Here is a 72,089-nt window from a genome sequence, read left to right on the forward strand (position 1 = left end):
TGATTAAAATTATGTGAGATATGATTGCCTAGGTTTATGTGAACTTGTCAATCAGATTAAAGGTCATAACTTAGTTATGTGCAATAGTCTAGTGATAACTACAATGTGAATAATAAATGAATCTCGTACGTGTTATATGATATACTTATGTGAGGGAATACAACTCCTAATTGTGTATGGACTTACCTATTGTGAAGATGGTAAGGGAAACAAATGATTTGAGACTGCAAAGAAACTTTAGTTTCAAGGGGTCGGGATTGGTTGGGAACCATGTGAGAAAAGGGCTATTATTGCATAATAGCGAAATTGTTGCTATGAAAGATTTCCTTAACATGTTTCATAATTGGTAAATAATGTGATGTTGAATTTTTATCTATGCATTTCTTGGATTGATCTTGAAATTATGTTAAGGGACTTAATACGATGATATGTATTTATTAAGTCAAGACTTGATCAGACTAGAAGTCCGAACTATGTTGTACTTATGATCATAATTATTTTAACTATTGGATTGAGTTTATGGGAACTCAATGCTTTAGTAGTTTCTAAATGGTGTTTCTATTTATCTGATGTTATTGGTTTAAGGAGGGTGATAAACAGATTCTTATGGGTGCATGTTTGTTTATGCTAAGATAATGGGAAAAGATTCTTACTTGTGTGTTGCTGGATTCGATCTTGGGGTGAAATCTACCGAGTCTATTTAAAAGAAGTAATTCTTTGGTTTAGTTTTGACCCCAAAAGTCAATAGTGATCTCAAGGAGCAGGGAAGAACTCCCTAGAGACTGACCCTGTAAGGACCACCATAGCGGAATAAACCTGCCATAGCTGGATGATCCCACCATAGAGGGAGTTGTTCCGCCATGGCGGGACAGGGAGAGACAAAATCTCGCCCCTATTTCCCCTGTTTTTTCCTTGTTCCACCGCTCAACTCTAGAATGGGTAATGGTTAATTCTCACTTACAGACTAGTGCACAGTGGTTTTTAAGTTAGATAGATGACCGGGGGTCTGGTGTATGGTTAAGAGTATGACTGGTCATGATCGTTTAGTGTTTTAGAACCTATTTGATATTGGGCATATAAGTTATTGATTTGATGGGGGTAATGTTGTCGGATTGAGGTAACTTATGTGTATATTCGAACTTTATACCTTATTTGACTCGGTAATTATTATCCTTTATTGAGTAATGACTTACGTTGTAGTGATAACATGTCGTTAATGAGAAATTATAATATGGTGTTGGGATCAAGTCTTTGGGCATTGGTAAAATTATGATTGTCCATTAATGGGAATAGGCACTCGTGCAGAATTTGGCAAAATAATCTATATTTGGTTGACTACCATTAGGTATTGCTCATAGGATTATTTCATGAGAATGATCATTGGCTGATAGTAGTCTTGGAAAAGATATAGCAGAATTTCGAAGAATCTGACATAGGTTGAATTGTTCATGATCGATGATCCTTTGTAGTAGGATCGATTGAGGGAGTGGGATTAGTAAAAGATTCCTATTTAGTCATATTCTGTTGGGTCATGATAATACTTTGTGGTTACTTCTCTTGGAGTGGGGGTGATGTGCTTTTTATAGCATTTGTTAAGGTGTAAGTGCCTGGGTAAAGTTCCCCATAGCATGAGAGTTGACAAGAATTTAGGCTAGGATAGATTCCAATGAAATTTATGAGTTGTGTGGTTTAGAGCTATTTGTTGTCTTGAGGTTTTGCGTTTGAGAAAATTAAGGCATCATGATATGTAAGGGACATAGTATCCCATAGAAACTTTCAAAATAGAATTCAGGTTAGTAGAACTCGGGATATAGCATTTGACGTAAAGGGGTTAGTCTGGAATGTGATTTTTCCTAAGTTGTAATAGTGTCTCATCATTGGTTTCGAAAAACTCTTAGATTGGCTTGTGCCCTCTCCTCCATGTTGTCGTTTGAGGACAAACGAGGGGTAAATTGATATTTATTATAATGACCCAAACCATCATTATCTAGGTGGGATCAAAAACTTCATAAATTAAGTTGACCATACCTGTATCATCTTGCCATAGTGGGAGTATTCCGGCCACAACAATGCCACCATGGTGGCATAAGTCCCGCCATAATGGGGCAGTCGGGGAAAAATTAAAAAGACACGAATTTTTATTTCCTCCTTCTTCCCTTAAGTGCAAAAATAGGCGAGGTTCACCCAAAAATCCTAAAAAATGCTACTCTATGGAGAAGGGAGGAAGAAATTTCTAGCGCAAGGAAGGTTGCAAACCACAGATTTTAGGCCTGTCTCGATAGTTTCTCACTCTGAAAGTCAGGGATCCTGCTATAATCTTTCTACAACTGTTTGGTGCCTAGGTAGGCTAGCTTTCTCAATTGAGTAGTTATAAATTCGTTCTCATCGCTTAATATAATATAATGTACATTGACGGGAGATTTTACTGCAAGACCTTTGGGCATAAAGTCAAGATGGTTAAATGATTGTCAATTGTTATTTAGACTGAAAATGTATGATGTGAGTCATGATTATTATGTGGCTAGTGATAAAGGTCCACTTTTTGAATGTTAACCTTGGTGAAAATGTTTAGAAGGCTAATGACTCTTGTGAGATTAAGTGTAGACAATTGCTGGGTTTTATGAGATCCTGAGACTTATGGATTATGTCTATTGATGTATATATAGGAATGAGTTTATACAAATAATTGTATGTGTTCATGCTGGCTACTTCCTATGAAATACTTGAGCGATGAGTATCATAAAAAAAGGACGACTTAGTGTTGATAAATCTCATTCCATGAATCCATTTGACTATTTGTGGTTGTAGGTTATGGTTTAGCTTATATCATAGAGAGGCTCTAAATAGTGATTTATAGTGATTGGGTAATGTTGGGAAGATTTCTATGCATTTAAGTACTGTGATTTGGGTGATTGATATGTTGTTGTGATTGGTCTACAATTTCAAGACCTGAAATCCATAATCTTCAATTTGCTTTATCAAAAATGATGACTTGAATAAAGAAGATTTAATGAAATATTGTTAAATAAGGGAAAGATGTAATGAAACTTAATGAAATGAATTCTGAGATCAATTACATACAATGAACCTGTTACTTGATGGTGCAAGTATCTGAAATATTCATTGTGGATTGTGATTTTGGTTGTGGGTGATGCGCTTTCGCACACACCTATATTATAGATATATATAGGAATCGGGTGTCACATTTTGACACAAACTAACAGTTTGGGTATGGATTCCATGAGAGGACCAAGTATGGTTCCATGAGAGAACCAATTGATTGTTGTAATTGAGATTAAGCATGCCCATTTTATGTAATAATTGTTATGAAAGTACTGAAGGTCCAAGTGTTTACCATGTTGACTGTATATTTGAGATTGATGTTGTGAAATTGTATATTGCTCCTGAAAAGGGTAAATTAATAATGTGTTCATATATATGCATGTTTGGATTATGGTGTTTCTAGATGCATCTGCATCGTAGGTATGAGGTTGTAGGTAAACAAGTAGAGAGCAGTTGATGTGTTATTAAGTGAGATTAGTGACTTAGAGTCAGATATTGATGGTTTTCTATTGATGCATGTGTAAAAGGGGGGATTAGGAGAGAATTTAGAGGTTCTACCACCGGGCAGGCCGCCCTAGTGGAAGGAATCCCGCTATGGCGAGGCCATCATAGCGGGTTAGGTCCCGTCATGGCGGGCTAGTACAGTTAGAATAGAATCCTTAGTCCACCTTAACGTTGCCCTCTTGCAAGTGAGATGTTAATTATTCTAGGGCCAGGTGTGGGTGTGAAAGCTTATGAAAATAACTTGTTAAACAGAGTTAGTGGTGGCCCGTAGTTCGGAAACTCCTCTATGTGTAAGAAGGGCTAGGCCTTGATCTATATTAGAGTAGGTAGCGAACTAACCAGAAGGGATAAGCATTAGTCTTGAACGACAGTAAGGAGGTAAATGAGAATGATAAGAATTTGTGCATAAAGGTTTGTCAGTGTGTTTGCTTCAGAACATATTTTCTTCTTGTTGATTTCTTTATATTATGCGATGGATATCGGGTTGACCGATGATGCCTATCAGTATGTAGTGTTTGTACTGATACTTACTCTTGCTATGCCAATTGGCATAGTCTAGTTGCAGAGTCAGTGATGTTTCTTAGGTGAAGACGAAGTTGAGTCTCCAATAGCTTCCACTCTTCCTTCCGTATGGTGGGAGTGGGAGTTGTGTCATTACTCTACTTATGTTTTGTATCATTAGAAACTCTTGTATCTGTTTAGACTAGTATCCATGGGGGTGTTAGAATGTTTCTTGTAATATACCTTAGATTTTTAAAATTTAATTATGGTGTATTCCTGACTCTCTATGCTATAGTCTTGGTATTTGGTAAACTTTCACATGTTATATTCTTTTAGGGGTTGAGGGTTCTCCTGCTTAGGTATTAGAGTGGGTGCCCGCACGATCCGGTGGATTGGGTCGTGACAATCTTAATATGCCTCTGCACGATCCGGTGGGTTGGGAAGTGACAACCTTAATATGTCTGACTGTTTGTTACATTGTAATGCTTGAAAATTTAAGAAGATATAAGAAAATAATTTGTAATTCACTTTGTTCAACACTTTTCGACTATTGATTCATATTTTTGACAATATATTACTCTAACTTATCAAAAAATTGAGAAAACGTACAAAAGGAGTAAAAAAACAAAACAATGTGAATATTAGCTAAGAGAATGTAAGAAGATAAAATAATATTTTTTAATTTATTTTTCTAGTTGAATAGGGTTAACGAAAATAAAATAATATAATTTTAAAAAAAAATTACTTTTTATCATAAATAATAAATTTTTTCTATAAAATAATTAAACATATATTTTATTTTTGATGAAAATTTGAGGCTCGCAAAAATTGGGGGCCAGCACAGAAAGCAAGGTCATAATATTACCTTTTGTAAAATCTTGAAAATTAATGACCATGTTTAAATTTTAAAAAAATTAACCCTTTTATCAATATGGTGGAAAGTACATTCCAACACACATAACTAGACTAAAGTGACAAATGAGAATAAGGGTTGTTATTAATATTTGCACTTTTAGTGCGAGAAAATGTTACCAGTATTTGAAAAAACATTTTGAGATAAAATTCATCTTACCATAAAGTGACTTCTACTAATACGTGAAAAAGTAAACTTGACCAGTTCTGCATGTGATTTAGGCCCTGAAAGAGATTGCTAAATAGTGTTTAAAGATCATATATTCAAAGTTGAGTTTTTAACGTAGATCTAAAATCCAAGACTTTTCAAATAAATTATCATAAAATACGATCGTCATACATTTAGGAGTGACAAAATTAACTAATCTAATAGATTAATTCATTCCATTTGCTCAATTATTATTGAACGTGTGAATAAAATTGCATATAGATAGTTAAAAAAAACTACTTATAAAATGTTGAATACTCGTAATGAGTTTTGGATTAATTTGTTTTTAGTGACTTTTGATTTTTAATTTTTCTTATTGTTTTCAAAATGTGTTTTTAAATATTTTTTTTAAAAAAATAAAAAACACCAAAAAAAGCAAAAGCCAAAAATTGAATATTACCAACGTATAACTTTTAGCTTTTATATTTTAAGTCACTTTAAAAAAGAAGTCAAATTCAAACACCCCTCAGTCCTCATGCCGGTGGCTAGTGAACTCAGAAACTACCCATCACTCTCTCGCCTCACTATGAGTCTGCGACTAGCGACACTACTGCCTGCGCTCACGATTTCTAGACTGAGTAGTGAGCATTGCAAGTTTGTGATTGTGCGACTTTCACGATTTCTATTCACGGCTTTACAATATCTTAGTTTTTCAGTCTCTCAGTCTTCTCCTCCAAGTTTCAACTGGTAAGTTTTAATTTTATAAATTTTAGTGCAACGATTTATGGATTCCATATAAATATAGTGAATTCTATTCATCTAACGGAGTGACTTGTAATTTTATCTACACTGTTTGAGCCCTGAGGTGTAGAACTGTAGATTGTGATGGTAATTTCTTTTTTAAGAAGGTTTTTATTCAGCCGTAACAAATATGTCGATGCGTTTTGACTGTCTGATAAATTAGCATAATTCTTGTCCTTGTTTTGAATTTTTGTATTACTTGATTTCTCTTGAGTGATATTGTGAAAATTAGCACAAGCAATTAGGCCTTGTATAAGTATGTCAACAAACTGGGAAGTGTTTTTATGCACATCCATTCAACAACCTCCAATCTATGAGTTTCAATAATTATTTTGTAATTTTGCAGTTTTCATAGCTCTGCAGTCCATTCTATACAGCCATATTTAACTACTTTATTCTCAATTTTGAAAATTTCAATTGGTTTCTACCTTTTTGGTATGTTTTTGATTCTCTTAGTCTTTCCTTTTGGATTTAATTCAAGATAACGATTAATAGCTACGTGTTTAGCTTAAGTATTTACATTTCTTGGTGTTTAAGGTTGTGCTATTTGACTGTTTTGTGTTTTTGTTGGCTGCCTATTTAATTATATTCTTTTAAATCACAATTCTTTGTTAAACATACATGGCTGAAAATATCATAATTGATAAGGTTATTGGTGAAAGTCGAGCTTCTAATTCAAATGCAACAAGTGAAGTTCAAAATGTTGAGTCTAAAGTAAGGAAAGAAAAGGTAAAAAGGTCTCGTATGTGGGATCATTTCACTCCTACAGTTGGTTCTGATGGAAAGAATAAGGGTGTATGTAACTATTGTAAAAAAAGAGTACTTAGCCGACACTAAAGATCATGGTACAGAGGCAATGGTTGATCATCTACTTAGATGTAAAAAAAATGCTTCATAATATTAAAATTAATCAATCAAAATTGACATTTCAATCAGTTACAGGGGGTAAGAAGGATATGTAATTGTTGTTCCATGGAAATTTGATCAAGAAGAGTGTAGGAAGGCTTTGTGTCGTATGATAATTCTTGATGAACTTCCTTTTAGATTTGTTGAAAAAGAAGATTTTAAACTATTTATGAAAGTGGTACAATCTTTTTTTTCGAATTTCTTTCTGACAGGATGACTCGTGATTTTTTTGATGAAAAGAAATATAATATGATGGTTGTTTTTATGAAAACAAAACGAAGAATGTGTTTAATTATTGATGCTTAGACTTTCGTGCAAAGAATAAATTATATGTATAAATCAATTAAAGAGGTCACTAGACTTTTAAATATATTTTTATATAAATTATATTATATAGTGACGAACAAATTTGTTATTTTAATAGCAACGGATGTTATAATCCGTCGTTAAGTCCTTTGCAAAATTATTTTTATATCATATATTTTAGGGCATACATTTATTTTCAACATTTTTATGTCTTGAGAACATTTGCACTCTCCAGAACCTCTCCATCTCCAATGAAACTCTCTTATCTTTCCATCTCCATCCGAAAAGTGAGCTCTCAAACTCTCATCTCTTTCCATCTCCATTTCAATTTCATTTAGCTCTCCATTCCCGATGAAGTAATGTTGGTGTGTTCTGAAAATAGGGGTTCAAAATTAATACGTTTTTTTTTTTGAAAATATTTTTAGGAATTCAGCTAGGTTTGTTTTGAACTATTTTTTTCTCTTCCTCTTCAGTAGCTCAGCCTTCAACTTTCGAGTAATCGTCAATCTTTCCTTACTAATCTTCCATTAACAAGTAAGTACTCTTTTAATTCGATCAATTAAGCTTTTTTTAGAAACCCAATTGCTTAGTTTTTGTATTCTGTTTTGTTTTGGGGACAGTAATTGTTGTGCATAGAACAAGAACAAAATCAAAGATTCAACGATTTCTGTGCAGTATTTGAAATGGGGTTTGTGAGGTTTTAATTCTCAACTCTTTCCATTTCATTTAGCTAGAATTAAGGTTGGGGTGTTCTGAAAATAGGGGTTTTAGCAGTTTGGGTGTTTTGCAAAACAACGTCTCTATCTAAGCCAAAAATATTAGATTAGATATTTGATAATCACCGGAGTTTTCTGTCCAAGGAGAGAATATTCAGTTTATACACTATAAAGTCTAGGCTAGAGGTGTTACAATGAGTTGCTATGTTACTATCATTTATGGATATGTGGGCTAGACCATCAGCAATGAACTGTCCAAAATTATGGCTAGTCACTGAAGACTTAAATGCAATTATGCGAACTCATGATAGATTATATGAAGCCTCAATAGCATATGCTGAAATAAGGGCTTTCTCATAGTGCATCCAAAAACTACAATTGAATGAACTCCCATGGAAATGAGATTATTACATAAGGTCTAAAAAGCAAGTAGGGAGTGACAGAGTGATAAGTAGAATAGATAGGACACTACATAATTTAATTTGGTTATTTCACTATGAATATCTAAGAATTGAATATGGGATACCACTCTTTTCTAAGCATTCCTTTATAGTGTTTGACTTGAGCCAGACCACCCATTCCATCAAGCCTTCTTTCAGATTTTTTAACACTTAAAATAGTTTCACTCAATAGTGGAAGGATGGAAGGGCGTGTCACTAAAATTGAAGAAACTTAAATCACTATTCAGTCAACTGGATAGTGAGTCTTACAAAGGGATTACTGATAAGTTGAATGCATCCATACAATAACTCATTCATATTAAGTGTTTAGTTGTTATTTGTTCTGTTGTTGTTGTTAATAACCAAGACAATCTAATGTTAAAATGTTGCAGGCACTTCCTGCTATAACCTTTTCATCAGGATCTGATTGATATTCGCTCGAAGTAAGCCTTGCTCTTCGTTTCTACCCTTGATTTAGCTCAATATTTAACTCCCGGGGTATTTACTTTACTGAATTAACTAGGAAGAAGATTGTTGTCATTATCTTGACACTATTCGAGTTAGAGTTTTTCTTTTAAGAGAGTAGTGGAAAATCTGTAGAATCCTTATTCTGTTGTTGCGGGTGTTTTTTGAGATTAGTTCTTGCTGGAAGAATGCATTCTAGGCTTTAACTTCTTCTTTGGTTTTATTTGCTGGAGAAATGCATTCTAGACTAAGTTGCTCGGACACCAATCGGGGATGCGAATCCGAGTATGGATACGGGTGCGGGGATTCGTCTAAAAATATTCAATATTATAAAAATATAGTTATAAAGATATTCTAAATTTGAGAGATATGTTGTGATAAACTTACATGTATATTGTAGAATTCAATCTTCCATTCTTCAAGATGAGATTGCTCTTTCATTTTTCCTATGAACACAACAAAATAACAACTAAACATTAAAAGCATATTACAATAGCATAAATATATAACTAAAAGAATTTTTTAAAATTGAAAAGAAGAACTAACCTTAGACCAAGGATAGTATCTTTTGAAACAAAGTGAAAATGGAAAACTAAAAAAACTTAAGATTTAAGACATAAACAAAGATACTCATAAATCATAATTACTAATTAATGTTCAATACACCAAGTAAAAAATTACTATTTAACAAAAAACAAGAGATTATCTCAACTTAACTCAAGTCATAACTCATAACTCATAGCTAATACATAAGAACAAAGTATTGTCAAATGTCAATTGTCAAGTTATTTAAGTTAGCTATTCTTCCGCATCTTCTTCAACTTCTTCCAAATCTTCAAATTCTTCCTCAAATACCACACCTTCAATTTGAGGTTCATCTATTGATAGTTCGATTAGACTTAGACCATTAGTTGTCCCATCAATATCAAACCGATCTCCACCTAAAATACATTAAAAAAAATAGATATATTAGAAGATTTTATATAAAGAGAAAAAAATGGTCATCAAAATAAATAATTGAGGAAAATAGTAAAGAAAATGTAGACATACCAAGTACCAACATCCCAATACTTGCTCGGCCCATTTTTATATTTTTCTTTCTTGCGAGATAGCAACCTTAGATTATAATGTACAAACACTAAATCTTCGGCTCTTGAATTTGTCAGTTTATTTCTCTTGATGTTGTGAATCAAAGAATAAGTACTCCAATTTCTTTCACAACACGAGGAAGAGGCCGGTTGGGTAAGCAACTTTGTAAGCTAATTGTTGCAAAAGTGGAGCCGAGACCCCGTGATTAGCCCACCAAGAAAGAGAATCTTCATACATCATAGCCTCAATCACATGAGGCTCACCAAAATAACTACTTCCACTACAAAAGGATCCATACTCCAATGAGACTTGTTTCATTTCATTAGAATTTTTAAAGTACCTTTGAAAGCACTTCATTCTATTCAATGAAATTTCTCTATCTTCATTAGGAGCTAGCCTCCGAATTTCATTTTTTCCTTGAAGCCATGATTCATGATAATACTTAGGAACCAAAGAGTGTGGGTATTGCTTTTGTTCCACCTAGCCACAAGAATATCATGAATAGTATCAAAAAAGTTTGATTGACCGAAAATGAGATCTTTCCCCTCATGCTCAAAGATTACTTTCTTGACCTTCTCAATCATTGAGTCCCACATATCATAGATGAGATGTTATTTTGGACCATCAATACCGGCACTTCTAAGCATATCAACAATTGGTTCCGTAAATTTAAAAAAGTAGTCAATACTATCCCACTTTTCATCATTCATTATAAGGGATTTTATTTCACGAGTTTTGGCTTCAATTCCCTTATCCCCCTTATAATTCTTCCATTCATCATCCATGACCATTTTCTCTAAAGACGATTTCACTTTGCGACTCGGGTGGTCATAATAATGTGTGAAGCAAATCTTGTTTCACCAACTTTCAATAAGCACAAATCCTAATGTTTTTGAAAAAGTGCATGTGCCAAGTCATGATTACAACAAAGTTCTTCAAATTACTCACTTCACTAAGTAATTCTAAAATCCATTTGCAATTATTAAAGTGAGGTGATTTATCTGAAGGTTGGCACATACTTTTCAAAACTAGATTCAAACAATGAACAACACAAGGAGTCTAAAATATATGAGGAAATTTTTGCTCCACCAAAGTACTGGCAAGTTTCGTATTACTTGCATTATCCGTAATAACTTGAACAACATTGTTTGAACATATATTTTCTATTGCTTCAATAAACAAGTTAGCAATATATTCTCCATCCTTTACTATCCCAATAGAATTGATTGGATTTAAAAACATTGGACCTCCACTAGATGATGCCATTATATTGATCAAAGGTTGTCTTTTAGTGTCGGACCATCTATCCGAACAAATCGACAATCCTTTCTTTTTCCATGTATCTTTAATAGGTTGCAACTTTCTATCAATGTGTGTCTTTTCTTGAGCCAAAAGAGTTGTTCTCAACCTATTATATGATGGGGAAGATCACCGGGAATAGAATTTTCAGCTAGAAACTTTGAATATTTTTTTAAATAGGGAGAGTTTGCAAAATTGAACGATAGATCTGATGCATAGAACATTCTAGCTGCTGATTTATCAGCTGTGTTTCTCTCATAGATGCCGAAGGATTTCCCTATAGCTCCACTCTCCGAACTCTTTCTTTTTTTGTTGTTGGAGTAAATCAGTACCCTCCGGAAGTGATACATAATCAGCTTTCTTTCTTGCATCGACATGAATGGATGATTTTTTCTGTTCAGCTTGTTCATGCTCCAACTTCAAAGCCACAAATATATCAGCATGAATTTCTTTACATATGTGAACTCCATGACCAGATAATCTCAAGAGATGTGCTTTTACTATATTATATGATCTAGTAACTATTTTATTGCAATAGTTACATGACCATGTTCTATTTCCACTATCATTAGGAGCAATCGAAATAACTTTGACATGATGCCATAATGGTTTATCATCAAAATCTACTCCTACACTTTTTATTGGTCTCATAAGATCCTTTCCCTTTGGACTATTAGATGCATTAGCCATTTTGTTGTATAAAGAATGATGGATTTTTTTTTGCTAAGAAGCTTTTTAGCTATGGCAGAGAGAACATGAAAGGAAAAGAAAATAATTTGAGAAAAGCCATTGAGTTTAGCCGTTTAGGAGTCCGTTTGGATGAGCTTAAAAAAAGTAATTTTTATGTATGAAGTGCTTTTAGAACTTTGAAGTGCTGAAAGTTATTTTTATAAATAAGCAGTTGAGTGTTTGGATAAAAGTGCTTATGATGTGAATTTTAGGATTAAAAGAATAAAAAAGGATAGTTTGAGAATTTAGTTAAAATATAAGGGATATAAAAGTAATTTTCATGGTCAAAGAAAATGACTTTAAGCACTTTGGAAAAAAAAAATTAGGAATCCTAACTTTTCATTTTTTTACTGACTTTAAGAACTTTATGGCTTAAAATCAGCATTAGACAAACATGTCCAAAAGCTAAAAAGGGGCTTTAAGATGTTTTTGACCAACTTAAAGCTAATCCAAACGAGCTCCAGGAGGGAAAAGTTGTAAAAGTTGGTGGGAATGAAATGACTTCTCTGCTAAAGGGTCATTTTGATGTTACTTAGAGCCCGTTTGGATGGGCTTAAAAAAATAACTTTTATGTATGAAGTGCTTTTAGAACTTTAAAGTGCTGAAAGTTATTTTTATAAATAAGCAGTTGGGTGCTTGGATAAAAGTGCTTAAATGAGGAAAATGATGTGAATTTTAGGGTTAAAAGAATAAAAAAAGTAGTTTGGAAATTTAGTTAAAATATAAGGAATATAAAAATAATTTTCATGGTCAAAGAAAATGACTTTAAGCACTTAGAAAAAAAGTTAGGAATCCTAACTTTTCATTTTTGACTGACTTTAAGAACTTTATGGTTTAAAGTTAGTATTAGGCAAACACGTTCAAAAGCTAAAAAGGGCTTGTATTTTACTATATTTTTATTTTAATTTGAATTTTTTTTAGTTCTCATAGAAATAAAATTGTTTTATCCATTTTAATTTATGTGATATTTTTTTAATTTGGAATAATTTTTTAAAAAAAAATAAAGACTTTATATCTTGTTATTAATAAATTAGTTGGATAACAAGGTATGATTTCTAATAAAATAGTATATGTATTTTGTTATGAGTTAAATTTGCTTGGTAAAGTCAATAATTAATTCCTATATAACGTATACTTACATTTTTAGAATTTCGATATTTCAAAACTTGTATTGTTAGGAAGAATCAAAAGATCTAGCAAGACGGGATCCTTAAAGCACTTATATTGACAGAAAGAATTACGTGATCTAGCAAGACAAGATCCTTAATATAATAGTGTGTCTATTGTTATTAGTTAAATTAATTGGATAAACCAATCATACTTACATTTTTAGAATTTCGATTGTTCAAAATTTATATTGATAGAAAGAATCAACAGATCTAGATCTAGCAAAACGAGATCCTTAAAGCATTTGTATTGACAGAAAGAATTAAGTGATCTAGTAAGACAGAATGTGTCTATTGTTATTAGTTAAATTAGACAGATAAGTCTCTTTGTGTGTGTATATATTGTTATTAATTAAATTAGTCGGATAAACTATCATACTTATATTTTCAAGTATTTCGATAGGTCAAAGGCTGTATTGATAGGAAGAGACAAATGATTTAACAAGATGGAATCCTTAATATAATAATGTATTTATCTTTTTATTGTCAGATAAAGCCAATTGTTATTTCCTATCAAATACATAATTACATCTCAAGTATTTCGATAGTTCAAAGCTTATATTGATAAGAGGAATCAAATCATCCAATAAGAAGCGATCTTTAGCTTTTCTACAATTTAGTGACTAAGTCATAATTTCCTTCCATTGGTGATTTCATATTAATCACATGCTTAATTTAATTTGAGAATTTAAAGTTTAATTAACATCAAAGTTACGTGATACAACTTATAAATTGGTTGATGTTTTTTACTCCTTGTTTCCTAAATTTTATAGTATTTTTTTTTCGATATTCAAATTTCTAAGTTTTGTATTATATATTTAAATATAAGTTTTTTATTTTTTGAAACTAAAATTTACCTATTTTATTATCACATAAAAGAAATATTTTAAGTTATAATAATGTTATAATTAAGACTATTTAAAAGAAATACGAAAAGATTACAATCAAAGAATATGAAATTTAATAAAAGGGTTAATTATTGACTAACTATCAAAAATTAACATGCTACTAATTAATTTTAAATCATAATTCATTTTATAAGAAAAAAAAGTTATAATTAGCACAATCTAAATATTGAGTAATACACTTTTTAATAAATAATTATTGATTTTAGCGATACTTTTTATTTCTTATCATTTATAGCAATATATAGCAATATTATGATATATCTACTATGTATTAGAAGTGAATTATGCATGCAATATAAATGCATTATAAGTGTTTAAAATATATTATACTTGTTTGGTAAGAAATTGACACAATGTATTATAAGTGTATTAAAGTATGTAATGAATATATTATTCATGAATAAAACTTATATTATATGAGTTTTATAAATTATTTTCGCTAATATGTATTAAAATTGTATTATAAGGGTTCAATAAAAAAAAATCATTATTGCTATAAATGGTAAATATTTTTTTAATGTAATACATTTATGCAAATTTCCCAATTATTTTTTTAATTCAAGCAAGATCCAACTCCACTTATTATAAAACAAAATAACCAAAGGAAAATTATCCCTGCAATTAATATGCTTTGAAAGTTTAAACAAATTTTGAAGATCCAAAAACTTTTTTTTAAGAGACTAATTAATATGAGCAAAGGGTAAAATAGTAAAGTTAAACAATCTATTAATAATTTTTTAATTACCGTATAAAATATAAAATGCCCATCTAATATGGGATAGAAGGAGTACAAATATAAAAGATTTTATTACATATATAGTAGTTTTAGTAAAAAATTTAAACAGTTGTTAGTAATACGAAAAAACATAAAAATCGTGACTAATTAAATATTTTTCTCTTTCTTCTTTATTTGCCATCATTCCCAAATCTTCATTAGCCACTAAATTCGAAAATTTCGTAAAGAACTATTCCTTTTATTTTAGTATGACTTCTTATATTTATATAAAATCAATATTCATAATCTTATTACATATGATTTTTTATACGTAATACATGAATAGTATAATTTCTTATATTATCTAAAATATATTATGTATTTTATGCTATAAATATAATTTAGATAAAAGAAATTATTATTTTATTATGGTATATATTTATGGAATAAATATTCAAGGTATAAATTTATATGTAAAGTATTATTTTGTAGGATTTTTTTTTACAACTTTTATTTTAAATATATGCAAGGTATACTTTTTTTATATCTTAAATATATACCATATATTTTATAATATAAATATACTTTTATGAAAAAAGTCATGATTATTCTTATAGTATTGGTATAAATTTATGGGATAAATATTCATGGTACAAATTATTCTATTGAAAGTATTATTTTTTTGTAAAGTAAAAATGTTTATTATATGAATATATATGTAGTATATGTATGGTATAATTTTTTATATCAAAATATGTCATGTATTTTTTTTGGTATAAATATAATTTGTGGCAAAGTAAATTTATTGCTATATTATGGGATATTTATTCTTCAATATTGCTATATTGCTACAAAGCAGACTTGGGCACTTGGCCCAACACCAAGCCCAAAACAAAAGTTATCTTCACTATGTCTAGAAAAGGAATTAGGGCAGACCGCAGTCTCTCCAATCTCCATTGCTTTCCTCTGTTCTTTTCCAAAAGGAACCAAAACGATCTTCTCTGTTCGTTTCTTATCCCCAGAAATCTCTTTGCTTCAGCTCCTCTATATTCTTTTAGCGAAGTCCTTATGAAAAAGTGGAATGGAGAGATCTCGTAACTTACAAGTTCCTCGCTGATCGTTGGAGAAAATGTCAAGTTCGTCGTAGAATATGTCAAGGTCCCCCTCACAGCTGCATAAGGCAGAGTGTCAAGTTAACAAGAAACATTTTCTAAGATTTGCATCCAATATTATTTAAGTAGAACAGAATTGAAGAGGAACAAAAGCCTACCACAGTCTGGCCACACCAGTTGAGCAACCATCTCTGGCCGGTTTTACACATAAAGTGTCACAGTGAAGTTTTGACTTCAAGCCATGCCAGAGATCAGATAAGGAGAGAATGATCGACATCTCTGTTAGCTATTCTTTATGTAGTTCATTCGAGAAAATATGGTCGACTTCCGGCGGCCATTGAAATAGTTCAATTCTTCCCCAGCTTGACTCTGTCAAAGTATTCGGACAAAGTTGACCGAATCGGAGACGCACCCCGAGACGGGTTCGGCGGCAAAAACAAAGAGTCCGCGTAACATAGCCAAAAACCCAATATGAATTTATTGCTATTTTTTTATTACAGGGATGTCTAGTTCTGGAGAAGATTTTTCTCAATTTGGTATTTCTGTTGAGGAAAAAGACAAGCTTGTAGCAGAAGTGATTCGATATGTATTATTCAAGAGTGAACAGAGTTCAGGGTGTCCAATAAAGAGGGAGGAGCTAACTCAATTGATCACTGGCAAGAATTATCGTCAACGAAATCTACCTGCTTTTGTCATAAATGAGGCAAAATTGAAAATTTCCTCTATTTTTGGCTTTGAAATGAGGGAACTTCAACGCTCACGCTCTTCTGCTACTCAAAACCCTCGCGCATCTCAGCAAGGTTTTCTTTCCTCTTTACTCCATTCAATGCTCTTTTGTCTATTTTACTTCAAACTTTATGTTGGATTGAGCAATTAAAACTCCGAAAATGTGTACTGTAGCATGGGCCTTTTTGTGTTTTTGTTTTGGTGGATTTGAAAGAGCATGGTGTTTATTCGCCTCCCTAGATAATTAGGGGTCCTTTGGTAACTTGTTTGGAGGTGAGTTATGCATGTATTAAATTCTGAATAAGTAATACCACATTTGGTAGCTGATTAGGAGGTGAGCTATTCATGTATAAATTAATAAGGTGTTTGGTTTGAAATTTAGAAATTCGCATAACTAATAAATGGATAACTAAACCTAGCATAGTAATGCACGCATTAGTTATGAGGGAATTTTTGTATTATTTATGCAGGTATTAGTTACGTTGGATTTAGTTATTCATGTATTAGTTATTTCACATTCTATGAGCTATTCATGTATAAATTAATAAGGTGTTTGGTTTGAAATTTAGAAATTCGCATAACTAATAAATGGATAACTAAACCTAGCATAACTAATACATGTATGAGCTATGAGGGAATCTTTGTATTATTTATGCAGGATAGAATGTGAAATAACTAATACATGAATAACTAAATCCAACATAACTAATACCTGCATAAAATAATACATAGATTCCCTCATAACTAATACGTGCATTACTATAACATGCCTAACTCTAACAAGCTACCAAATATAGTCCGCAGTACATAATTTTGCTCCCTTCTTTTTCCTTTCTATTTTTAGTTTTAGAGTAGATAGAGAAGTTTTGATCCATTCCTGAGCTTCCATTGGATTTCATAGGACGGCATTCAGTCTTCAAGAATAAAACGGAGAGCCTCTTCTTGACTTACAAAACATTAGTCAGGTAAAGGAGGATGGGTTGCACTAGGTTAATGGAAATGTAAAAATAGAAAGTAATATTAAGTTTCTCAAGATGCAACCATCTTGGAAGGGGATACATTGCACCCATGTGTGGTGTGAATTGAGGGTTTTAAAATACCAGAACAGATCCGGTGAATTCATATAGCCAATGTCAACTAGTTTAGGATTAAGGTTTAGTTGATTGTTGATTGTACTGAGTAACTAAAATCTTGCATTGCTTGCATGCAGTTTTGAATATTTCTTAGGTAGCTGATTTAGCTTATTCATTTATCAAAAAAGAAAAAAAAAATCTGTAGGCATACCATTCAAAACTCCTCTTGTATTCCATCTGAGTATCTTTTTGAGTAATTTTAGTTTTCATACAAGTTTTGTAAAACGCAAGAAATACAAATCATCAAAAATTTAGATATGTTTCTCAGAAGTAGAAGGTTTGCAAGGCTGATCTTGAGCTTCCTGCCTTGATTTTAGCAACGTCGTTTCCACTAAGATCTTTTGTGATCTGTAGCTCTTTAAGCATTTTAGTAAGCTTCCTCAAGCTTAAATCTTTCAAAGATTGTTTATTGCCGTTGCCAGCACTGCCTTCGCTTTCTTTCGTATGAACCAAGTTTTCCTTGTTATCTGTAACAAGTATCTACCCTATTTTTGTCGCTGCCAATGAATTCTTAAGTGGTGTTTTGCTTGAAGACTTCTTCACTGGTGTCAGGCAGCTTGTCTGAGTGATTTGTTCTGGCTTCGTAATTGCCAAGGCTGAAGGATTTTGCATAGGATTCAGTTCCCCAGTGAAGAATGTTTATGGGGCAGCATTAGGTATGAGAGACGCCAAGGGACGAAGAGCATGAGCAACACTATCCACATTAGCCTCGTCATGATCAGTTCTTCTCCAACAACTTCTATATTAGTGTCTGAAACATGTAAACACTGTTGACTTTCCCCAGTGAAGAATATTTATGGGGCAGCATTAGGTATGAGAGACGCCAAGGGACGAAGAGCATGAGCAACACTATCCACATTAGCCTCGTCATGATCAGTTCTTCTCCAACAACTTCTATATTAGTGTCTGAAACATGTAAACACTGGTGACTTTCACCCACCTTAATCTCGCACTCACCTTCCTTGGAAGCATCAGGTATGAGAGAAGCAAGGGAAGAAGACTATGAGCTTCACTCTCCATAGTAGCCTCAGCGTAATCAACTTCAGATTCTTCATTGGATTCTTCTTGTCCAACTTCCATAGCATCAGCTGGTGCATCCACATTAGCCTCAGTACGATCAACATCATATTCTCCATGGGTTCTTCTCCAGCAACTTCCAGACCATGAGCTGCACTATCGACATAGCCGCAGAATGATAAACTTCATATTTTTCCATGGGTTCTTCTTCTCCAGCATCTTCCATGTTAGTTTTGGCAATATCTTTCAGACACTGCTGACTTCCACTAACCTTAGCCTCCACCTCACCATTGAATTCCCTGAACAAATTCACCTCTTCACGAAAATCTATGTTTGTGTCTGGATTGGCACTCACAGGTTCTTTCATCAACTCTTATTTTCCTGCAACGTGAGAGTTACATTCTGCACCCTCACCCACTTGACATTCAAGCATCTGATTAAAATTATATTCCTTTCCATTTTCTGCCACAAAATAAGATGTATCAGCACAATGGGGCTCATCCTGTTCATGCAGCTGCTTGGTCAGAACCACATTACCACCTGAATTTCTCTTCATATCATCACCCAAGTTCTGGCTTTTGTTCTAAAAGTCTTTTCCTTTTTATCCTCAACATGATCAATTTCAGATTCTTCCATGGGTTCTTCTATTCAGATCCGTTGTTATTGTGAGCAAGTGCTACTTCCTTTGATCTCTCTTCTGGTTTTTTATCTAAAGCAACAACTACCAGGGCACTGTCACTGTCTTGTTGAAAACCATCTTCCATGTCTACTTCATTTTGTACCAAGGTATTTGAATCTTGACCTGATACAGTATCTGAGTTATTCTTGATGTCCAAACTCTCAGATGATTTCAAATCAATACCATTTTTTTCTAATTCTTCAGTCTTGTGAACAGAATACTGCTCAGAGTCCACCTCCAAACTTTCATAAGTTATTCCGAACTCTTCATTCTCTTGTGCGCTTGATTCTTGCATAGGTTTCCAGCTAACCTCACTGATTGATGGGTGCTATAGACTTGCCTAACTGAACTTTTTGCCTTCACTTCCTTTCTTTGGCTATTGAGAACAGCTGCTGGTGTCTCTGGAACATCTTTCTTTTCTTCTTCAATCCACCCCAGTTTTCTCTTTTGGTTCACATTCCTTCATTTCATTTTCCAGCTTAGTGCGAACTGAAGTTGTTACACCCTTCCTTCTGGTAGTTGGTAATGCAGGAGTCTCATGCATATCATTTTTGGCTTCATCAAAGTCTCTGATCATTGTTCCTCTTGTTCTGCAGCTATTCCTAGTAAAGGTCTGCAAAGTTTCTGTGTCATGTTATGTTGTCTTTTGTTGTATAATTTCGGAACCAGTCCGAGGTACACTTGTTACTGCTTCTGATTTCCAGGAGACTCCATGGACGAGTTTGCAATATCAGATTCACATGTTTTCAAGATCTCTTCAATACCATCACCAAACTCAAGAGATTGAAGAGAATCGGCAATGGTGACATTGGTGATGTTAGCTGGGATTTTGTTCATCTTGCAGAGAGCTTGCAATTCTCTCCTTGTGAGGCTGTGGAAATCCATCTGTGTGTTTAAATGAAACAGGAAATCGATCTGCAATTGTTGGGGGATGGGAGATCAGGTTTTCATGAGCGGCACTTCTATTTCCCATCTGATTATCCCTAGATACATAGTACAAAGTGTGGATATTTGCTACTTGTAGTAAAGCTATTATCTTCAAAAACAAACTAAACTAAGTAGTAGTCATAATTGAGGCTTGCAAAATGGAATTCTTCAGTTTAAGCTGCAAACTGTTTTAGTGTTATTAATCTGTTTGGAACCATAGGCTGTGTATTTTGTTATTGAATTGTGTATTTCCAACATGGACTTTTTCATGATGGACAGTTGCATCTGATGCAAAGTCATATATTCTCAGAAGTCAGCTACCTGCAGATATATACAAGGCATTTGTGGAGGATGAAAATAAATCACATGTCACTGCTCTTACATTTGTCGTTCTTAGCATTGTTCGTCTTGCTGGAGGGAAAATTAATGAAGGTATATTTGCAATTTCATTTGTGCTTGAACATATTTTTATTCTGTGTCCTTTACTTCTAATATCTAATGAGAGGAATGAAGCTTAAAGTTGTTGCTATCAATGTGTTGAAGAAAATCTTTGGCCTCATTTGAGACGGCTGGGATTGTCTGAAACTGATGAAAGTCATCCTGTTCATGGAAACCTCAAACTAGCATTGGAAGCAATTGTTCAACAAAGGTTAGAACCCGACAAACCAGAGGATTCCATGTCCATGTCACATAGTTCTGCTTTCTGATTTTTGCACATCCACAGATACTTGCACAAAGAGAAAGTTAATGGTCCAGAAGGTAATGCAACGTTTTATGAACTTGCTGAGAGGGCACTAGATGGGCCAATTAATGACGGAATGAAAGAGCATATATCAAAGGTATAATTCAGACTTTTGTAGCATCTTATGGTTTTAGTATGCAATTATCTCATATTTCAGTCTTCACCAAGGGTACTAAGAGTTGAAGAGAGTTGCATTCACCTGGATTATGAACTGTCAATCACTGTGTTCATAAACTTTTGCTGCATCCCTATGGTTCCTGGAGTAGATTTGTGTGGATCTCATTTATTTGTTGCAAGAAATGTATCCACTAGATTTCCAACATACCACAATCCGTGCATCAATAAAATATATGATTTGTTTCTCGTATTTGGGAAGCTGGGGTGATAACTGTAGCAACCAATCCTACAAATAGAAAGTGTGTCTAATTTACATTGATACTTGATGCTTGTTGCAATTTGACAAACTTGCCATTTGGTCAAACTCCAAAAATCCAAGTTGCTAATTAATCCTTGAACTATCCCATTGCAGATTGTGAACAAAGATATTACTTCGGTGGATGCTGACTAGTTTGTTTACTGCTGTCTGGGATTCTTCACAAGTGTTTTGGCCATAGTTCCTAACTGTATGAGGGTGGTCTTTGAAGTTGTTAATTTGGTATGATGTTTTACATTCGCCAGAGCTGCTACTTTCGTTCTGTCTATTTTTGTGAAATACAGCAGTTAATGTGTTTAGGCAGCTGAATTGATGTTATTTATATGATCATCCTTGTTGTCTGGCGTAGTAATTAATTTTTGTTTATAGAAATATTAATAGAGCCCCCCATCAAGCAAAAAGCTTTATTTGGTCTTCTTTCGATAATATTTGACAATGTGTCATTTATCTTTAATTTGATTACTCGTGTGTGATCAAATAACTAGCAATTCAGATGATTTAACTAAGTTGTTTATTTTGGAGATCTGTGTTAACAATTCCAATACAACCAGTAACAGAAATGACTGCTAACAAGTACAGGGAAACTTTTTTTATTTTTATAATTTTTATTGCCCTATTGTTAGCCAAGAATAAAAGGGAAACTACTGCTGTCCTCCCCAGTCCTCCCCAAAGGCAGTGGAAATGGTTCCTTTTGCTGTCTTGGTAGCTCCAAATCAGGTTCAAATGCTGTTAGAGGAGAAAAACTTATTTTTGGTAAAAGAATATTTATGGTAATAAAACAAAAAAAGGCAGTGATTCAAATCAAACAAAAAAAGAGTCCAACTAAGAAAGAACAAGTAAAGAGTCAGCGTATAATCAAGGAGAGAACAAGAAAACAATGTTCAACTAGGAGGACAAAATAATAACTAACTATGGAGGTTGTAGGCAGTTTCGAACTTACCTATTGCACGCATAGAGAAGAAGTTTCGTTTCAAGTAATAGGAGAGCTCAAGCAAGTTTGTGAAGGCTTTAGGTCTAGGTGTTTTCAATAACAGTGTGTGTGAGTTTTTTGAGGTTTGTAACAAGAAGTTGGTTTGGCTTCTTGAGAGAGTTTAGAGTTAGAAACAATTCGAGTGAATTGTTTGGGTTAGGTACTAGAATTAGTTCTTTTGATTATTGAGTTGTAATCATAAGATTTGAGTAAATTAGTGAATTTGAGGTTGTGGTTTTTATTCCTTGAGAAAGGGGGTTTTTCACGTAAAATATGGTGTGTTATTTACTTATTTGAATTGATCTATTCTAAGAACCTGATTCCTAGAATAAAGTTGGAGGCATCAATTTTCTTCAATTGGTATCAGAGAGAGGTTTTTTCACTAAAGGTTAAACACCTGAAAATGATTTAATGGCATCTCCTCCAACTGCATAAAAAGGCTCTTCTCATACTAGACCATCTCTGTTCAATGGTAAGTACTATGGCTGGTGGAACAGGATGATGGATCATCTCTTCGGTAAGAGTGCTGATCTATGAAATGTTACTAGACCACTTTTGTTCCAATGGTAAGTACTATGGCTGGTGGAACGGGATGATAGATCATCTCGTAGGTAAGAGTGTTGATCTATGAAATGTTATTCTAGACGGCCCTACAATTCCCATCAAGGCTGTTGCTGATAGTAAGGATCAAGTGCCCAAAAAAAGAAAAGAATTAGATGTTGCTGACAAGATAGCCATTTAGAACAATGCTAAGAGCCTTTTTGTATTGACTTATAAGTTGTTTATATTGTTTTCAGCATTTTTAAGTGTTTGGCTGGCCAACTTAAAATTATTTTGTGCTTAAAATAAGTCCAAAAATAATTGAGTCTGTTTGTCTTAGCTTATCTAAAGCAACTTATAAGCTGAAAATAACTTATAAGCCAAAAAAATAAGTTGGGCTACCCTAACTTATTTTTTCGAACTTATAAGTTGTTTTTCAGCTTATAAACTGCTTAAAATAAACTAATCCAAACAGGCACTAAGGCCAGAAAAATTTTAATTTGTGGCATTGGATCTGATGAGTACAACAAGATTTCCTCTTGTCAAGATGCAAAATAAATTTGGGACACTCTTCAAACAACTCATGAAGGGACAACAAATGTGAAAAAGACTAAAATTGATAATCTCAATAGGCAGAAATGCAAGGTAAGGCTGCGTACAATAGACCCTTGTGGTCGGGCCCTTCCCCGGACCCTGCGCATAGCGGGAGCTTTAGTGCACCGGGCTGCCCTTTTTAATAGGCAATATAAGCTCTTCATACTATTTAGGATATGCACACTAGGTTCACTGCAATTCTCAACGAAATTTATTTCCCGGAAGAACTTATTCTCACTGGAAAGGCTGTTAGAAAACTCTTGAGTGTGCTACCTGAATCATGGGAGAGTAAGGTGGAAGCAATCATAGAAGAAAGAGATCTAGACTCTCTGACTATGGATGAACTCATTGGGAATCTAACCACCTATGAGTTGAAGAAAAATCAAGAAAAGAAAAGACAAAACTATATCTCTCAAGGCAGTTGAGATCATTGATTATGAAAAAGAGAATCTGACACTGGTCACTAGGAAGTTTCAAAAGATGTTCAAAAGAGGTCAAAACATTGGGAAAAAACATAAATTCCATCCTAAACTTGTTCGGAAAAGTCACTTACACACTTCATCTTTGAGAGTGACATTTTACCCCCTTATTCTTGTTAAAAGTATATTAAATGTCCCCTTGAGAGATGATGTTATTGAGAAATTGTATACACTTTCTAAAAGCGTGTGAGCAATTAAAAAGTAAATTCAAAACAAAATAGATAGTACAACTGTCACTTTCTAATTGGATTCTATTAATCTATTAAAATCTATGTTTTTCTTATATTTCTATTTTGCTTTTCTCTTTATTTTTCTCTTTCTTCACTATCACTTTCTAATTGGATTCTATTAATCTATTAAAATTTATGTTCTTCTTCCTTGCAATTTCAAATGAAAGATCCCAATTTTATGACCAACAATAAAAATCAACTTCTATCATTTATCTTTGAACAATTTCTTTTTTATTTCAATCGAGCCTCCCTTCCCCCTCCCCAATTTTAAAAGAATTTTATAAAGAAGAAGACCAATACCATAAAAATGGTGAAATATAGATTTTGTTGACAATATGTAATGATATCTTTGATGATTTGTTAGGAGGTTTTGAAACACACACAAAAGAAAGAGAATGGAAAAGAAAAGATGAAAAAAAGTAAAACAGTTGGGTTTGACTGATTTTTTTTATAGATGGCTATCAGTAAATATCTTTTTCTGTAAAGTCACTTTTATGAAAATAAATTTATGAAATAGAAAAAAATAAAATAAACCTTGATATTAAATTTAATCATATGAATGTCACTTTTAAATAAGAGATGCTTGGTTATATATAGAAGATTCAAATTTAATTAGAGGAAAGAGGAAGGAAGATGAAGTGAAAAAAAGAAGCAAAAGTAAATAAATTAGGTGACATCTACAACGCTATGACGTAGGAGGAGTGTGTGAAACATTGCCTATTAAAAAAGTAGTTCTATAGTTTTAGGGATGTAATCATTGTACTTTTAACAAGAATAAGGGGGTAAAAGGTCATCCGCAAAGATGAAGTGTGTAAGTGATTTTTCCGAACAAGTTCAAGATGGAATTTATGTCTTTTGATTATGAGGAAAAGGATTCACTTCATCAAATTTTGTTCATTATGGGCTATACAACACAATAAGATTGCTGCAGAGAAAGATGGATATCAAAGTAAGGATCTCACTCTTCCTTCACATAGGAAGATGACCCCACAAGAAGTTGATATTGCTATTCAGAAAGCTCTAGTTGTTAAGGAAGAACATAACTATGAATCAAATGATGAGGATCCTCAGAACCAATCACTGCTTGTTATGGTTGAAGTAAAAGAGGGTGAAACTGTATCCCTTCTAGCTATGAGTGACGCTAAAAGTGATTTAGAAGAAGAAAAAACAACCGAAACAACAGATGTTACCTTGGAGGGAACAAAGTCTTAAAATGTAAGTTTTCAATAAACAGAAGAAACAACTCTTGCTCTCATGTCAGGTTCAAACTCAGAACAAGATGATGCCAAGGAAAATAAGAGAGGAAGGAGCAAGCCATGGTACATTGATAGTGCCTGCTCGAGACACATGAATGGAAATAAAGAAAATTTCCTCTCTCTGACAGATTTTCAAGGTGGGTGTGTGACATTTGGAAATGAAAAAACAGGTGAAATTGTTGGTATAGGAAAGGTAGGAAGATTAGGCTCCCATGAAATAAAGAGTCTATACTATGTACATGGACTAAAACACAACCTGCTGAGCATATCTCAAATGTATGACTAAGAAAATAATGTGTTGTTCACTGCTGCTGACGGTACTGTGAAGAATGAGACCAGTGGCAATCTAATATTGAAAGAAAGAAGACACAAGAATGTATACAAAGCTGACATCCTGGACCCCTTAGAATCATACCTAACATGCCTTATCAAAATAGCTCACTATTGTGGCATAAAAGAATGAGACGCATTAGTTTTTCAATTATCAGTAAACTATTGTCAAAAGAGTTGGTGCTAGGACTCCTAAAGAACAAACTTGATGAAAACATTATGTGTGATGCCTGCGCAAAAGGGAAATAGGTAAGATCTTCCTTCAAACCCAAACAGATGGTCAACACCACTAAACCACTACAATTGCTGCATATAGACATGTATGTACCTATGAGAGTTCTCAGTAGAAGTGGAAAGAGATATGTGTTTGTGATCGCAGATGACTATTCAAGGTTCACATAGACTCTCTTCTTGAGCTCCAAGAATGAAACATTTGAAGTATTTCAAGTATTTATCAAAATTGTACAGAAGAAGCTAAGTAGTGAAGTGGTTGGAATAAGATCAGATCATGGAACTGAGTTTGAAAATTCAAATTTTGTGTTGAGAATAGAATTGATCATAATTTTTCAGCACCAAGAATCCCTCAGCAAAATGATGTGGTTGAAAGAAAGAACAAATCATTAGAGGATATGGCCAGAACCATGTTGATTGCTAGTGGACTTTCTAAAACATTTTGGGTAGAGGCTGTAAACATAACATGCTACTTGCTGAACAGATGTATGATCAGGTCAATCCTAACAAAAACTCTTTATGAACTCCTCAAAGGAAGAAAGTCAAACCTGACATTCTTGAGACCTTTTGGGTGCAACTGCCATGTACACAACAATGAAAATGATGCACTAGGAAAGTTTGATGCCAACAATGATGAAGAAATATTCTTAGAATATTCTCCACAAAGAAAAGCTTACAAAGTATTCAAGAAAAGGACAAGCTGTGTGGAAGAGAGTATACATGTCATATTTGATGAAGAAAATTGTTAAAGCTACTCTAGTGATGATGATCCTAGGATTGGATTGGTCCATGACTCAAAAAATGAACAGACCCAAGAGACCATCAAAGAGCACTCACCAACAGAAGAGAGACTAGAGGTATAGGAGACAGGGGGAACCACATACGTACAAAATCATGAGGAAGAGCAGCTAACATCAGAAGGAACTACCCATGAGAAGGATTCATTTTTTCAACTGAATCTACCTGGACTCTCGGAAGGCCCAACTGGGAGAAACTAGAAATACAAAATCTCACATCCTCTGGAGAATATTTTGTCTCCCATGGACTCGGGCATGCAAACCAGAAATAAAGTAAGAAATATGTGTGTATACTTAGCCTACTTATCATTGATTGAGCCAAAAAACATCAAGAAAGCCCTACAAGATGTTGACTGGATTGTGGCTATGCAAAAGAACTCAATCAGTTTGAAAGAAGCAAAGTGTGGCATATGATCCCTAAACCTACTGACAAAACCATTATTGAAATCAGATGGGTTTTCAAGAATAAGCTAGATGATCAAGGAGTGGTGACTAGGAATAAAACCAGACTTGTGGTATAAGGCTATAATGAAAAAGAAGGAATTGACTATGATGAAACATTTGTACCTGTGGTCGAAAGCAATAAGAATGCTAATTGCTTTTGCTGCTCATATAAAATTCAACCTATTTCCGATGAATTTCAAAAGTGCTTTCTTAAATGGGTATCTGATGGAAGAAGTGTATGTAAAACAACCTCTAGGGTTTGAAAGCTTTGAACTACCTGAGCCCCAAGAGCATGGTATGATTAGATTATCATCTTTTCTTCTGGAGATATGTATGTAAGAGGAAAGATAAACAAAACTCTATTCATCAAGAAAAAAAGGAGCATACTTCTCATTGTACAAATATATATTGATGACATAATTCTTGGAGCCATTAATGATGTGAGGAGTCAAGAGTTTGCATCCTTGATGAGTAGTGAGTTGAAATGAGTATAATGGGTGAGCTAAAATTCTTCTTGGGATTACAAGTACACTAGAGTAAGGCTGGTACATTAATACATCAGCAGGAATATGTTAAAGACTTCTGAAAAGGTTTGAGATGGATGGGTTCAAGGCAAATGATGCTCCTATAACAACAACCTCTAAACTAGACAGAGATGAAGCATGTGTAGTTGTTGGTGAGAAAAAGTTTAGAGGGATGATAGAATCCCTTCTATATCTCACCGCATATAGACCTGACATTATATACAATGTGGATATATTATGTGCAAGATTTCAATCATCTCCCAAGAAATTCCACTTGAAGGTTGTGAAAATATTCTTTAGATATCTCAAAGGAACTCAAGGGTTGGTTCTTTGGTACCCTGGTGATGACTCTTTTGATTTAATTGGCTATGCTGATGTTGACTATGCTGGCTACCTAGTAGATAGAAAGAGCACTTCTGGAATGACACACTTCTTGAGGCCATGCCTTGTAACATGGGCTACAAAAGAAACAAAATTCTATAGCATCATCCACTGCAGAAGCTGAATATGTAGATGTTGCCTCATTTTGGTCTCAACTTCTTTGGATTAAGCACTAGCTTAGTGATTTTGGCTTCAATCTAAGATGTCTATCTATCTTCTGTGACAACACCAGTGCAGTCAACATGGGTAAAACTCTTGTTCAACACAGGAGGACTAAGCACATTGATGTGGGACATCATTTTCTCAGAGACTGTATTGAAAAAGAATTAATTAAAATAATGCATGGTAAACCGATGAATAAATTACTGACATATTTACTAAAGCTCTTGGGAGAGAAGCATTTAAGAAAAATGGACTGGCCCTGGAAATGGTCAATCAAATATAATAGAGGAGGAAAATAAAATATCCCTAAAATAGATTGAAATAAAGAAAAGGGTAAGATGATGGGTGCTTAATTATAAACTATGTGTAACTTACTAAGTTTTGTATCTTTCAAGGATACATTCACCACAAGGAGAATGTATTTTCAGGACTCAAGAAAATCGTTCTTCATGCAAAGAAAAGATGTCAAGCTCTCAAGGATCTAATCCCTAAGGTACGCACATCCTTTTCAAAATAGTCATAAACAAGTGCAATATTTTAATATTATCTGCAGAATGAGAACCTGATCCTCAAAGCCCTCTCTTCCACCTAAATAAACCAAAGCGGATTTTTTTTTTAAAACAACTGCATCCTAATCATCACTATTTTCTTCCTAACTGACAACCGTCATTTCAAAACACTCTTTCCCACACACTAAAAAACCTTCCACATTGACCTCTTCTTCTTCTTCACAAGAAAATTGTTTCCCCACAAAACTTTCATTATGGCAAAAACAATGCAAGATTTTCTCCTCCACTAGACCAAAAGCACCAAAACAAAAGTAATGGCTTATCCATCTCCCATCAATTTACACCTCTCATCGACTACTCAGATGATGATGATTTAGCTCTGGTATCAACTCGAGGGGGGAGACATCTTTCACATTCTCCTTTTCCTACCCTCCCTTACTCTCCTCCCAGATCACCCAGATCGCCCATCCCACCACCATCATTAGAACACCCATCCCCAAATCCTCAAAAGTCCGAGTCCTTGAACTACTCTTGGATTTTTTATGAATAGATTCTATTGCCCCTGTAGATATCAAAATTTTATAAGACTCTAAAAGACGAGTTTTATTTCAGTTAGAGTTTCTTGGAGGCTACTCTATTCTAAACCCTAATTCATGCCTATATAAAAGTATTATATTGCCTTAACGAGGCATCTCGAATATTTTGTAAATTCATGGAATATTCATAAAAAGATCAAATTTAAATCTCCTAGTTCGAGAAATACGTCACTAACGACTCTCGAATCACGGAGAAATCTTATGAGAGAAGAATCAAGGGAGGAACAAAATTGTACCCATGTTGTTTTATTGATAAAATTATGTTTCTTCATAATTTATTTGTGATTTCAATTTACTTTTCATCACTTTAAAATTTATTGCAAACAAATTGCATACCCAGTGGGACCAAATCTGCCTTCATCTCTTTTCTCACAAATCAAATATGCAAATTTGAAGCCACAAAATCCAAAAGTGGAAGAATGAGTACTTTGAGCCTCGTCTTTAAGCTTTATCAAGTCTGCACTTCTACAAGCCATGAAGTAGAGGGCATTTGTAGACATCAAAATTTTGAAGAAACCTACAAGACGAGTTATATTTCACTTAGATCTTCTTGGAGTCTACTCTATCCTAAACTCTAATTCATGTATATATAAAGGTATTATATTCCCTTAACGAGGCATCTTGAATATTTCACAAATTCATGAAATATTCATAAAGATATCAAATATAAATCTCCTAGTTCAAGAAACACGTCAGTAAAGGCCCTCGAATCACAAAGAAATCTTATGAGAGAAGAATCAAGGGAGGAACAAAATTATACCCATATTTTTTTATCAATAAAATTATATTTCTTCATATTTTATTTTTGATTGCAATTTATTTTCTATCACGTTAAAAATTGTTGCAAACAATCCTCTACCACCGCCTCAAAACCTCCATCCTCTGATGATGAAGAGGTTGACAGTGATGGCGACATTGTTCTCACCCCCAAATACACTAGAATTGAATCCATACTTATTCATGGAACTAAAAAGAGGGAAACCATCAGACCCCCTCGCAAACTAAGGTCTAAACCCTCTGTCAACTATACACCATCATCTTTATTTCCACCATGTAGACCATTCACAAGGAAGAGAGCCTCTGAGGCACAAAAAGAGGTGGGACAACGAAGAGTGCACATTGCTAGGGGGAAGAAGAAGATAGGGGATGATGACGAACCTATTGATGTTGATGAGTTAGGTGAAGAAGTGGAAAAAAATGTTGTTTTTCCATGGGCTGGAAGAAACAAGAACTTTGAGAAGTTCTTACGGTTGGGACCCATGGGTTATTATGTTACACAAACTATCTTGAAAGGGAGAGTACTGGATGAAGAGGTAATGTTAAATTCCTTTATTCAGCGTTTAATGCACAGACTTAATTTTCAAGGGTGGGATCATTTGTTCAAGTTTACGAAACCTGTGTCGCATAGGAAGGAAGTTATTGAATTTTATGTAAATTTTAAAATGTTTGACGGGTTGGTTGTTTGCAATAAGGTGAAGGGGGTAGAAATAGTGTTTGACTATGTCAAATTGGGGGAGATATTGATTGTTCCTCTAGATGGGTTGGACAAATATGTTTGGAGATCTGATAAGGACTGCTTATTGACAAACACGTTCTCTTAGGGAAAAGAATTAAGGGTAGTTAGGAAGATGTTAAAGGGGAAAATGTCTCATAATCACAAGCTCATCTTTGAGATTGTGAATAAAGAGATACTTTTTAGGGGAGGTAGAAGACACGAGGCAAGTTTTTGAGATATGAGTATCATGAATGCCCTTGACCTTAATGAGAGAATCAATTTACATGCCCTCGTGTTCAAGCATATGGGAAGGGTGACTGCCCTCAAAACTGTCCTTAAGACTAGCATATGGGTTATTATTGACTGAGGTGTTTATAAGCTTTAGGGTGCCTTTGGAAAAAGGTATGGCAGGTACAAGGAATGATAAGATCACTATGTCCACTTTGGAAGAGTGTGAGTGTGTATCTGCATCTGTTCCCAAGAAAAAGAGTTCCAACCCCATGACTCCATCTTTGTTGGACTTAGAAGCTAGCTGCTCAAAAGGAGTTTGCTAAGCTAAAGAAAGAAAATGTTGGCCTCAAGGAATGTCTAGTTGCATCTCAGGCTTAGGTGGACTCTTTAAACACAGACATAATTGAGCAGCAAAACAAGCACCTTGAGAACATTCAATCACTGGTGGAGCTCCTTCCAAACCAAAGCCCTCCTCTTGATCCCTCCTAGTCCTCCTGATTCAGTTTTCCTATCCCCCCTCCGTGAAAATTACTTATAACTAGTTTCTCTTTGCAGACAATATTATTTTTTTGTAACTAATTTGACTTGTTTTGTTTTGGGCCACTGGGTGGCTTAATTTGTGCCTCCTGATGGTAGGTTAGATTCCTAATTTTGGTAATTCTTTTTGCTGAATGAATGTTTGACTTTGTATCTTGTTTATGTGACTCTAAATGGTGTCTCTATTTATTACATATGTTGATTGTTAGCACTGCATCTTCTTACTCTGATTTTTGACGACGTCAAAAGAGGGAAATATTCTCTATAAATATTTCATAATGCATATTCTTATTCATCTGCTATTACTTGAGGTACTTGGTCACAGGAGCTGGAGTACTTTTTTGATGACATTCTGGCTTGCCTATGCTACTACCTCACTGATGTTGCTAAATACTGAAATGTTTGTTGAAGGTCTTTTACAAAAATTGATTATGTTTGCCATTATCAAAAGGAGAAAATTGAAGAGAAACCTACAAGTTTTGATAATATGAAAAAATCTATTTTTGGTAAAAGAATATTTATGGTAATAAAACTGAAAAAGGCACTGGTTCAAGTCAAACAAGAAAACAGAGTCTAACTAGCAAAGAACAAGTAAAGAGTCAGTATATAACCAAGAAGGAGAGAACAAAGAAACAGTGTTCAACTAGGAGAAGGACAGAATATTACAACTATAAAAGCATGAGGTTGTGGGCTGTTTCAAACTTATTTGTTGCACGCATAGAGAAGAAGTTTCGTTTCAAGCAATAGGAGAACTCAAGCAAGTTGTTCGTGAAGGCTTTAGGTCTAGGTATTTTCAATAACAATTTTCTAATTTTTTTTGAGTTATTGAGTGAGTTTTGTGAGGTTTGTAACAAGAAGTGGGTTTGGCTTCTTGAGATACTTTAGAGTTAGAAACAATCCGAGTGAATTATTTGGGTTGGATACTAGAGTTAGTTCCTTTAATTATTGAGTTGTAATCATAGAACTTAAGCAAATTATGAATTTGAGGTTGTGATTTTTATTCCTTGAGAAATGGGATTTTCCACATAAAAGATTGTGTGTTATTTACTTATTTGAATTGAACTAGTCTAAGAACCTGGTTCCTAGAATAAAGTTGGAGGCATCAACTTTCTTCAAAAGCACATTTGTGGAGTGTGTAAGGGTTGTGGACTCGAGAGTGAAACTATAGATCACATTCTTTTTAGATGTCCTAGTGCTCAATTAATTTGATAAATTTTCCCTTTTAATTGGCCTAACTTAGAAATACTATGAATTTTGTTAGATGGTGGGATGATATATTTTTACTAATGCTAAACAATATTCTGATTTTATTGAGCTTACAAAATTAAGTATCTCTATCATGTTGCAAATTTGGAAGGCTAGAAAGTCGATGAGTTTCAATAGAAACATTTATGAACCCAATGATATTGTAAACAAAGCTTTTTTTTTATTTTCATGAATATGAAAATAATTTGCTTCCTACACTTTCTCCTACAGTAGTACCTGCTTTTAGTATTGATAGAAATATAATAATTGCACAAGATGGTATTGTTTTATTTGCAGATGCTAGTGTATATAAGGAGAAAAAGATGAGAAGCATTGATGTGGTGCCTATGGATAGCTGTGGTAACCTGCTTCAAGCCTTTGGTACCCCAATTCAATATGTTGGGAAAGTCATCACTGTTGAAGCACTTACAATTCGTATAGCGTTAAAAATGCTAGGGAAAAGGATTGGACAAAGGTGCAGGTTTTATCAGATGCAAAAAATGTGTTGGATATGGTACTACAAGAACTATAGTTTCATGGGAGATAGAGACTACTTGTGCATACATTTGAAAACTTATGAGGTTCTTTGAAGAGGTCAATGTGGTGCATTTTTAAAGGTCTTGAAATATAGTAGCACATAATTTAGTAAAATTTTATTTATTTCGTTATTACATAAAGTTGTTTGGATTTCTACTTTTCCTAGATGGATTGTAATTGATGCTATTGCATCATTTAACTCTTTGGCCCTTTTTATGCATTAATATAGCTAGCTTGTTTGTTATAAAAAGAATAATCTATTTTAAGATGGTATTTTAGTCATTTTATTAGGTAATGGTTTAGGTTTTCTCATTTTTTTACACGCAATTCTTTGTTACAACACTGGAAATTAATAATATCTTCATTCTAATTTATGTGATATTTTTTAAGTTTTGAGAATTAAATTTAAATTTTGACTGTAAATTTGGATATAAAAATTTTAAGCTTTTTGAAACAAAATTTACATAGTTGAAAACTACATAAAAAATACTATAAGCCAAAATAATTGATAATAAAATATTTAAAAGGCATTTTGACTAACATTTTAAGATACATTTTATCAATAAAGTGATATGAGAAAAATTGCAATCTATAGTAATTTTCATGTAATTTTCAAATATTTTAATTTTAATTTTAAAATATTTATTTAATCTAATCCAATTTAATTTCAAAAATTAGTCAAATTAATTCACAAGAATTAAAACATGACAAGTATTTGGAACAAAGGGAATAGTGAATTAGCACCATATTATACACGACTATTTTATAAAAACTATGCAAATTAATTTTTAAGAATTCTATTGAACTTAAGTCATATTAATTTATACTTAACCTTCTTACTGTTTTTAACTTGTGATATATAAATTCCCTAACCTGCTTACTGTTTTTAACTTGTGATAGATAAATTCCCTAACCCTATAAAATTTATATAAGAGCCAAACAAATAGTTCAGGACATTAAATTATGATAATAAGTTCATATTATTATTTTTTTTAAAAATCATTTATTAAATTCTGAGAGATGCAGGGAATAAAAGAAAACACTATAAATAAAATTTGAAACCTTCAATTCAGCCACGGTGGTTAGCGCTCTATCCAATAATTTTTACTTGAAATTTAATAATAAAACAAATATTATTTGAATTATAATTATCGTTATTACAAAACTAATTATGCTAGGTGGTTAATGTTAGGGGGAAATGTATATATACATTTTAAAGAAATAATAACACTTATATGACAATAATTTGACTTTTTTTCAATATAGCAATAAATTCTTTATGAAAATAAATAACCGAAAAAAATAGAATTAAAAAAGATTTGGATCAATTAAATTGTAGGAGTAATTAATGTGATAGATTTAAATACCTTAATTTACTCCAATTTGTTATTAAACTTTCATAATTATCTCAATCACTATTATGGTGATTATCTCTCCTAAAACCACTAAACCATGTTTATACCCATATTAAAGTCTCTTTCCATTCGTATTGTTTGTATGGTTGAAACTAACAATGTATCTATTCAAATTTAATACAATGAAAGATGGGATAGGACATGTATTATGAATGAATCATTCAATTTTATTGTTTTTTTGATAGTGAAATGGTTTTTATGAAGAGTTTTTATATGAGATCTTATTAATTCTTATTAAGTTTTTTGGTAAAAACTGAAGCATAATATGCAATTCGATTGGTTCTTCTTCTTTTTTTTCAAAAAAATCCAAATAATCTAGTGGAGGTAAACGTAATAACATTTTGATAGTATCTTTGATATATAATTTTCTGACAATTAATTGAAATTTAGTTGATGGTAACAAGTTTTTTTGATTTTAAAGTAACAATCTGACTGATGTATAAGTTTTTAGTATCATTGATGTATAATTTTAATTTTGTTGATGTCTGATTTAGTAAAAATAATGGTTTAAAATGATTTTTTACATGATAATCTGTTATGGTCAACTGTTGCAATTGGTAATTAATTCGCCATGAGCATGAAATAATTGCATTGATGATACACAGTCTAGTGAAAATTTTGAGTATAATATGGTGTTAATCTTGATATGTTTTCAAAATATAACAAAAACCAACTCTACAACCTAGCAAAAACCTTTTTTTATATGCGCTTTTCATCATAGTTTTGAGTAATGCAGTGTTTATTGTGAAATATGTGGAAATAGTTTGATTCAATTGTGGTGTAATAATATTTAAAGTTTTAACATAAATTTATACCAGCGTCATAACCAATAATATACCAATATTTTTGTAACGACCTGTTAGGTCACTTTGAGCACTAGAACTATTTTGACTTTTTTTCATAAAATTTTAAATAAGAATTTTGAACTATCCATTTAACTATGGATATTTAGTTGAAGAATATTCCTTTAATTAATTAATTTATGTGGTAATTTATATTTTTTTATATTTAATTATTAATGAAAGACAATAGTTATTTTTAAAAATAAAATAAAAGTGGGTTATACCCACTACTCCTTAAAGTCTCTGTGTTTCAAGTAACCTTTAACTTCAATGTATATTCCTTCGAAAAAACTGTGTGCTTAATTCCTAGGGAAAAGTTATTATAATAGTTGAAAGAATTAGTGGGAAGGATGTAATAATGACAAGTATGGTTAGTTATCCACTGAACAATAAAACAAATCTACTTTGTGATCTTTAGCTATATGCTAAAATTTCCAATTTTGCTTACCTGCAGCGATTAGTGGAAAAACAAAAAAAAAATTAATGGTCTTTTCGTTACTAGTTTTTTTACGGGTAGGGAGAACAGTAGGAGGAAAATATATAAAGTTACTTATAATTTACTCGTTTACTTTTTGAAAATTCGTGAGTGTTTCATAGTTGGGTTGATTTTGATATATTGGTATATATTTAAATATTTAGGGTATTGTATTATATGCATATCATTAGATTTATGATATTTGGAGAAATTGAGACTTAACCCTATGCTTGAGATTTAGGTAATTGATTATAGATTTGGGGTGAGATTTTGGGCTTAGGCTAGACATATAACAATATGGGTGTTTACGAATTCGTTTATTTACGAATAATGTATATTTGATAGATTGAGAACGTTCTGAAGCTTCGCGAAAGGAAAAGGCAAAATCTTGAGTATTTGTGACACGTGTTCATCATTTGAGGTATGTTAAGACTTTTAGACTTCATTGAAGGACGTTTTTCTAATCAAAGATTAAAATTTGAAATAGATAATGGATAAGGGCGAAAGATTGGGGTCTCGTATCAATGATGTGATGGGCACTGACATGAGTACCGGTGTTATAAAGGGAAAGTTTATTACTATAGAATGAAGGATTATAATTTGAGAATGTCAAATCATATGGGCATTAGCTGATGTATTATTGATTGATTTCTTTTGTGTGATTGTGCTTCTTATTTGAACCCGGATAATTGTAATAGTTGAGATAATTATATGTCATACTGATATTTGATTTATTGAAATGAATCATCATCCCCTGTGTTGTTGAAAATATATTGTGCACATGCATTGATATGAGATTGAGTATGAGTAAAGATCTGACAGAAGGGAAATCGTTTGTGAGAGAGCATTTCTTTGGTTATAAGTTGGGCACGTGGAGATCTTCCGTGTTGGGGATGGTTTTATTTTATGATAGTGCGTTGAGATCGTCCGCAAGACACGTGGAGATCGTCCATGTCGTATATGGAACTCGCGAGTCCCCCAAGAGTCACAAACTCTCGAAGTATATTTCGAGAAGTATTGTGTATATACAGTTGTGAGGTTACTTGGTATTTGAGGCATTTCATCTAATGGTATTGCATTGCATCTCATTATCTTCTTCATTTTTACTTGATTATGTGTTAAATATTTTGTGACATTTGATTATCCCTATTTTGATGAGATTTGATTAATAAGTATAATGTAGAATCACAAAATTTGAGAATGAATTTATATACTCATGTAACTACTTCTTCATTGTTGGTCAATGAGATATACTGGGTCGTGGTTTCGTACTCATACTACACTTGTTGCACTCTTTTATTGTGCAGATTCGATTTCAAATACGAGCGCATCTCATGGAGCTTTTTGAGTCCGAGCTTTTGTTGTCTTGAATTTGTGGTGAGCTACTGGGCTGTTCCGCGGCCCACATCTCCCTCTATCTTTTATTTATTCTGTTATTTTAGTATTCAGACAAGATATTTATTACGTCTAAACTGGTCATTTTAGTTTTATATTTGAATCCTATTTTAGAAGTTTTTTACTTATGACACAAAATCTTGGGTGGTATTTAGCTTTCCGCATTTTATATTTATGACAGACTTAGTGTATGGGATATTCTACTTGACGCCTATTATCTTACTTTATTTAATTTACTAAATTGATAAAATATTTGAATTGGCTTACCTATCGATTGAAAACATAGGTGCCATCACGACTTGTGAATTTGGGTCGTGACAATTTTGATATATATAAGTTTAATCTATAGTATCATTGATGTATAATTTTATTTTGTTGATGTCTGATCTAGTAAAAATAATAGTTTAAAATGGCTTTTTACATAATAATCTGTTATGGTCAATTGTTGTAGTCAGTAATTAATTCGCCATTAACATGAAATAAGCGCATTGATGATACACAGTCTAGTGAAAGGTTTGAGTATAATATAGTGTTAATCAGCTTGATATGTTTTCAGAAAACAACTCTATAACCTAGCATAAATCTTTTTTTATGTGCTTTTCATCATAGTTTAGAGTAATGAGTGTTATTGTGAAAGATGTGAAAATAGTTTGATTCAACTGTGGTGTAATAATCTTTAAAAGTTTTAACATAAATCACTACCAGCGTCATAATCAATAATATACCATCATTTTGATATATATAGGTTTAATGTAAAGTATCATTGATGTATAATTTTATTTTGTCAATGTCTGATCTAGTAAAAATAATGATTTAAAATGACTTTTTACATGATAATCTGTTACGATCAATTGTTATAGTTGGTAATTAATTCACAATGAACATGAAATAATGGCAATGATGATAAACAATCGAATGAAAAATTGAGTATAATGTGGTGTTAATCATGGTATGTTTTCAAAATATAACAAAAATCAACTCTACAACCTAGTATAAACATCTTTTGTATGTGCTTTTCATCATAATGTATAATAATGCAGTGTTTATTGTGAAAAATGTGCTATTAATTTGATTCAATTATGGTGTTATAATAATTAAAGTTTTAACATAAATCAATATCAGAGTTACCATCAATAAAATTCCAACATTTTGTAATATAAATAAATATGATATTAGTTTATTATATTCCCCTAAATTCCTCCGAGAAATCCACTATCATTACTCCTTCAACCTCAACAACAATTGATAATTTATCAAAAACCCATAAGCAATATTGGCATTTCAGTAAGCAAGATTTCTTTGTTGAACTCTCTTTCCACAATTTGGAATCCTACAAAAATGCCCTTTCTCAAACCCCACCTCGCCTAAAGAATCGTCTTTTTGGCCGTTCATCAGATATCAGTGAATTGATTTGGCTCAAGAAAAAATCAAAAAAATGAGATGAAACTATTTTTTACTTGGTGGGATTTAATCTGGCTAGGATTTGGATCAGTTGTTGGTTTAGGGATTTTCAGCATTACAGGTCAAGAAACCCGTATTGATGTTAGTCTTGCTATTGTTCTTTCGTATGCTATTTTTGGTTTATATGCTTTGCTCTCTGTGTTCTGTAATAACTTATTTCAGCTTTTAACCCGCATAAATAATACATAGATTGACTCATAATTTATATATGTATTAGTTATGTGATTTTTTAATTTTCTAACCAAACATAGTATTATGTGTGTTTAGGGGTGACAAACGGATGAATTGGATTGAATTTGGATGAATTGAATATGAATTGAGTTAAAACGGATTGGATCACAATTCATCCATATAAAATATGGGTGAATATGAATTTGATTAAATATGATTTGGATAAAATAGTTATAACCTACTTTAATCTCTTAAAGTCAAAAGATATTAAATCAAAACTAAATTGTTAATATCTCAACTCCTACCATCTCACCTCATCCCTATATTATTAGTAGTATTATTTAAATAATTTTTCATACAATAGAAGAAATTTATTTTTTTTTACTCGGTACCCCCACCCCACCCCATCTCCCACTCATAAATAATTTGCCCACCCTACCCCCCATCCAACCCCCACCCCACCCCTCCCACCAAAAAAATTCATAAAAAATTTACTTTTTTTTTGAAAAAAAAAATAATCCACCCTACCCCGTCCACCCCCCATTAAAAATTTCAATTTTTTTCCATCCCCACATCCACACCCACCCCTCAATTTTTATTTTTATTTTTAAAAATAAATAGTGCAATTAGAAATTTTTATTATAAATGGGTGATATATGAATTTTTATGTTTACCCATTTGTCCATATTAGTATGAGCTTAAATAGGTTGAAACTTATATTTACCCATTTAAGAAAATACGAGTGATCCACTTAATTTAATATGAGTTAAATGGACTCATTTCACTTATATGAACTGAAATTACCATTCCTATATATGTTGAATTTTATATCTTACATAAAAATACTACAAAACATGATAGAACTTATGCAATATTTTATACCCGAATAACTTAACTCTTATTATTGAGTAACCAAACGACCCCTTATATTATTCAAAATCTACGTGGCTTCAAATTCTACTGGAATCTTTAGACATCTCAGTTATATTTTTGGCCTATAGTAACATCACCAATGAAATGATAGTAAGAAAACATCAACTGACTACTGACAAACACATGAAAGAGTTTTACTACTCCTTTCTTGTCCATATTATAAATTAATTGTTGAGATATGACACATTTTTTAAGAAAAATATTTAAGCATAAAAATTACATCTTACTTTCGTGTTTTTGATTATTTATAAACTATTTTCTTAGAAAATATAAATTAATTAAGAATCTCCTTTTTTTTAAAAAGAGTAAATATGAAGAAAAAAAATCACAATAATTTTTTTGAATTTTGAAAAATTCACTTATTTTAAATTAGGAAAAAAGTAAGAACAATTCAACAGAGTATAATGTAAGGGTGCTTCAGATGACCGTAGAATTCTGAGAATTCCAGAAAGAAAAAAAAGAATCTTGTAAGCTCAATTATCAGCACTTCATAGACTGCTTAACTATGAACCACAAAATGTGTCTAGTAAGTTAGACCTATTTATAGCAAAGTATCAAAGACAAGATCCACAAAATATGCCTTCTTAAAACCTATTAAATGCCTTCTCACTACAAATTCCTCACTAATCCTGGTACAAATTAAATATAAACCTTCTATTTTCAAGATAATACGATTAAATTTTACATAATTTCAATGTCCAGACAAGTATGAAAAGCATCATACTTACATGACTGCTATGGATTATTTTATGAGTTTTTAACTTTTATACAAGAAAAATGGTCAAAAATGTCCTTAAACTATTTGAAATGAATAAAAATACCGTCCGTTTATAGGTTGGTCCAAAAATGCCCTTACCATCAATACTTTGGTCTAGAAATGCCCTAATATATTTAATGGATCCTTTTTCAAATAAATATATTATTTATTTTCTTTTCGAACACATTTTTTTCCTAACAATATTTCCTTTATTAGCAAATGTTTATTCTACTTCAATAAGAAAAAAATAAAAACTAAAAAATATTTCTTATTTTATTATAATTATTTTCTAGCATTATTTGAATAGAAATTAATGATAGATTTATTATGATCTTATATATATATGACATATTATCCGTTAAAACTTAGAGTTTATGAAATTATTCTATTTTAATTGATAAAATGAGATTATGAAGAATAACATAATTTCCTACATTTTTATTACTTAAAGTAGTTTAAAAAGAAAGAAAACAAGAATAAAATTTCTTAAAAGTAATATTTTTATAAGGAATAAGATTTATTTTTTTAGAAAAACAATATATTTATTCGAAAAAAGACTTTTTGACTCATTAAATAACAACAGAGACATTTCTAAACCAAAGTATTGACGGCAAGAACATTTTTGGATCAAACTATAAACAGAGGACACTTTTGTTTATTTCAAATAGTTTAAGGACATTTTTGACCCTTTTTCTTTTATACAATGATAAAAGTTGTTGCCATGTGACCAAGAGGTCACGAGTTCAAGTCTTGGAAACAGCCTCTGGCAGAAATACAAAGTAAGGTTACATACAATAGACCCTTGTAGTCAGGCCCTTCTCCGAACTCTGCGCATAGCGAGAGCTTTAGTGCACCGGACTACCCTTTTACGATGATAGATTAAAAAAAATTTTACACAACCAAGTTGCCTAAAAGATAACTATAAGTAACCATCCATAATAAGTTGGGTTAGTACCTGAAAAACAAACAAGTAACCTAGCTACAAGAATAAGTTAAACTACACTATTCTTACATGATAGCACATATAAGTCAAATCCTTGTCGAGTTAACTACGGACCCATCAAAGCTTTATTTTCTATTGCATTACTTACCCTACAAAATCTACTTATGTTGAAATGCAACACTTTTGCTTTCTTAAGGTATGTAGCACCTCCGATTTCCGACGGAGAACTAGCACCTGAAATATTCTTGCACTTGTATGCTTCTGCTCTAGTTTAAATTCATTAAGCTATGGTCATGATAAATGACCTTCACTGTTCCTTCCTAGCGATAGAGTCAGGATTTTCATAAAAGGGATTTAAAATATACAAAAAACAATACACGACGTCAAGGGAATTAAATTTTTAGTACTTATGGATTATAAAAATATAAAAAAAACTATCTACACCGTGTAATATTCCGGTGAAGGAGTGTAAGTTGACTCCACTTGGACAAGTGTAGCCTGGCTATTGGACTTATCGACAAGTTTCTGAATGTTTTGTCCAGGTTATACGCAGCTTAGGAATCATTTAAGGCCAATCAGCAAGTTGGGAAGTACATGTCCGACAACTTGGTGATGGTACATTGTCATGAGCATATTTAAACTGTGTACATCTTATGTCTTGTTTATGGAGCCAAACATAACTCTAAAGTAGAATCACTACGCTCACAGAGTATGGAATACTGATGAAGAAAACTGCAAATTCATTGTAGTTGTTTGCTTGTGTCATCTAAGAATAGTCAAGTCACATAGAGGAACGGGGACCTCGGACACTGCTAAGTCCACTTCCCTTCTGACTGTACCTGAACCAATGCCTTTATATTAGATATTAACTTAATCAGATAGAAAACTTGCTTGAATTTTGATTTCATCTAGTTTCTCTCTACAAATCACATAATCAACTATGTCTCGTATCCATTAGTTAGATTAGACTACACTCTTGAAAGGTTTCTAACAAATATCAAATCAAATGTAACTAGAACAACTAAGCTTTATCGCAACTATTTGGTATCATGAATTCCTTACTTTTACTGTAGTCAGTTAATAGCTAAGTATCTTGTTTTCTAAGAGATTAAAAGTCTTTTAAAATAACTTTCTTGACTTTAGGTCTAACTCATCTCCTTTTATCACAATCAATATGTAGGTGTGTGTAGCTAAAATTTATCATTTTCCTGCAAATTGCACATACAAGAAACACTTAACAGACAGAATCAGTGATAAATCCTCATTAATAGTTGAGTACTGATTGTCACCTCTGCCTATTTATGCCAGTTTTATATGTCATTTTTGGTTTCCACACCCATCAGCTGGCGACACCAGTGTTTCATATGTGAAAGCACATTGCAGTCTTGAAAGCACTCATAACAGATACATTGAACAAGCTGAAGCAGAATCACACCTTTTAAACCATTCTCAGGCATAAAGAATATGAGACCATGCAGTATGTTTGAGATGATCACAGCAAGATAACTTCTCATCAAACAAGATGTACAATATGGAATTCATCAATATCTAACTACATAATTATTCTGATTGCAGATTTTTAGACTTCTTAATGGGAAATTGCAACTTCCAGGTATCTTTGCACTCACTTGACATACTTGGTAAGCCAACCCAACATGTCCTGATGGGCTTCTTCAGCATGCTGCACAGCCTCTTTGTTTTCAACATTGTATCTCACTGTCCATCCATGCTTAACACTAGGGAAAATTTTGACAAATTTGTCCACCTATATTAACAGAAAGCAACAGAGCAAACCAAACCAAAGGGTGAATCCAAAATCTTGTAACACGCACTGAGAGATAATCAAATTAGTTACCTACTTGTATATCCCTTGAATAAACAGGACATTATAACTTCAAACATCAATCTTTTTAGAATAACGAGAAAAACCCAATAATCAACTCTGATGTTCATGTACCTCAGGTTTTGATGATAAAATCTCCTCAAACTGCTTAATAAGCTCTGGAGGAGAGATTTTATCCATCTCAGCAGCTAAAATAGCTATTGGTGCCTTCACCTCTGCCGTGTAATATATGTATCATCAGTTACAAGGTACAAATACAAAAAAAAAAATTAAAACAAAAAAGAAGAGAAAATGGAAAGATCTCATGGTGATGCAGAACAAGGTATTCATCAGAATTCAAACAACACTGGATACCAATTGCACCAAGGTATATTCATAAAAGAATTATCAAGATTCATATTAGAATGGAATTGAGGGCATAAACGAATACAAAACAGGTATATAAAGTTTTCAGAGTACTAAACATCATTTAGATCACAATGGCCCACACATTAATAGCATATGCAACAAATGCGTATAAATCTAGGATTCAAGTGACATTGAGAACACCAAATAATATGGGTGCATATGCAACAAATCAGTATAAAATCAGCAGTAATAGCTAAATCTGATCACAAATGATTTTACTAATAAAAGCCATACCTTTAAAATCATCAACCTTCACTAACGATGGGTGCAATAGCACTGCAGCTTGAATGTAGTCAGACTTAGCAAGCTCAATAACCACCTTTGCTGTTAAGAAAACTGGAGATCAGGATCACAAGAACATTGAACCTTTACATCCTAGTATGGACAAGGGTTAGACAACCCTAAAACCACTAAGTTCAAAACTTACCACCCCAGCAAAACCCTGCAGCTCCAATTGCAGATATACCTTTATCTTTGAGAACTGCAACAACCTGTTTTGCATCTTCAAATCCTTTAGCCTAACAAGAACAAATAAAAATATGAGTAGCAAGTCTGCTGCTATAAATGTCACAAACATTCCTGAGTATGATCAGTTTAATGAATTGAGAAATGAGTATACCGATGGCATAGCCTCCTTTGACTCTCAAGAGGCAAATCTATAGCTACGTTAATAAAAAGACAAAGATTCAACAAATCCTGAACATACTGTTCCATGAGATTGTATCCAGATTGATAATGGTTTATCGGTAGTATAAGGATCACCATAAAGAAAATCAGGAACCACCACATAGTATCCTGCAGCTGCAACTTTGTCAGCAAGCTTCCTACATAGCAAAATGAAATATATATATATAAAAGAAATAATCCTCAAGTGTGGAATAACAGTAATTTAACAAATATAGGCTGAAGTTGAGAAGCAGTACCTCAGATTTGGGGCTTCATAACCTGCAAAAAATTAAGAGCATGAGAGATTGTCTTCCTAAGAAAAATCAACGAAGAAGTTAATCCTTCTATTATCATAATAAATTAAATAAGGAAGTTGTTAAAAGAAATTGTTTGTTATACATCCTGTTACTGGGGTCTAGCTGTTGCTACTACATTAATAGGCATTCAACTCTAAGGGCTCCTAATTGATTGAGGAACAAGTTATCCCAAAATTGTTATTTCAACTTCAATGTACACTACAATCACCAGATAACTAATCCAGGAATACGTTATCCCGCAATTTTGCGTAATAAACACATCCTAAAATTAATATCGAAACTAGTTATCTCTTATCCTCGCCCCCCCCCCCCCCCAAAAAAAAAGGGAGGTACATACCATAAACGTCGGAGATAAGGAGGATGGCGCGTTTGGAAGTGGAAGGACCAGAGACGTAAGTGTTGAAGCTTCCAAGTTGTAACACACACCCATTTCCGCTACTTGACCTCAAAGCCGGTGGGTTCTCACAGCATTCACGCCCTGACATTTCTTGATCTCTACACTCAATTACGTTGCCCCAATATTGACTTTCTTAGATTAAATAAAAAGAAGTGTGATTATAAAAATTTAGGTGCAAATAGAATTTCAAAAAATTTAAAAAGACTTGTTATTATTCTAAATTTCAAAAATTTGTTATAAAATAAATTAACTTAAAAATTTAAGAAAGAAAGTAATAGAAAAAGAGAGAGTAGAAGAGGATTTTCGTGTAAGTATTTATTTTTTTCCCTTGCACCAATCTTGCATATATATATATAGGCACAAGAAGAAGAGCAAATACCAAGTGGGCAAGTTGCTCACTTAAAAGTGGGCCCACTTGGAAAATTACATCCAATACACAATATGATGTGGAAAATTACATCCAATACACAACACTCATTTTTGGATGTCCATGTGTAGCATGTCTCATTAAAAGAAATTTACAAGAAATAATATACATATTTATTCTGAACACTCATAGATATTGTGTCTCGTTAAAACCTTACTAGAAAAAACTCAGTGGAAAAAAACCTAGTGAAGAAAAAAGAGTATACACATCTAGTAATATGCCTTGAGTGCTGCCTCATTAAAAAAAACCTTACTAGAAAAACTCAGTGGGATAAAACATTGGCTAAGGAAAAAAAAAGTGCAGCGCATATTTTACTCTCTCTGATGAAAACATCACTTAATATCTCAAAGACGACGCATTTCAATTTTGTATCTCATTTTCTCAAAAGTTGAAGTCGGCAATGCCTTGGTAAACATATCTGCTAAATTGTCACTTGAACGAACTTGTTGGACATCTATTTCACCATTTTTTTTGAAGATCATGAGTAAAAAGAATTTTGGTGAAATATGTTTTGTTCTGTCTCCTTTGATGTATCCTCCCTTCAGTTGAGATATACATGCAGCATTGCCTTCATACAATATTATTGGAAAGTCTCTTTTCAAAGAAAGGTCACATGTTTCTTGAATGTGTTGAGTTATTGATCTTAACCAAATGCATTCTCGACTTGCTTCATGAATGACTATTATCTCTGCATGATTTGAGGAAGTGACAACCATAATTTGTTTTGTTGAACGCCATGATATAGTTGTACCACCACATGTAAATAAATAGCATTTCTGCGATCGACCTTTATGGAGATCAGAAAAATATCTTGCATCTGCGTAACCAATCAATTGTGACGTGGATTCATTTGAGTAAAACAATCACATATCAATGGTCCCTCGGAGGTATTTGACTATATGCTTAATTCCATTCTAGTGTCTTCGCGTTGGGAAAGAACTAAATCTTGCTAACAAGTTTACTAAGAAAGTTATATCCAGTCTAGAATTGTTGGCAAGATACATTAATTCACCAATTGCACTAAGGTATGGTATTTCAGCACCAACAAGCTCTTCATCATTTTCATGAGGTCAAAATAAATTTTTATTAATATGAAGAGGTCTCACAACCATTGGGGTACTCAGTGGGTGTGTTTTATCCATGTAAAATCTCCTTAAAATATTTTTTGTATATGTTGATTGATGGACAAATATCCCATTTGTAAAATATTCAATTTGTAGACCAAGATAAAATTTTGTCTTTCCAAAGTCTTTCATTTAGAATCGGTATAGCCCAACCGATCATGCCAAATAATAAAATCATTTGAGTTAGTAAACCTTTGATTTACTATGACATGCGTTTCAACCATGCTAATACTTGTGAAGTATAAGCCGGATGAAAGAGCGGGTAACTTTTCAAGTATAAACTTTTTTTCCGACATCATTATAGTAATGTAAAGATATTCATTCTTTTTCATCATTTGTAGTCTCAATATGATAACCATTTTGACGAATGTCTTTAAAACTTAATAAGTTTCTTTGAGACTTACTACAATATAATACTTAATTAATTGTTAAATTTGTTCTTCCGATAAGTACAACTTTAGCTTTTATGGATCCTTCAATTAATCTTATACTACCAGATATTGTATTAACATTAACTTCTTTCATAATCAAATAAGATAAATATTTCTTATCTCTTAAAATAGTGTGTATTGTGGCGCTATCAATAAGACACATATTATCATAATTGATGTTGGATCCAACTGATGATTGGAGATTTTTCATATTCTTCATAAACAAAAAGATACATTATAAGAACGTGAAAAACTAACAATATAAGAAACTTTTAAGAAATTGCACTGCCTTAACAAATATTTTACGAAGGACAACATAATAAAAAAATAATAACTATTTTTATCTCAGTTAGATGATCAATTCTTCGGTTAATATTCATAAAATCTTCAGCTTCCAAATGAGTAATATTTGGTAGATCTTCGAAAGCATCATCTTTATAAGCAAGATTTGCCTCAATATCTTTATATTTATTTGAGGAAGTTGCTTCATTATCATCATTCCAAAAATTCAAGTGTGCCTCTACATTATGATCTCTTCTTTTGAGAGAGGCTTGATAAAGTTTCACAAAATGATCGGGCGTACAACATTCACGTGCCCAATGACCCTTCATACCACATCGGTGACAAATATTGGATTTACCTCTGAAAAGATTATTTTGAGGAACTTTATTGTTCTCATATTTATTTTCAACATGATGACGATAATTATTTCGTCCACTACCACGTCCTCGCCCACGTCCACGACCACGTCCACGATAATTATTTTGTGTTAATTCAGACTGATTATGTGTTGCTACAACATTCGCTTTAGGAAATGGAGCAGACCTAATTGGATGGGTTTCATGATTTTTCATCAGTAAAGTATTATTCTACTCGGCCACAAGTAGGCATGTAATTAATTCAGAATACTTCTTAAATCCCTTTTCACGATATTGTTGTTGTAGCAACACATTTGAAGCGTGAAAAGTGAAAAAAAGTTTTCTCAAGTAAGTCATTATCAGTGATAGAATCTCCACATAATTTTAACATGGAACTTATCTTGTGGATAACAGAATTATACTCTGTCACAGTTTTAAAATCTTGAAATCGAAGGTGTATCCAGTCATATCGGGCTTTTGGTAACACCATAAGTTTTAGGTGGTGATATCGATCCTTCAAATTAGTCCATATTTCAAGAGGGTCTTTCATAGTTAAATATTCAGTTTTTATCCTTCATGAATATGATGAGGGAGAAAAATCATGCTCTTTGCTTTATCTTGGTTTGATGCTTTATTAGCTTGTTTAATAGTATCACCAAAAACTTTAGTGTCAAGGTTAATTTCAGCATCAAGGATCCATAATAAATATTTTTTTCCAGAAATGTCAAGTGTCACAAACTCAAGTTTTGATAAATTTGACATGATAAAACTGAGATAGAAATTAATTTAGAAAGAATAAAGACAACTAAAAATAAAATTTTCAGTAGATATACCTGATATATGAGTTAATATATCTGAATAAAATTAGAACTTCATGCTAATAACGTGTTATAAAATAAATTAACTTGAAAATTTAAGAAGGAAAGAAAGTAACAGAAAATAGAGAGAGTAGAAGAGGATTTTCGTGTAAGTGTTTTTTTCTCCGTGTATTTTTTTTTTTGCACCAATCTTGCATATATATAGGCACAAGAAGAAGAGAAAATACCAAGTGGGAAAGTTTTCCACTTAAAAGTGGGACCCACTTGGAAAATTACATCTAATACACAACATGATGTGGAAAATTACATCCAATACACAACAAATTTAAAATTTTCCTTTTTTTAAAAAAATATTTCCGCCCCCGCCCTCCTCCATAGCTAAATGCACCTCAAACTAGGATCGAATTTTCAACTACACACTTATTCTTTATGGAGGTCCTATTACCCCATTGAACTACTTTAAAATGGAATAAGTAGCCTCTTAAGTGCTGTGGTTCACTCTCTTTCAAATAGTGAGAAACAGAAAACAAATAAACTTCACTCTCTGTTATAATTAAATAGTATATTTTATTTATTTATTTATTTTTATAAGCAAAATGACCCCTTTTAATGAGAGAACTACTTCTCCTCTCACTTTAATGGAAAGGAAGAATCAGTAATCCGTCAATTCTTTGATGGATGATAAATCTATATATTTATCAGAGAAACTCATCGAACAAATCGATGATGATGGGAAGAAATTGCGGAAAAGATGAATCCACCAATAAATTCAAAAAATTTATACTTGAGCTTCGAAACTTTTTAACAATGGCTTTTCATTGATTTGTGTTTTCTCCTTCATTCCTTCAAATTTTTTTTAGCTCAAATCAATTGATCTAGTTGCTTTCAAACTTAAGAAAGCGACAATGAGATTCTCATAAAGAATTCAATTTAGTCTCTACAAATTAGTAATTTCATAGTGAAAATTTTCAGATTTGGATTTAAATCCAGCAACCCACAAAAATTTCGATTTTGATAGTTTCTTACATCAATGGAGTTTTTAAATTTTTGGCTCAAATCTTCACACCAAATTCAAAATCGTTTAACAAGTAATGCATAAATTCAATACACCAAATCCAATCACATTCAAAAACTTCATAGATTTGAAAATTTTGATGAACACAATGAAGAACAATAATTTTTTCTTCTTGAAATTTTCAGAAATTAATAAGCCAAGAAAACATTTGAAGGATTTAAGGAAAATATTATAGCAATCTATAATCTGAAGGGTAAATTTGTGTATATATATATCAATTACAAATTTTAAAAAGAAAAAAAAGAAATAAATAGAATAAGAATTAAAGAAGGAGCTATAAATAATAATAAAAAAATAAAATTATTATATATATTTGATAGCTGACAGCGTGTGTCCTTCACTGCATGTTAAGAATGTGGGTATCGAATTTTAGGGTGTTATTTATTCCTTTTTAAATAGTTTAAGGGGGTAATAGGACCTCCGTGAAGTATAAGTGTGTAGTTGAAAATTCGGTCATAACTTGAGGGTGCATTTTGCTATTTTCTCTTTTTATCATTGTAGCCGTCGTTACTACTTTTATATTCATTCTTTTCATCATATTTTTTTTATTTTACACATTGTTTTACTTTAATTGTGGTAATTTTAATTTTTATAGATTTTTTTTTTTTGTAGAAAATCAATCAATTATGATAATTGTTGTAATAACTATGTTCAGTTTCTTCAACAAATATCGGCAACAATTCTTGAAATTATATTCTTAAGAGAAAAGGAATATATATATATATAAATGAGAATCTTGCGCGTTCTCATATATCAGGATTCTCTTTTATCTTTAATCTAATTTTTTGATCATATTTGTTATTTTAAAATCTTTAATTAATCAAAAAAAAAATTGTGCTCAGTTAATTAAAGAAAATGAAAAGTCACGCCCTTTTTTCCCCCCCGCATCGTTTCTTCTTCTTTCTCCAAGACAAGATTATCTTTTACTCCTCTTCCTTTCACGATTCATATCTATGGCAATCACTGCTAGAACCAGAGCGGAACAAACTCCCTCCTAATTTTTTTTTGAACATTATCGCAAATGAATCCCCCATCTACTTCAGAGCTAATTTCGACGTTGTCTTATTGGGTGCGACTCTTTCTTGAATGTATATCAGTATATGTCTCTATTGATCCCCCATGCATTTGATTCTTCCTTTGGCCCTTTAGACCTATATGAAGTTGCATTAATTTGTGGTGACAATTTCTTTTTAAAGTTGATTTGAGGATTTACTTAGAGTGGGTGGTGTAAGAGAATCTCTTAAGTACTTTGATGAGAACTATGATTGGAAAAATCAATCTTTGTGCAGTAAACTATAAGGTTTCTTCACGAAAAGGGTTCCTCTATTGTTAAACGAAATGTCTTTAGTCTGGTCTCCCTTCTTTGTGGTAACATTAGTATAATAAAGATAACAATTTCTGTCCAGGTAACAATTTCTATACAGTTTACTCTCCTTTTGGTGCATATATATGATAGTATAAGTAAGTTTTAATATGGTGGAATGTATAATTATTTTTTTTCATGATTAAGATATTTTTCGAGTGAGTTTCTATTAAAATAGTAAAGCCTGCATCATGGTAGAAAGATGAGCCCTCTTAGATTTCTTAACTCCCAAGATCTCACTCTCACTCACGCTCTTTTTATATGTATTTTCTGTTTACTTATGAAAATATAAACAGTGATGCATCTTATTATTTTCCTTCTCTCTTTAAATCACATCTTTTTGAATTTTCTTATTTTTTTGAATATGCTAAAGAGAAGAAAAAAGAAAACAGACACGAGAAAAAAAATACAGGGGATGATTTTGAGCATCTTAGATTCAGAAGAAAGAGCATTTTCTTCATCGAGTATGGTTTTCTCTATAACCATGCAACTCCACCAGTTCTGTATCCGTTAACACCGAAATTTTACCATTCCATAACCATCTTTTAACCATCATAACTCCATTCTGTCGTGCTATTAAAGTGTCAAATATCATGAGAAGAGTTTTATATTTTTTGTTAAAACTTCAAAGATATTGACTCTGAAAAAAATTGATTTTGACATAGTGAATTTATTATCAATTTGCAACTATCTTGAGTACTGGCACATGTACACGAGAAAACAAATGATCCAAAAATGAAAGCTGAGGATCCGAAGATGATTCGGGGTAGGATTGAAATTATTGACTATGAAAAAAATTTAAAATTTGACATAGAGACTTGGATAACATGTGTTTAATATGCTTTGACTAGAAGTTGTAAATTTTATCCATCCTTCTAATCGTTGTTCTTCACCACCAACACATAATGCTTTGGCAAATGTTCATTCATTCATTTTTTTTTTGCCCTTTACATTTTACGCTCAAACCTTCTATGGATGATTTATATTTGCATATATGCTATGAAAATTAGTGATACCTCTCGCTGCTTTCCTACTCTACTTATTATTTGTGTTTTTGAAATTTTTTTCACCGACTCCTTTGGACTTGTGTCCCAGTGTTTCTATATAAAGCCTAATTTTTCATATATTGATATTCTTTCTCCTAATACTATTGATATTCTTACGTTTCTTGCACATTGTGCATTTTTTGAATTGTGATTTAGCTATGATTATCATCATCTATTGGACTGGTAATATCACTATATACATAAACATATAAAAGAGTTGTGTTGTCATTTGAGCATTAATAATATTTATCTTTTACAGATTTTCACCTTATTATTTTGGTAAATAAATCAACATTATATTCATAGTTAAATGATAGAAACAATCTTAAAGATGGTTGTTATCTTATCACCTTTCATATTCCATTATTAATTTCTATTTTCTTATGTTTTGGTCATGCTTTGATATATTAAAATGATACCTGCGCTTTGCGCTGGTATATTACCTAGTTTTATTTAATAATATGCATCATAGGAAATAGGAGTTGCCGCGTAGGTGTTAGCACAGGATTATTCCGGTCTAGTAATATCATTACAACACAAATAACATATAGGGTTTTTTATGTCTTAAAGAAGTTTCTTTTTTGTTTGATTTCAATGCTCGTTTTAAACAAATATGGAGGAACTGCGGATTTATTAAAAATGTGCTCCATTTCAAATTTCTAGCCTTCTTTTGCTAGCAAGTCAGTCACTTTGATGTCTGATCTCATGCTTAATTGGGAGTATTCCTAGCCTATGGAGAAAATCGCTGCAGAAGCACAAAATATTCACATAAATATCATTACAACAAAAATAACATACAGAATTTTTTATGCCTTACAAAAGAAGTTTCTCTTTTGTTTTATTTCAATGCGCGTTTTAAACAAATATGGAGAAACTGTGCATTTATTAAAAATGTGTTCCATTTCAAATTTTTGGCCTTCTTTTGCTAGCAAGTCAGTGACTCTGCTGTCTGAACTCATGCATAATTGGGAGGCTTCCTAGCCTATGGAGAAAATCGCTACAGGAGCACAAAATATTCACATAAATATCATTACAACACAAATAGCATATAGGTTTTTTATGCCTTACAAAAGAAGTTTTTTTTTGTTTGATTTCAATGCGCATTATAAACAAATACGGAGAAACTGCACATTTATTAAAAATGTGCTCCATTTCAAATTTCTGGCCTTCTTTAACTAGCAAGTCAGCCACTCTGCTGTCTGAACTCATGCTTAATTGGGAGGCTTCCTAGCCTATGGAGAAAATTGCTGCAGGAGCATAAAATATTCAAATAAATATCATTACAACACAAATAACATATAGGTTTTTTATGCCTTACAAAATAAGTTTAAGAAGTTTCTTTTTTGTCTGATTTTAATGCGCGTTTTAAACAAATATGGAGGAACAACGCGTTTATTAAAAATGTGCTCCATTTCAAATTTCTGGCCTTCTTTTGGTAGCAAGTCAGTCAGTCTGCTGTCTGAACTCATGCTTAATTGGGAGGCTTCCTAGCCTATTGTCACGACCCAAGCCTAGGGCCTAGACGTAACATGGCGAATGAGGAACTCAAAAGTACCTCAAACAAGCCTCTTAGCATTCTTTTAGCCTTTCATTGGTAATGACAATAAATAAACAATCAGAAATCATAATAGTAAATCTTCAACTTACATATATCCAATAATACCTCTAACTTTTAGATTTAACGGGGCTAAGACAAGTCCCTAGCTCACCCTCAATCATAATAGAAAGAAATGTCATAGTAAGTGTCTAAAGATCTCAACATATCATAATCTAGAAAGATAAAAGAGTATTGTTCCCGAAACATGGAAACTCACCAAAAGTAGTCTTCAAACGAAATCTCAACTAGCCACGTGGAGGAGAACGAGGAGGAGCACCAATCCCTACATGGTGATATCATGTAGGCAAAAGAGTATGCATTAGTACTTTGAAAGTATTAAGTATGTAAGCATGCATGAACATTGAGGAAACATTAAAACATTTATGTAATATAAAACATAATACAATGGATGCATAATCAATCATATATATATATATATATATCCTTTAAAATATTCATTTTGTTGGAAAATGACCATAACTGACATTTAAGACCATGCGAGATATTAAATGGAATCCAACATAACGCCCTACGTTGGCCAGGGAGACTACTTGCCGGGTAGAACTCCGTTAACTTCATTTATTTCTTTAACTTTAACTTTAAGGGCTATTTGTGGATCCATTAGCCTAAGCATACAAAAGCTCCTATTTGGCACATAGTTAATCAGACAAAGGATTGCTACTAGGATTCTCTTATCGAATCCCACCTCAATACCCCATTCGGTGCTAAGTCAATCCCACTGAATAGTTTAATACTTCAAAATATTTATAGCATATAACTTGAAAATTCAAAACATCATATTCGACGGAATAAATCATTAAAATATTTAGTTATTCAAATATGCAAGAATTGTCCTTATTGCATAAAAAATTTATCATTCATATTATTTCATTATTCTTTTATTTTATAAGACTCCCTTTTTATCTTAGACATTGCTTTCATAACCATTCATTTGGAGTCAAAGTTTTTAAGTCAAACTTCATTGAAAACATAGTAAAACTAGGTGGGTTCAAATCACTTCAACTTGCAAACATGTACGTAAATGAATATGCATAAATACTTTGAAATCTATTAATTAAAAATCATGCTTTAAACAACCCACCATGAATTTCAAGAACCTTTAAAGAGATAAATAGAGAAATTACTTACAAACCATCAATTCATACATATGAAATCATGTTGCATCAAAATAGACCAAGAATCATTAGTTTAATCATGATTTATGCTCTTAAGTAAAAATAAGAATTATCCATAAGAAAATATTACTTGAAATCAAGAGATTTAGTTGAAAGAGTTTTGGACTACATGGGTGGAAGAACCCATGGATAAACACACACATAACTTAGAGTAAAGCTTAAAGAAAATAAACATAATTTATCATATAATCAAAATACTTTAGGAATGAGAGTGAAATGAATACTCTCATTGAAGCCTTACATACCTGAAATCCGAAGCGTTACTCAGAATCGAAGGACTTCACAATAATTAAAATAATTATAAAAAAAATCTAAAAATTTAATAGAATATTGTGATGTCATGGGTTATGTCAAATGGATGACTATTGATTTCATGAGTGATGTCAAATGGATCTAGATCTTTTCATGGTTGGTGAGATGAACCTTTTTTTTAACAAAATATCCTTTTTCGGAGCTGCGTTTGAAAAAGATAACTTCCTCATTAGGATTTGGTGTCTTCATATAAATGGTTGCTCTAGAAATATAATTAAATGTCGTTCAAGAATTAACTGATTTGGATATATTATTTTTCTTCTACAAATACTCCATTTCATCATTGCACCATGTCTTGCAACAATTAATTTATTTGACCTACTTAACCTCTGAAACTTAAAATATGGTCTTCACAAAAGTTGTAGGTAATGATTTTCAAGTTATTCAAAAATTTGAATCACCTAATTTGGATCATCCTATTAAAAGTTATGCCCAAAGTACAAAAGCGATATCATTTTTATTGAGAATTGGAACATCATATTCAATGTTTTTAGGGGGTGTTACACCTATGGAGAAAATTGCTGTAGGATCACAAAATGTTCACATAATTTTCATTATCATTATATATTAGGTTGATTACCTCATGTAAAGCAATAGTTATTTCCAATCATTTGACCTGTATGCGTTTGGCTAAGTATAAACTAAATAGTGAAGATGTTAGTTAAGAACCTAAGGTGATTATTTTGCACTGTAACTTTTTACCTAGTTTCCTTCGTTGTCTCGGACGATGCCCCCCTAGTTCTCCCCTTTTTTGTATAATGATTAAAAGATCTGTTAATGCTAAGTTTTAGCCCACTATTAGAGGGTTTTCAGCTACAGTCTTTTTTTGTGATGAACCATTATGTTCATACATGTCAAGTAAATTAATTTCATAGACTTCTTAAATGGAATTGCAGAAATGTCGTCCTTAACATTATTACGATAGTCATGATTTTCTGTTAGACAAATATTTCATAAATACAAAGGCAAAACTTGGCTCCAATCCAAAGACTTGCTAATTTTAATGTTACACCCCACATTCTTGAGCTCGGAATGTCTCTTAAGCTTCTTATAAGTTATCATGTGAGCCGGATAATCTACGACACTATCAAACAACTATAAAAAAGGGAGTATGTGATACCCCCTAGTAGGGAAGGATGGAAATAGGGTCATGAGAAGTCAGAAAGAGTTGGAGGCCAAGTAATGAGTCGTGGGACTCGACTTACCTACATAAGCTACCAACTTAGAAGTTTTACACACTTGAACTACTTGATTATATACCAAGCTTGCGTAGCAAGGAGTACACGGGTTCTTAAAGTAAGACGAGATTATGAACCCATGAAGAGGGAGAAGAGCGCCACGTGGCAGAAGGTGACCCACCTACTTGGGGTCAAGTAGGTGACCCACCTTCTTGGGGGGTGGGCCCTACCAAGGACACATGGCAGCCTAGGAGATATGGCATGGATATGTGGCCCAATAGGGACTGGACATGTGTTACCCTTAGGGGATGACATGTGTTGCCTCCTAAGGGAGTGTATATACACATGTAAAGATGGATAAACTTCAGTTTGTACTTCAATTATTCATCCTTGGCTTAAGAAAGTTGAGAGAAAACGTGAGAGTTGGAAGAAAGGCAACCACGGGTTTGGTTAATTAAAGGTAAGCCTCCAATTTTTATTCCATAAATTAATTATTTAAGGTATCCTATGGTGATATAGAGGTATTTAATAATGTAAAATCTCATTTTGGGGCAGCAAGGAAGAGATACAAATAGTCCGCTAATTTTCAGCATATTAAGAGAACTTCTGAGACAAGTTTTGAAATGTTTTAGCAAGGTATGGCTTGGTTCTCTTCTCCCACGTTTTGATAAGGGTTTGGACATGATATGAAGGTGTTAATTATGTAAATTTTCTGTTTGGATCAGTATCAAAAGGGTAACAAGAAGCCACGAAATTTCAGTCGCAACTAGAGAACTTCCGAGGCGAATTTGGCAAGCTTTGGCCAATTTTAGGTAAGGTAAGGGTTTTTATTTCAATTTTGAGTTTATTGTGTGGTTATATAGTGTATTAAACATATTATATGTGTCTTTAACTATAAAAATTGCACAAGGATGTTTGACGTTGGAAACAAACTAAAATAAGGCTGTCATAGTTAAGTCGAATGTCGAGTAGGGTGTTGTGGCTGTTGTGCTGGGCTTGCAGGTGATTTTATTGTGTGTTGTAGGGATGGAACATGTTACAAAAGGTGTGTGGGAGCTTATGGGTGAAGATACATGACCCTCCATTCCGTACGGTTACAGGTTTTACGAAATAACGACTAAAAACCCTATTTTGGTATCGTAGTTCTAAGCAAGTTGGTTGGAGGTTGTATTGTGTAATGTTGACATGTTTTAATTGTATATGAGATGCTGATTGTTGTTTTTAGTTGGATTTAGTAATGGAGAGTATAATTGGAAGTTCTAATAAGGCAAGTTATAGGGGAGATGCTGCTCGATTTCTGTTTACCCCGTAACTAACGAATAGACTAGTAAAGAAGAGTAAATAAGGAAATGATTCCTATGGATGATTGATTTTGGATTAAGGGGATGGAGAGTTTAAAGTTATGAATATCAGTATTACTTTCGTATTAAATAGGTTCAGAGGACGATGAGACAAGAATGGTTAAGAAGAATCCATAAGAGGTATGTAAAACTTATCTTTTCCTTCTTTTGGCATGTCTTCAAGTTAAGTAGTGAATGATATGAGCTTGAGGGTAAATCTACTCATAAATGCCAAGCGTAATTCATGACCCTTACTTACTTCTTAATGAAAGCACTCTTACAGTAACTGAACTAAGGCTTCTCAAGTCTTCCATATGTTAGGAAGTGAGGAGTACGTAAAGTCTACTTTTCTTTTCTTTTGCCATGTCTTAGTCTTAAGTGGATTGTGTAAGTAATGTGGGAATAGTTCCATTTATAGAACCTCGAGTATGGTTCGTCAATCTTATTCACTTATTTATATTAGAAATCCTACGAGAGCTGAGTTATTGTCTTGTAAGTCTCTTATGTGATAAAAGTATTATACATGAAGCCTATGCCTTCCTTTTCCTGAAATGGCTTAATGTAAGTGAAACGATGTGTGATATGAGCTAGAGATAGTTCCATTTATAAGTTCCGTGTGTGACTCATGACTTGTACTCACTTTTGAATGATAAGGGCCTTGAAGTAGTTGAACTATGACCCCCGAGCCTTTTTTTTTGATCGAAATTTTCATCTTATATATATAAAAGTAAGCTTACAAGTACAAGGAGGGGGACATGAAAGGCCTTACCTCCGAAAATAAAATGGAAGATATCTAATGAGAGGACTCCTCTCGACTAGGAAGATCAAGTATAGGAAACTAGTTCTATTTAACTAAGGTACAGAACCTAGCTAAATTGAAGAAAATCAAGTATACCCAATTTCCTTTGCATGGGTCGAGATCGGTCATATCTTCTGTGATGCTCAACTAACGTTTCCGATAATCCATTCGGGCTTTAAATTCTTGGGTCCATATAATAGCTAACATACAAGTTGTTTAAAGTTGTTAAAATTCGGATTTTGCCAAAGAAGAAGAAACAAAGGGGTTCCATAACAATCGACTATCTTTTTCAAGGTCGCTCGACTAACGTCTCCGATTCTCCGTTCGGGCTGAAATTTCTTGGGCTCTACAATTGTTGAAGTTGCTGTATTCCTGCAAAATTTAGAGCATTTTTGATTATGTATACTGTTGCTCCTCTTGAGAGTTACTGTTCTGCCTGCAACATCGGCTGTCTTTTTCAATGTCGCTCGACTAATGTCTCCGGTTATCCATTCGAGCTGAAATTTCTTAGGCTCAACCATCTTTGGGGATGCTATTATCCTGCAAAATTTAGAGGATTTTGGATGTTGCATGATGCATGTTGTTGAGGGCTGATGGCTGTTGCTGAGGTGATGTGTTGTTTCTGGCATCTGCTTCTCCTTAGTTTGGACAACTTGTTGCAAGGAACAGCTCCTCTTGTTTTTGATCTTGGGATCTTGCTGAATCTGTAGAGCTGCATGTCTGCAAGTTGTTCAAATTATCACAGCTGGAGTGTGTTGTGAATCTGTAATGATAAACAAACAAACACAGATGGCTCAAGAGGTGCAATTTCAGGTTGGTAGGAGTTGTTGAGAGGTGTTCCTGATGAATGCTTTTAGATTGTTGTAACTGCTGTAATCTTGGAAGAGGCTGGAAAGTTTTTCCTGCTGTAGTTTGTAACCTGCACAGAAGCAAAAACAAAAAGCAAAGTCTAGAAACAATTCTGTAACCCCAAAACAAAGAAGCACTTCCCTTATGGCTCCTCTTGTTGTCACTGATGTAGAAAAATTCCAGGATGTGTAGTGTGGTGTATCTGCACAGACCAACAAACAAAAACAAAAACAAGAACTTGAATGTGTCCCATGTGTGGTGCAAGGAAACCAGCCTGGGCTTCTAATCAAGATTCCTATACCTGTTAAACCAAGAAAGAAGAGAAGACAAAATATAAACTACTCTACTCCTTACCTCTAAAGCTAGACTGGTTATTCTAAGAAAATAATAAGGATAGTAATAAGGAAGGGAGATTTTCCCTTGTACAGGAGTTCTAACTGTGAGATCTTCAAGGTATTTATAGCTATGCATAGACAAAACCATGTTGAAGTTTGAGTTAGAACCAAAATGGAATGAGTTAGGGAGGTTTCTTGATTCTCCTGAGTTTCTTTCTTCTGAAAGAAGGCATTTCTAGCTTGTCCATCTCAAGGTATGCCTTAGCTTGTTTGGGGAGATCATGCACAGTGAAATAGAGTTCAGGATATTTGCATTTGTGGCTGTGTTTGGATAAGACATCAGCTGTGTAGTTTGCTTCTCTAAGGATGTGTTTACAACTGAAAGTTTGGAATTGGTTGATGATGTTGTTTAAACTGTCCAGCAGCTCCTTGATTGACCAAGAGGGTTTTGCTTCTTGTTGTAACCACCTGATTAGGAGTTGAGAATCTACCTCTAACTCTACCTGTAAATAACCAAGCTGAATACACCAAGATAGACCAAAGATAGCAGCCCTGATTTCTGCTTGGTTGTTAGTTCCTTCCCCCAATAGAACTGCATAGGCAAAGATAAGGTCACTATGAGTATTTCTAAGTATTCCTCCTCCACCAATGTTTCCTGGGTTATTAAGGGCACTACTATTTGTATTTAGCTTTACCATGTGATCAGCTGGTTTGATCCAGCATACAGGGGTAATTTTGGTGTCATGGTAGCATTATTCCACTGAAATGACTAGGTCCTTCCAGTTATTTGGCCACTCAATATAAGGAAAAGCTGTGATGAGCATGTTAGAGATGTCTTTGTAGACAGAAAATTTGACTCTTGAAAGGTTAAATTTCTTCCCTCCATATTTGGAAGCACATCTAATCTTCCATAAGTTCCAACAAATAAAGACAGGGACTGCTTGTAACAGGAGCTTATGGGCTTCATTCTTGTATTTAGATATCCACCATCTCATAAGCATATTTATAAGAGGTGTGTAATCCTTTTTTATGCCCAAAGAATCAGCAAACACCCTCCAAGTATTCTTGGCAAAGGTTCCTGCAACAAAGGTGTGATCAATGGTGTCTTGGCCAGGTCTATCACAACAATGGCACTGAGAGGGGGCTTTGCCAAAGCTGGTTATTTTCTCATTGGTAGGTAATTTCCTTCTAAGAGCTCTCCAAACAAGAAAAGAGCATTTGAAAGGTATTAGTTGGTGCCAAGTACATGCATTCATCATAGTATTTGTCCTCTTGTCTCTAATGATCTCCCAGGCAGAAGAACAACTGAACTCCCCATTGGTATTAGGAGTCTAGCAAGGATGGTCCTGTTTGAGAGGATGGTAGCTGAATTGAGTTGTTAAAATATTAGGAACAAACTGAGGAGGGGCTTTTTGGATAATGAGATCAACATTACATTGGCCATTAGTTAGAAAGGCTAAAACTTGGGTGTGGTTAAACCTACAGCTGTTAGCAGAAAAGTGAGCTAAAGGGCCAACACCTAGCCAATTAAGGGTGCTTATTGGGCGGATCAGACGGATTATTATGCTTAACGGTTTGACTTAACGTTTATCGGCTTTTAAAAGTACTAATTCGCTAGCCAACCTATAAGATATCGGTTGGATTGGTGTCGGATTAGCAATTATTGGATGGTTATTGGGCGGTGTATCGGTGGTATGGTAACATGTAAAATTTCTGCCACTTACTTCAATTCCCCTTCACACCAGGCATGCACAATGTAATTTAGGTAAGCAGATAGCTAAACAAGAAGCAACACTTTAATTAATTTAAAGTACTGCATTCAAGGAGTAGCTAAACAACAGACAGGATATTCAAATATTCAAGCAAAGATACCATTTGAATGTATACAAGTCCCAACATAATTGTTGAGTTTACATTTTAAAATAACTACCAGTCATTACTTCAATGAAATATAGTTACGATTACTGAAAAAAGGGAAGACGCGAGAAAACATAAAGGAGACTAGACTTGGGCCAAATACAGGACTAATATAAACATCAAATCAAGCTTTACAAAAGCAGGAAGCTAAAGAAAAAACAAGAAAATTGAGTTCAACTAATCAACATGAACTAACATAACAAGAATCCCAAAATGAGAGGGAAAAGATTGGAACTGCTGCAAAATCTTTTCATGTTTGAGAAGAAGAGAAAGAATGTTTCAGAGAAAAAGATTAGGGATTAGAAGAAGATCTGCTCAGGGAATACGAACCATAGAAGATAGAATCTCATCTTGTGGAGATGAAAAACATCACCGCAATCCGACGATTTCTTTATTTCTCTTCATAGCAGATAGAAACAGTTCTTACTTCAGAAAGCTGCATGAACTATGGAGTAGCTAAACCTGAGACAAGGCGGCACAAGATGAGAATTTGAGAGAGAGACTGAGAAAGAGGCGTAAATAGTCACAAATTCGCTAAACCAAAAGTTTAAAGAGGGGCGGAACTGCTGAAGTAAGTCTTTGTAGAACTCTGTAGAAGAGTTGAAGACTTGAAGTAGTCAAGTAGGGCTTCTAGTAGAAATGGGCCTGCTTATTTAATTAAATTGGTTTGGCCTGTTTAATTAAATGGGCTTGGCCCTTATTTTAGGTTTACAAATAAAAATTATCAATATTATGCATATTTTATATGTTTAGGGATAAAATATATTAAAATATAATAAATTCTTAACGGATTAACGGTTTACCCAATAACAAAATTGAGTAATCCGTCCCCCACGCCGATAAACCGTTAATTATAAAGTTTAAATCCATTCCCCACCCGCTAATCCGATAACCCAATACCAATAAGCCAATAAGCTAATTTTACGGTTGGGTTATCAGTAACGGACGGTTTTGAACAGCCCTATAGCCAGTTGTCCCACCAAAAAAGACAAGAGCCAGACTTAATTTGCCACTGAATGTGAGGCTCAATGTTGTGTTTGTTGTTCATGAGGTGCTTCCAAATTAAGGACTGACCAGTGTACCATTTTTTTGTAATAATATTGACCCTCTAATAGTATTTGGATTTAAAGAATTCTCCCTACAAGGTGTTCTTGGTTCTAAGGGTCCACCACTGCTTGTATTGAAAAGATTTAACCACATTAGTGATTTGTCTAAACCCTATGCCCCCTTCATCATAAGGATAGCTAAGGTTCTTTCATGAGGACCAGTGGTACTTTCTCTTGTCATTTTTCCATCCCCAGAAGAAGTTAGCAGTGATGCTCTGAATCTGCTTGATGATGGTTGAGGGAGGGATGCTGGCTGAAAGAAAATATATTGGCATGGCTTGAATAACATGCTTCACAAGAATAGCTCTACCCCCATAGCTCAGGATTTTAGTATGCCAACCAGTGATCCTGCTTACAACTTTTGCAATAAGATCAGAGTAGTAAATAAATCTTTGCCTACCAATATAAATAGGACATCCCAAGTATGTTATAGGACTACTCTTTTGGTTGAAACCAGTGATTTTCCTGATTCTCAGTACAGTAGACTTGAAAGCATTGGAGGAAACCATGAAATGACTTTTTTGCTTGTTGATCAATTGTCCAGAAACTCTTTCATAGGTAGCTAATGTTTCCATAATGAGAGCTAAGGTGTGCCTTCTTCTAGAAGTAAAGATGATGATATCATCTGCAAAACTTAGATGATTGACCTGAGGTTCCTTTTTTGCCATAAAGAAACCATGGAATTGGGGATGCTGATGAAGATTATTCAGTAGTCTGGACAGCACTTCAGCACCTAGGACAAATAAAGCAGGGGAGAGAGGATCACCTTGTTTGAGACCCCTTGTGGAGTGAAAGAAACCATGTCTTGAACCATTGACTATAACACAGTATCAGTTATCAGCCATGATTCTCCAAACCATGTCAATAAAAGTTTCTTTAAACCCCATTCTTCTCATCACAAGACAAGTGTAAGTCCAAGAGACCCTATCATAAGCCTTGGTCATGTCAAGTTTTATCACAACATTTCCTCCAACATTTAGGTTTTTGATCTGGTGGATTATTTCCTAGGCAAGCATGATATTTTCAGAGATATTTCTATTCTTGACAAAGCCAGATTGGTTCAAGGAAATGAGGTTGGGGAGAATAGGAGCAAGTCTTAGGTAAAGGAGTTTGGAAATGATTTTGTTAGTGAAGTTGCTAAGGCTTATGGGTCTGAACTCAGAGATTTTTGTAGGATGGTTTACTTTTGGGAGTAGAACCAAACAAGTATGGGTGAAATATTTAGGCATAGTTTGTCCACAAAAGAAGGATGTGATCACTATAAGGAGGTCTTCTTTGATGATGTCCCAGCACACCTGAAAGAAAGTTCCATTCATCCCATCAGGGCCAGCAGCAGAGTGAGGATTCATAGTAAAAATAGCTGTTTTCACTTCTTCCCTAGTAGGCATGGCTTGTAAATCTTCATTGTCTTTGTCAGTCACCATTGTAGGGATGCAATGGAGTGTCTGCTGTTGGATGTGCTCCTTCTTTCCAGTAAAAATTTGTTAGAAATATTCACAAGCAGCATCATCTATCTCTTTATCACCTTGCACCCAAGAGCCTTCTTCATTTTGGATCCTGTGGATGTAAAGCTTTCTTCTCCTGCCTCTAATGAGAGCATGAAAGTAGCTAGAGTTCCTGTCACCTTCTTTGAACCAGTGAAGTTGAGACTTTTGTCTGAGAATAGAATCCTCCATCTTCATGTATCTAATGTACTCAGCATTGATAACATGCAGTTGAGACCTATTTTCATTGGAGTTTATACTGATCAGATTCTCTTCAGCTTGTCTAGCCTTCTTCTCATATTCTTTGACTTTAGCATAGATGTCTCCAAACTGATTTCTTGACCAGCAGCTAAGAGTAGCAGTAAGTCTCTTTATTTTCTGATGAAAACTCCACATTGGATTTCCTTCAGAAGGTCTGCTCCAGCAATTCTTGATAGTATCCATGAAAGAAGGTTGCTCAGGCCAGTAGTTCAGGAATTTGAAATACTTGATGGGGTTGTGTTGTTGGTCAATCATTTCCAAGAGCAAGGGGCAGTGATCAGAACCCACAGAAGGAAGATAAGTGATGCTGGTATGGGGCATGGTCTCTAGCCAGTTATCATTAACCATCCCTCTATCAAGTCTCTTCCAAATTCTAAAGTTGATACCCCTCAGGTTGGACCAGGTGTATTTCTGACCTGAGAAACCAAGGTCTTGAAGGCCTGAGGCCTCAATAATGCTAATGAACTCAAAACTCTTTCTCATATTATAGGGGACACCCCCTAGTTTTTCTTCAGGGTCTACAATAACATTAAAGTCTCCTATAGTGCACCATGGATTGGATGTAGTAGACTGCTGTAAAGGCTATCCCATAAAGGTCTTCTGAGATGATCTTTACATTTAGCATAGACAAAGATAGTGATGAATTGATTTGGGATCATGACATGATTGAGCTCACAAGTGATTAGTTGCTCATCATTCTCCAAAATCTTGCAATTCACATCTTTGGTCCAGAAAATCCAAATCTTACCATTGGGATTGTGGATGGCATGGTCCATATTGAGCTGGTTTCTGAAATATTGTAACTGAGAGTTTTCAGAAAAAGGTTCCATTAGAGCTATAAGAGAAATTTGATGGATATTTTTGAGAAGTTTTATTCTATCCATGGCTCCTTGGGTATTAATACCCCTTACATTCCAGCTAAGGGTACTAATTATTGAGGCATTCTTAAAGTATGGAACCTGGTACTTGGTCTGCCTATGGGGGCAGATTTTGTAGAAATTTTTTCCTTGTTGCTAAATCTGGTCCTATGTACCCCTCTAGGAGATAGACTCTGTGAACTAGCCACCTGTTGGATGTCTTCCTCATATATATTCTCAAAAGAGGGGTTGATGGTTTTGATTAAATGCTCACTTATAATATCATCTTCCTCCTGATCATGCAAGGGCTGATAATTATTATCTTCTTCATTTTCTGAATCACATACAACATACTCATCAGTAGGGTCCTGTATGTTGGTGTTGAGGGTGAAGTGATCTGTAGCTACCTCTGGAGTTTGAAAAGGAGTGATATCTATACCCACCTGATCATCATCAAGTACAAATTGTCGACATCCCTATTCACTTTGCTGCATTGCAACACTGTCAGTTAAAGGAGTTTGGCATTTCTCAGAAAGGTTTGTTTTCTTTTTGATGGCCTTTCTCCTTTTCTTGCTTAACTTGTTATTTTTAGCATTAGAGTGTTTGCCACTACTTCTTGCAATAGATCCCAAATCCTTGGCCATAGAGCCTTAGATGTTTTGCATGGTAGAGTCATCAGTAGGGGGATCTCTTTTGATGGATTCAGGATTTGGTATGTTATTTTGAGCCTTGTGTGCAGGGGTAGCAGGGGCTATAAGGTCACTCCTAAGGTCAGTGATATTCTCATGCAGAACATAAGACAAAATTCTCCCCTCTTTGGGTTCCCCATCCTGCAGATTAGTGGGGTTCTCCATTACTCCTCCAACCATTCCTCCATCAACTACACAGCCAACAGCAGCAGAGATATGATGTGGGGGTGTTAGGGGTATGGGGAGTAATAAGTCAATACCTGCATTTCTTGTTACATTGCTCCCTTGAGTAATACCTTATTGTTGAATTATGGTGTTTTCCTGCATTTTTGCCGAATTCTTCAAAGTGGAATTCCTTTGGTTACTTGGTTCTCCTGCATCTTGGTTATTGGTTTGATCCTGGGTAACAAGATCAACATAATTATTGGAAGTATAAATAGGAGTAGAGGGCTTACCTGGACCTGTGATGTTTTGCTGAGGTTTATCAACTCCCCTGTTCTGCTGTGGTTGAATAGAGCTGATCACATTTGTTTGTTGGGGCTTGTTTTGTCCCTTAGACTGTTTCTTCCTCTGAACTTGCCACAACAGTTCTTTTGCATTATCAAGTGTTTGTTGTGGCTGAGCAGGAGCTTCCTTTATAGATGTATTGATATGTGTGTCATCATGATCCTTGGTTATCATGCCCTCCTTGTTTTTGTTCATTTTTGCTGTTTCCTCTTTTTTTTTTATTCTTCATCACTTCTTTGAATATTACAAGTATGTATCAAGTGACCCTGATGTTTGCAATACATGCAGTAATCAGGTACATTTTCATATAAAATAGCTTGCCATCTCCCTAGAGTTTTATCAGTTTTGTCATATCCCAGCCAAACATGGGGAGGTCTTTTGTTGGTGAGGTTCACTTGAAGTCTCACCTTGGCTATGGTTCCCCTTGTTTTTTGTATGGAAGCAGTGGCTAGATAAAGTACCTTCCCTACAAAAGCTAGCAGGGCAGTGGTAAACTCCATGTTATAACAATGCCAAGGTAGTTCTGGTAAGGCTACCCAGATTGGCACTATTGGGGTTTCTTCATCAGGTTTAAAAGTAGGTGTCCATGTCTGAATCCTCATGAGTTGGCCCTCTATTGTCATTCTCTGTTTGGTCCAGACAGTATTGTAATCCAACTCATTGTCCAAGTCAATGTAGACATGTCTAGCATTGAAATGAGCAATTTTTACACCTCCTGAGAGCTGAGTTTGAATGATAAAGCTCCTTCTTATCAACTCTATCTTTGGCATGGTATGGGTAAATTTGCCAACCAAGGTGTATTTGCATCTTTGAGCTAGTTTGTGCATGAAGTTTTCTTTTTCAAAAAACACAGTAGGCAGGCCCTGTTTGGTTGTGTATTCAGGGGTGGCTAATTCAATAGGAGCCTCATTCTTTGCTTGATTATTTCTGAGTTTGGTAGCAAAGGTCTGAACTACACTGTAAGGGGTAGGCTGAGGGACCTGGTCCTTTAAGTTGGGAAAAATATTTTTCTGGGGGTTTTGGTTAATGGAATTTGGTTGGGGTTGGGTATTGACTGATTTAGTTCCAACATGTCTAGGACCAACATTAGCATAGCTGCTGGGCACCTTAGGTTGACTAGTCTGAACCTGGATGTCAAAATTACTAGACACCTTAGGGAAGCTATTGTGGGTGGTGGTAGGCTGTTGAGTGTGTAGCTGGTTGCTAGTTTGAGGAATAGAATTGTTAGGCATTTTGGTAGGAATTTCAGGGCGGCTTTTAAAATTGATTTTGGTATGATCAGTGCCCTGCAAGGAGTTACCTACAGCATTACTAAGGATTACATTTGCATGAGGTTGCAAAAGAACTCCATTGGATTTCAAATTGGCAGTCCCAGAGTGTATCAAGTTGGAAGGATTGGTCTTACCTTGAAGGTCTGCAACATTAGCACTGTTACATTGCTGTGAAGTTCCTGAGGCATGTTTATCATTTTTGGAAAAAGGATGCATCGACTTTGCATTATCAATTGTGTGCATATCATCCTTTAGTTGATTGAATTGATCATATTGTTGATATTGGTCTTGAACCAATGTGTGTTTTTCATCTTGATTATCAGTGAAAATGTGCATATCACCTTGACGAGTATCTCGATGACTTTTTGAATTTGAATTTGTTGTTAATGATTCGAGACACCTCCTGTGGATGGGAAGTTGCGTATTGCTCTTAGGGATATTTTGGATTTGGTCTTGTGACAAATGGTTCACCAGAGCTCCGGCGCCGGCATTCTGACAGTGACCCTATTGATTTGGCAAATTCGAGCTAATTTGAGAGGATTTGATTCGTTCTCTAGTGTTTGTGAGTTGCTGAAACTTGTTTTCATTAGGATGTAGTCCAATAACTTGAACATTATCCAAATTTGAAACTTGAATTTTTTTTCCAAAAACTCGACTGTGGCATATATTCGAGAGAGTTCACCTGGTGGGGTGTATTTGTATCATTGAAATGCCCCGTTTTGCATTGGTTTCCACCTGAAAATGTCGCCTGAGCTCTGGCAACCTCGCTGGTACTATCGTCCACAATGATTTCATCGTCTATTTGGGTTGAGATTTTGGTGGTAGGAGCGCCATGAGGTGGGGAACAAACCCCAGGGGGTCCGCCATCTTGAGTGTCGCCGTATCCCCTTCGAATATGAAGGCGCAACTCCGACGACTCTGCGATGTTTCTCTCAGGAGTCGCTTGATCAGTGCTCTCAAATGGTGCGGTGGTTTGATCTAATTTTTAGACTGTATGTAGTCCAAATGATAAGGAATCATCTACCATAACTCTTGATACTCGAATCAAACCATGTTTCTGAAAATTGATGATCTTGTGTGCAATTCTCAGCTCCTCTTCAGAGACAGTGATTGCATCAGTATTTTGTTGACCGATCGATTGTTGTTGATTCAAACCAGCTTCACTTAAAATTGCAGTGTTATTTTGCAGATTCAGAGTGTCATTAGCTGGATGAAGGGGTGATGTTTGATGATCTATATTCGGTGGCCAAGGGAGCTTCACCGGCGGCGGTGAAGCCATTTAGAACTGACCGGAGATGATGAACAGTATGAGAGAGAAAGAGAGGAGATGACCGTTAGAGAGGACTTATCTTTTTTCCATGTGTGATTATTATATGGGATATTGACTTAGCACCGAGAGGGATTTGAGGTGGGGACTCGACCAAGGGGTATTTAGCAGCATACTGAATGATGATTGGATGTGTAAGCTCCTATACCTAGAGGCTCTTTGAGATATCTTATGATGATATTCGGGAGATGTCTGATATATTACTAAGGTTTACGTGCACGTATATGCATTATTATATTATATAGTGATCGGGCCATACGTTCTTCGGCACTAACATGTTATATGTATAGGGATTGAGCCGTACGTTCCTCGGCACTAACGTATTATATGTATAGGGATCAGGCCATATGTTTCTCGATACTAACGTATTATATGGATGGATCGGGCCAAATGCTCCTCGTCACTAACCTAATATATATATGAATCGGGCTGTACGTTCCACAATGCTAATAGTATGCATATGCCTACGATGATAAAATAATGTATTTGTTACACTGAGTCCCCGAGCGGGCCGGATATGGTATGTGATACTGGTAGACATGACCTTATTTTGTAAGGTGCAAGTACAATACTCTATTGAATTTTATACTTGTCCCCTGCACCCTTATGGTAACCGTAATTTCCTTATGATGTTTTGTACTTTACATACTCAGTACATATGTCGTACTGACCCCCCTTTCTTCGGGGGGCTACATTCATACCCACAGGTGCAGACACAGGTTTTGGGAGTTCGCCAGCTTAGGATTCTGCTCAGCTAGTTTGGAAGAAACTCTATTGTATCGGAGCCGAGTTTGGTACTTAGTATTGGATGTATATATCTGCTTATTTAGGGGTATGATAGGGGTCATATCCCTCCATAGGATATGGTTGCTATTCTTAGAGGTCTGTAGACATATGTATATGGGTCATTTGTAAGTTGTTCCAGTTGTGCCTATATGGCGTGTTGTAACATTATTACACTACGACATCCTTGTCGGCTTGTATGTTTTCTTATCTGTTGGTATACTAAGAGTCGAACAGGAAATGAGTTTACTTATAATTGGCAGGGGTACACGTATGTGTCCAGTTCGGTCACCCTTCAAGGCCTACGGGTTGGGTCATGATAGAAGTGGTATCAGAGTAATTCGTCCTTGGAATGCCTACAGACCGTGTCTAGTAGAGTCTTGTTTATCGGTGTGTTGTGCACCAAATTTATAAACAAAAGGCTACAGGACATTTAGGATGTTACTTTCTTTCAGATCGAAGATCGTGCAATAGAGCCGAGTTATAGGGAGTGAATTTTCTCATACTAACTTGTGATTGTAGCAGGAGGACAACATCGATAGAAGAAAGTAAATGACGATATTAGAAGTTACAAAGCACGCAGGTAAGCAAAGGCATGGAAGACATATGTTAGGTATGGTGTTGACATACGATTGACATATAAAGCTGAAAAGTTAAAGGAAAAGTATACAGAAAAGCGCAAGTGTTGAGATAAGTCCATGTTCATACTATTAATTTTGGGCGCCCTGTGTGGATGCTGTATGATATGATCTGAATATATACAAGTGTGCCTTATGAGGCACTGTTGGCATTTTCTGCGTGCAGGTGTTGAGATAGTAAGAAATACAGAGGAAACTCTGCCCAAGTTTTCCTAGAAATAAAAGGAGAAAGAGATACAAGGTTGTAGTACATCTTGCCCATAATAAGGATAAGACGAACTAAGAAGGGTAAGTAACCCATAGTAAGAATCGCGAAAAAGGTTAAGCAGTGTTATACTATGGGATTGAATGCACACAGGATACCATGTGAATATAACGAAGATCATTATGAGAATAAGGAAAGCTTAGTAAGGAAATAACTAAAAGGTATGACGTGGTCCATATGATTGGAATATAAAGATAGGTGTGAAATGGAAAACCGAGCTAGGGAACAAATAAGGAAGACTTATCAAGTCTATAAGGAAAGTTTCGAATAAAGGTTATATGACGAAAGAAAGGATAGCTGGTGCAAGGGAATAAAGGGTAATATGGAATTCCTTGCAACCAAAAATGGATATGAGTTGGAGGAATAATAAGGAAGTTCTAACAGAGGCACCCAAGATAGACATAAGTAACTGAATATGAGGACGGAGCGAAAGGAGAATGTATGGCTATAAGTTTAAAGGGGTAGTACAATAATATGGTGTTAAGGTAGACCTATTATTGAGGCAAGCTCGAGATATTGTTAAGAAAATGAGAATCGAGCGCACGACAAGGATGAAACCCATGAGGCATAAAGAAGTATTGTATATACGTGACTCAAGTACCAACAATTAGACTGGACCAGTACCTCACGATTGGGTTAAGATGTCGTTCATGGGCAACTAAAGGTATGGAGGATGTAAAGGAAGGCATAGATATGGTGCAGTATACCAAATGTATTGGAAAAGGATCATACGTATTTGAAAATTTGAAATAAGGGTGTAAGGTAAAACACAAATAGATAGTGACATGGGTACACCCTAAAGGGGGGAAGTGTCTTCAAGTGAGATCCCACACTAGCAGAGTTAACAAGATCTAAAAGCCAGCAATGAATGGATAAAAGCGAAGATGATATCTAAGACAGTGTGGAGG

General features: G+C 33.9%; 3 protein-coding genes and 1 long non-coding RNA gene across 7 annotated transcripts; 1 reads left to right on the plus strand and 3 right to left on the minus strand.

The window, feature by feature from the left end:
- Positions 1-7,333: 7,333 nt before the first annotated feature.
- On the plus strand, positions 7,334-21,827 carry LOC129877195 (uncharacterized). Of its 4 annotated transcripts, none has more exons than XM_055952677.1 (8): positions 7,334-7,428; positions 7,615-7,675; positions 8,690-8,740; positions 16,281-16,580; positions 20,542-20,694; positions 20,806-20,911; positions 20,987-21,101; positions 21,534-21,827. In XM_055952677.1, the coding sequence occupies exons 4-8, from the start codon at positions 16,283-16,285 to the stop codon at positions 21,570-21,572; spliced, it is 711 nt and encodes a 236-aa protein (XP_055808652.1). In that variant the 5' UTR covers positions 7,334-7,428; positions 7,615-7,675; positions 8,690-8,740; positions 16,281-16,282; the 3' UTR covers positions 21,573-21,827. The 4 variants fall into 4 exon arrangements, with proteins under 4 accessions (XP_055808652.1, XP_055808655.1, XP_055808654.1 ...); XM_055952680.1 differs by having other exon boundaries at positions 20,590-20,694; XM_055952679.1 differs by having other exon boundaries at positions 7,342-7,428; positions 7,567-7,675.
- LOC129875751 (uncharacterized) lies at positions 9,561-11,840 on the minus strand. The gene is made up of 2 exons (XM_055950999.1): positions 11,483-11,840; positions 9,561-9,703 (listed from the first exon to the last, which is right to left on the minus strand). Exons 1-2 carry the CDS (start codon positions 11,838-11,840, stop codon positions 9,561-9,563), a joined length of 501 nt encoding a protein of 166 aa, XP_055806974.1.
- A 104-nt stretch (positions 21,828-21,931) lies between the features above and the next one.
- On the minus strand, positions 21,932-29,901 carry LOC129877196 (uncharacterized). Its single transcript, XR_008763493.1, has 2 exons — positions 29,817-29,901; positions 21,932-22,163 (listed from the first exon to the last, which is right to left on the minus strand). It is a non-coding gene; the product is annotated as an uncharacterized LOC129877196 (long non-coding RNA).
- A 12,402-nt stretch (positions 29,902-42,303) lies between these two features.
- Positions 42,304-45,784, minus strand: LOC129877562 (endo-1,3;1,4-beta-D-glucanase-like). The gene is made up of 8 exons (XM_055953081.1): positions 45,489-45,784; positions 45,092-45,113; positions 44,875-44,992; positions 44,596-44,686; positions 44,403-44,492; positions 43,875-43,975; positions 43,546-43,682; positions 42,304-42,756 (listed from the first exon to the last, which is right to left on the minus strand). The coding sequence occupies exons 1-8, from the start codon at positions 45,634-45,636 to the stop codon at positions 42,699-42,701; spliced, it is 765 nt and encodes a 254-aa protein (XP_055809056.1). The 5' UTR covers positions 45,637-45,784; the 3' UTR covers positions 42,304-42,698.
- Positions 45,785-72,089: the final 26,305 nt, after the last annotated feature.

The sequence above is a fragment of the Solanum dulcamara genome, chromosome 12 (genome assembly GCF_947179165.1).
Source record: "Solanum dulcamara chromosome 12, daSolDulc1.2, whole genome shotgun sequence".
Lineage (NCBI taxonomy): Eukaryota > Viridiplantae > Streptophyta > Magnoliopsida > Solanales > Solanaceae > Solanum > Solanum dulcamara.

Bases quoted from the DNA above. Each gene is read 5' to 3' on its own strand.
- LOC129875751 (XM_055950999.1), bottom strand. From the start codon at position 11,840: ATGGCTAATGCATCTAATAGTCCAAAGGGAAAGGATCTTATGAGACCA. The intron at 9,704-11,482 runs GTACTGATTTAC...AATGTATTTTAG, and splicing joins TTATGTATCACTTCCGGAGG to GTGGAGATCGGTTTGATATT.
- LOC129877195 (XM_055952677.1), top strand. From the start codon at position 16,283: ATGTCTAGTTCTGGAGAAGATTTTTCTCAATTTGGTATTTCTGTTGAG. The intron at 16,581-20,541 runs GTTTTCTTTCCT...CATGATGGACAG, and splicing joins CCCTCGCGCATCTCAGCAAG to TTGCATCTGATGCAAAGTCA. The intron at 20,912-20,986 runs GTTAGAACCCGA...GCACATCCACAG, and splicing joins GAAGCAATTGTTCAACAAAG to ATACTTGCACAAAGAGAAAG.
- LOC129877562 (XM_055953081.1), bottom strand. From the start codon at position 45,636: ATGTCAGGGCGTGAATGCTGTGAGAACCCACCGGCTTTGAGGTCAAGT. The intron at 45,114-45,488 runs GTATGTACCTCC...AATTTTTTGCAG, and splicing joins CCTTATCTCCGACGTTTATG to GTTATGAAGCCCCAAATCTG. The intron at 44,993-45,091 runs GTACTGCTTCTC...TTTGCTATGTAG, and splicing joins TATGAAGCCCCAAATCTGAG to GAAGCTTGCTGACAAAGTTG.